The sequence below is a fragment of the Anabrus simplex genome, chromosome 2, assembly GCF_040414725.1.
Source record: "Anabrus simplex isolate iqAnaSimp1 chromosome 2, ASM4041472v1, whole genome shotgun sequence".
Classification (NCBI taxonomy): domain Eukaryota; kingdom Metazoa; phylum Arthropoda; class Insecta; order Orthoptera; family Tettigoniidae; genus Anabrus; species Anabrus simplex.
This window is the reverse complement of record NC_090266.1, coordinates 116,047,403-116,119,491: the sequence shown is the minus strand read 5'-3', so window position 1 is coordinate 116,119,491 and position 72,089 is coordinate 116,047,403.

Sequence of the window (72,089 nt, the reverse complement as noted above, 5' to 3'; positions counted from 1 at the left end):
TAATGCACGATTAGAGGGGTATGAAGCATCAGGCAGAGCCCAGGCCGCGGAACTTAAGGACCTTTTTACCTCTAGTATTAGCGATGTCACACATCGTATAGACTCTCTTACATTAAAATTGGATCAGACAAACGTCCGTTTAGACGAAAGAATAAGCGAAGCTAATAATAAATTAATCGCTCAGCAGACTAAGGTGGAAGAGTTAGAGGTCAAATTAAATACTGAAGCGGAGGAAATGATTCATCTACGAACTAAGTTCGAAGACTTATCTCTGAGGTCCCAAGAGATCGAAGAAAATTTGACACAGGTGGCGGAACAAACGGAAACTAAATGCAAGGAATACATCGACCAACAAATGGGTCAGGCAAGGGTCGAACTTAACACTTCCGCCGAGGGAAAACAACGGGAAACTCAAGGCAAAATAAAAGACCTGAGAGAGAAGGTAGAGAATTTTGAGCTGAAAGCTCAAAAGGCAGCCATTAAAATTGATGTGCACGAAAAGTTAATTATGGAGCTACAGGACGAAGTCGAAAACTTAAAGGCACAAGAGGCTCGAAGAGACGACGGCCTCAAGTCAGTCTTGAAAAAGCCGGAAAATGGTAGCCGGGAAATGTTAGAAAACCATGTAGAGTCGGACATGATGGGAGAGTCACCCCATATTAACGAGATGCATCCAACTCGCCTTCCGCTAGGTCAGATCCCCATGCCACAGGATCTTGGTTCGATCCCATTATATAACTTCTTACGATTAAATCACGATGAACCGAAGAAGTTTGGGTCAAACGTGCACATGACACCCAAGGGCTTTCTAAGTGAGATGGACCAGTACTTTACAGATCACCACATCCCAGTGGACAAGCGCTTGCGTGTAGTCGAGCGATATCTCGCGGACCAACCGCTCATATGGTTCAAGGCTTTTAAATATTGCTTTGATAGCTATGATGAGTTCAGGCGTCGGTTCCTTGAAAAATATTGGGGGATCGATGCGCAGCACGGATTGCGCTTAGAATTATATTCAAGGCGGTATTCCGCGACAGGCCAGACGCGTTTCTGTGAGTATTTCGTAAATCAGTTATTACGAATGAAGGAGCTCGATAGTCCCCCATCCGAGTTAGAACTCATCTCGGCCATAGGAAAACAACTGCCGCCTGAAGTTCAGAAGATATTGATCTCCGCAAACGTCCGAACGGCCATAGAAGCGGAACACATCCTACGGCAACTCGATCAAACAACTAACGGGGGACACGTTAGACAGAGGCACCATGAAACGGTCCATACTATAAATGCGAAGCCAGAAGGAGGATCCCCGAAGCGAAGAACCCAGGGCACAAGCACAGAAGAATCTAGAGAGACGTACTCATCACCGAGGACGGAGGACCGGAACCTCTCCAGATGGAACAGGCCGCGAGAACGATATCATGAGGCTTGGGATTCTAGAAATTACGAATACAGGAGACGACCAGAGAGAAAAAATGGCCCTCGGTATGGTTATACTGAGCGTTTCCGAAGGCCCTATAATAGATGGAAAGGTGATGGCGGACGGTCGTGGGTAAGACCCCGAGGAAATGAAAGCCAGATTCCAGACCGACAAGCTGAGTCCAGGAGATACGTAGAACAACTGCGCAACCAACCAATTGGAAATGACAAGTGGCAGGGGCCTATCCGAGAGATGGCCTCTTCAGAAGAAATGAGAGGGGCGGAAAGTCTCGAACTCCAGGCCCATCGAGAGCAAAATCGCGAAAATAATCTCAACCCTCACGCAGCCGTATATTCTGCAGGGGGTGGAGCGATAAAAAAAACCAGAATTAAGAAACGAGGAGATAGTTTTTTCCCGGAGTAGCGATCATCGATACGAACTAGAATGGACCATAATCACAATAGATACTTGGGTAGTCCAGCCGGAAGACTTGTTAGAAGATCCTAATCCGAGCTGTAAAAGGATGATACGAGAATTACCAGTAATTTATATCCGAGTTTACGGGATACGCGTACGCTGCTTAGTTGACACTGGAGCCAGCGTAAGTGTAGTTTCGAAGGTTTTCTTGAGGGAACTCCAGTCAAAATTTAATGTTCCAACTCTCCCTGTATCGAGGGTAAAGGTGCGGGGAATTATTCCCGACCGCACCACAATATGCGACACACAAGTATTTCTAGACCTAGAGATAGGTAATGCCATACTCGCGCATCCATTCCTGGTTATGGATAAAATGGAGTACAATATCATCCTAGGAGCCGATCTTCTGCGAGAGTACAGAGCGGTTATCGATATGGACCAGAACCATGTAAAATACTTCGTAAATATGAATCAGGAAAATATACGGTTGAACGATATGCCAGAAGTCATGGAAGAAGAGAGAATCTGGACCGCTCAGTCATTTCGGAACGAAGAAGATGACCAGGATAAGTTCCCGAATTGGGACCAGGAGAAAATGGAAGAAATAAGAGAAAGGTTCGAAGCGATGATTGCTAGTTTGGAGAAAGATGAGGAAGAAGGAGAGCCTACGTTCGAGGACGTAGTACAAGTTAAACTAAATGAGGCTAAAATTAATGATGAGGAAAAATTGAAATTAAAGCAAATTATAGAAGCACACCAGAATGTTTTCGGGTCTCACCCAGGGAAAATATTAAACTTCAAATACAACATGGTGGTTACCAGCTGGGAACCGTTTAAGAAAAACCCATATCCAATACCGGAGAAATATCACGCGAAGGTGCGCACGATCGTTAAGGAAATGGAAGACCATGGCATTATCTCAAAGGCTCCCACGCCTTTCCTAAACCCTCTGGTTATTGTGGCAAAACCAAATGGCTCCCTGAGGGTGTGCCTCGATGCGAGGTCCATAAATGAGAGGCTAGTCCCCGAGTACGATAGAGCCCCGAATATCAAAGATCTCTTAAAGAGGTTTCAGCACATGCAATTCTTCTCTAGCGTTGACCTACGTGCATCATACCATCATGTGGAACTGTCTAGCGAATCTAAGGTCTTAACGGGATTTCTATTTGACCAACAGACGTATGTTTACAACCGTCTTCCGTTCGGGGTCAAGAATGCCGGATCGGCTTTGATTAGAGCGCTGGACCGAAACCTGAGCGACAAGGTGAAAGAGATCACTGTCCAATATGTGGATGACATATTGATAGCGACGGAAACAATGGAAGAGCATTTTGAACACCTGCGACTTGTGTTAGAGGACTTGGGCCGGAATAATTTCAAAATTAATCTTGAAAAGTCGCATTTCTGCCAACGTAGCATTCTGTTTTTGGGCCATATTATTGACGCAGATGGCATTTCACCTAACCCAGTCAAAATTAAAGCCATTCAAAATTTTCCGAAGCCCACCAGAGTGAAGCATGTCAGGCAATTCCTTGGTTTATGTGGCTTCTTTTCGGACCATTGTCCGTCTTACACTACCACGGTTGCTCCATTACAAGAACTTCTGAAGAAAAACAACCGGTGGAAGTGGGACGCCGCCTGCGAAGATGCGTTTAATAGGACTAAAGAATTAATGAGTAATAGCGTCAAGTTGGGTTATCCAGATTATACTCAACGTTTTATAATTCAGACAGACGCTTCAATGATTGGTGTCGGCGCAGTACTGTACCAAGAGGGAAAGGATGCCGAACCTCGCATAAATTACCTAGCCTTCATGAGTCGTAAGTTGCGCGAACATGAACGGAACTATACTGTCACGGAGCTGGAAATGCTTGCCATTGTCACCGCCCTAAATCACTGGCGTAAATATATTTATGGATTTCCCATATTGCTAAGAACAGATCACCGAGCTCTCACATTCATATTAAAATCCACCATGTCATCTGAAAGAGTAAATCGTTGGACATTGTTTGTACAGCAGTTCGACCTAGAGGTGGAACACTGCGCCGGAAAGGAGAATATTATCGCCGACGCGCTCAGTAGAAATCCGGATCCCGAAAGTGAAGTTCTACACTACGTACAGCTGACTGAAGAAGACCGAGAGATTCTCGATAGGTTGAGGCAGATTCCCGAAGAACAAGAGAACTGGCCAGAGTCACGCCGTATAATTCAATATCTAAGAAAGCAACTACAACCTGGAACACCTGATTATGTAGATGCTGAGAGGCGCGCTCAAAATTATAACCATATTAATGGAATCCTGTACAAATACGTGGACGAGGCGCACACTCGACTTCGAGTTGTTATTCCACCTGCTTTACAAGTTGATCTCATTTGGCTGACACACCATTCCATAGGGCACGCAGGAGTAGATAAGGTCATGGCTACTCTTAAAGAAACTTTCACCTGGCCGCGCATGAGAAGGATGACACGCACGGTACTAATGACCTGCGATACTTGCCAACGCATAAAGCCGAACGCATATCTATTAAAGCAACCGCCGAAGCCACTGATCCCAGAAAAACCACGCGAGTTATACTCTATGGATTTTTACGGTCCCCTCCCTAAGGCGACCAGGGGGCTACAGTTCATCTTGGTATGCATGGACGTATTCACGAAATACGTCATGTTGTGCCCAGTACAGAAGGCTAACACACGTACCGTTATTAACCAGATCAAAAATAAGATTATACCTAAAATGGGTAAACCAGATAAACTACTCACTGACCACGGGTCACAATTCACCTCTGCCGCTTTTCGAAGAGATATGGAGCAAATGGAAATACAGCATGTGATGAGTTCGATACGGCATCCGGAATCGAACCCTTCCGAGAGAATCATGCGCGAAATTGGCAAATTTTGTAGGATCTATTGCCCGAGGCAGCACTGGCGATGGGTTGATGTAATCCCAATCATTATGGAGTGCATCAATTCAACAGTACACGAATCGACCCAGCAGATACCTAGCGTGGTACACTTTAATGAACAGCCCGAAAGGCCGTGGAAAGATATCGTGCCATGTCCTGAAGATCCCAGACCTTCTGTGGAATTAAGAGTGAGAGACACTCTGGAGTCTCTAAAGAGACAAGCTGACAAACGATTACGACGACTCAGGCGTAAGCGGTTTCACCGACCACTGCGTGTAGGCGAATACGTATTAATCAAGCGCCCCGCAACTTCCGACCCTCCCAGGAAGTTCTATCACAAGTTCGCTGAGCTTTACATTGGACCATACAGGATTATCCAGAATTTAGATAACAACTCATACAAAGTTCAGTCTATGGATGGTACCGTTGAAGCCATTTATAACGCCGCTAATTTGAAGTTATATCATATGCCAGGACAGTTGCCCGCCGAGGATCCAAACAATCACGAGGACAGAGAACTGCCTGAGGAACGAGATGATGAAGAAATGCCCGATGATGAAGAGGAAGACGACGACGGATCCAACGCCGCAGGAGAGCCTGAACGAGAAGAGGAAGAAGAAGAAGAAGGGGAAGAAGAAGACGAGGTGAACTTCCTGATAGTTGGCGGAGACCGCCGCGACGCGGATGATGGCGACAAGGAATCAAACCAAGATGATTACCGTGAATGCACGGAGGGAAGAAACATGATGACTGAGGAATACCTGCGTATACTCATGTCCAGATATGAGTTGAGGCGCGAAAATAACAGTCTACGTAACTGTCAAGTGTGACGTAGCAGAAACCATGAACTGGAAAGAAAAATCCCTACTCGTGATTTTTCTTTGTCAAAGTGGGGAGAGGATGTGACCGTTCATCACATCATCAAGACTATATTGTGGCATTCCGCCGCTCAAATATGCCGTTTTCCGCGCTTTCATACGTTAATTAGCGCCCAAGTCAGCGCACGTCCACCCTCCACGGGGTGCGAGTGGCGAGCTGTCAGCCCCACGCACCAAACTCTCTTTGCGCGTAAGTACTGTACCGAGACATATTTTCGCCTCCGGCCAGAAGCGCTCTCACTCAGGCGCGACAGAGAAAGAAACACTCCCACAGCAAGTAGGTCACGGAGGTCGTGCCCAGCGTTGGCAAATATCACTTTTTCGCTCCTTTTCCCGCGGAAACACCACTGCCAGAAACCTGTCTTCAATTGTTTTCAGGAGAGAAATTAACATAACTCGCATACTACAAGGCAGATTTTCATGACTCAAGGTTCATTAAAAGCGGCGAATTTTATAGAAAATTTTGACACCAAGAAGTCCTTTACATGATTCTAATGGGATAATCTACGCAGTCTACGGACATCCCACAGGTGTTCACCATCTGGAGAAAGCTGTTAGGGTGACCGAAGCCACGGAACCGCCAAATTGCAAGCCCCTCCCTCACTGGGATATCAAAGGACGCTTTCGAGATTAAAGCAAAACGCGTGAAGTGATCAAAATGATAAGTGATCAGTAGAAACTCGCGCAATTGAGCTTTAATTTGATGCATTGATCGATCCTGGAAACCACGTGCCACCGGACCGATTTCTGCAGGTAGGAGGAGTCTTACCCTCTCTTTCGAGTCTGACACGTTTCATGATAAAAGGGGGTGCGAACTGAGGCAAGCATCTTGTTCTATTCTGCCAGTGGCATAGTGAGGTGATACCTAATGTGAGTGATTCTTCAATATTCTTTGCTTCAGTGCTACAAAGTGTGACCAGTCAATAATCATTTGAATAGTGTTTATGTAGCTGAAGTTCTATCAGTGATATGATTATGTAACAGTGAAGTGAAGATTTATTGATATTAACAGAGTGCGGTATTTAACCCTAACCATGACGGTCATATGATATGCAGAGTGCTTATGTGTACGAATATATGAGTAAAGAGAACGCAAATCAAACGCTAGTAGGCTGTGAAATCGTGTAAGTAAATTCACGAGTGTATTAACTGCCGAAGAAATAACATGGGAGATCCAGTAACCACATAATGATGAATGATCAGGTGTAGGAGAAAGTGCGGCTCAGTGGCGACGCGTAAACTCAGGGCGATATCGGTAAAGAAAAAATCCCAGACGTAGTTGCTAATCTGTACTCCCATATAAACTAGTGCTGAATTAGGCAAGGTCAAACCACGTTCGTAAGGGTAGCTTTGGGACTTCTAATAACAGTGAAAGTGCGAACGTGATAATTAGGGCCTAAACTGCCGACAGTGGGATAGACAGCCAATAGGGAAAGCAACGGGCTACAAACATTACCGGTGCTTGGTTAGAGGACTCGAGCCTATGAGTCTCTCTGATCATAGAAATTATAATGTGTTGCCAGTTATCACGATTATAATTAAGTCAGATCCCCTCATTGTGTTGTGTGCCAGTGACGTCAGTCTCCGAGGAAGGAGAGAATCAACGGGAGGCCCGTACTTAATCAAGACGCCGTGGAACCTCAAGGACTGCCTACGGTGTACGGGGAATCAAGACATCATGCCATCCACCCAGCGGCAGCCGAACACCGGACTCCAGGTTGCTGATGCAGTCGTAATGGACGACTAAACGACTAGATGTGCCTTCTTGGGTGAGCTGTGGGGTGATCCAGGCAGATGAGTATTGTGAAAATATTTGAAAGTCTATTTCCTGTAGAAATGTAAATATTTAATGCATGCAGATTCTTTAGAAATGTAGGGTAGGATTTCGTTGTTCTCAAAGGGATGGTAGTAGTTATTGATAGGGCTAGTGTTTATGTTTCTTCACGGTCGGGGACCGTATTTCTTTATTTAATATGGGAATTCATGCATGATAATTTAAGACCCTAGATTTGATTTACCGTGGAGCACTATGGGAATTAAAAGGGATTATTTAATATTCTTGAAAATCATTCCATGTACCATCGATAAAAAGATACGAGTAATATGAGTCATCTGGAAATTTCAAGGTTTTCTGTAGTAGATGCTTCACGTAATGTGTTAGGTCATCCCCTGTATAAATTAAGTATGGTGAAGAAGAAACCTCGATATGACAAGTGAAGTGTGATAATGTGTGAATTTATTTAGAACGCGAGTGTTAGCATGCTTTGTCCCGAATGCTAGGGCCTTTCTTTCTTCCAAAATATGCGTGTATTGGTTATGCCGAGAAATGAGATCGAGCTACTATAGCCGATAAGGAATAGATCGAATGCGGTGTTGATGAAATATAAGCAAAGTATGCGCAAGGTTGTTTATCCCGTGCTAATGGTATAAAGTAGGCTAGATGCAAGCCGATGTGTTTAATTGATGCGTGTGGCATCCAGTGAATAATGATATTTTAAAGCGAAATGCCGAGGTGGCTAGATAACGGGACTGAGTTCCCTTGTGTTGAAAGTGAAAGCGCAGGGTGAGGACAGTGTAAACAGCTGGCCGGTGAGATTTAAAGTTCGACCAGGTAAGGAGGGATGTGAAATACTATCACCGCTGTGAGAGGAACTTAGTGTTAGAGGGCTCGTTCTCTTTCTCTCCGGCATCGATATTACATGCAACCAGTCAGAAATAAACACCGTTGGTTAGATCTACAATTCCAATAAATGAGAGAATTCCCCCATTTCTTTATGTTAATTAAAACGACTAGGGATTTTCAGGGTGGAAGTCACACTTCACAATTGTCATGGGACATGAGTTCATGTCTCATCAGCACCAGAGGCAGTTATGCTGCTGCCACCAGCTACGGGCGGATGCCCCGGTCCGTGATTTATATTGTAAATGTCGAGTGTATTTATTGTCTTCTATCCATAGGTGTGATATGTATTTGAGCACTGTATTGTTTTCTGTTTCGCTAAATATAATTCATTTAAGGATCATCGTTGTACAAGTGTCGAATTCGTGTATATATTTAAGTGACATCCCATTGGAACATACGATGTGTATTATTTGTTTATCTCATGAGATAGCGAGATAGGTGTTTTTCTTTCTAATAAGTGAGACGACTTTCAGGTATTTTAGACAAGCTCGTATATCAAATACGCCTCACCTGGTTCATTCGATAGCTAAGGTTAATTCTCGCCAATAGGACTACGACTTGGTATTTGAATATATAGTGTAATAATGTAAATAGGGCGAGTAATACAAGATACGCCATCATCCAATTATTTCTGTGTACAACGGTACTAGTGCATAATGTGTTTGAATATCTTCAGAGTGAATTGCAATTCTAGGGAAAGGACTAGAGAGGACAGTTACACACTCAAGAAAATTTACGGTGTCTAATTTATATGTTTAATATGGTGGCATATCCATGTATAAATTATCTACGTGTTTTCTCAGGCATTAAATTTTTTTAAAAAAAGAAACGTAATTCATTCTTCTCATTTCATAGGTAAATAGTATTCCTCTCATTATTATGATTCCCCTACTGTAAATTATTAGATTACTGCCCAGTAAGGACAGACTGCGACCCGTATGTCTCTACCGGCTCAGCTAGTGCCTTGTAACGCTAGTAGGGGAGAAGGGGTCTTCGGCGCCGCGCCCGGTCGAAGGCCCCATCCAAGGTGTTCCATTTTTAACGTCATGTTGCGGGAATATTATGGTCTATTGATGTACTGATACCACGAAAGGTTACAGTAGGAAAGGGAAATGTGGAGTAGTGGATAGAAAAAGACAGGTAGATTAGGTCATGGGATGGAGAAAAGGGAGGAGGAAGTAGCTTCTGCAGCTGACCAGGAGGGGAGGGGATCAAATGAGGTGGGTAGGGTTGAGGCTCTGGTCATGGGGGATTCTATCGTTAGACATGAGGGACAAGTGTGTGGAGGAAAGGGTACCAGGGTAGAGTGTTATCCAGGAATTAGGTTGAGGCAGATGTTGAGGAAAGTAGGAGAGAATGAGGGGAAAGAGAAGGTGGTAGTGTTTCACGTTGGTACCAACAACGTAAGGCAAGCTGGTATAAGTATTAACATAGTTGGGAATAAGTGGGATCTGGTAAATGCAGCACGGGTGTAGTTTAAGGAAGAGGAGGGTGTTATCAGTGGAACACTGTGTAGGAGGGATACTGACTGGAGGATGATTATGGATATAAATGAGACTATGGAGAGTGTATGTGGGAAATTGGGAGTGAAATTTCTAGGTCTTAAGGGGTGGGCAGGAGATAGGGATCTGTGCTCAGATGGCCTTCACTTAAACCGCAGTGGTACATGTAAGTTAGGAAATTTGTTTGGAAGGGTAACAGGGAGGTACATTCAGGGAAACGGGATGGCCTAGGGAGCGGTGATAAGGGAACAGGGAACTGGAAATCAAGTAGGGATGACATAAAAATGTTAGTGCGCAACTGTAGAAGTATTGTAAAAAAAGGAATACAATTAAGTAATTTAATAGATATATACTTACCAGATATTGTAATAGGAGTTGAATCGTCGCCATAAGACATATCTGTGTCGGTGTGACGTAAAGCAAAATAGCAACAATAGGAGTTGAATCATGGCTGAGAAATGATATAATGCATGCAGAAATTTTCTCACGGTACTGGAGGGTGTATCGTAGAGTTAGGATAGGAATGGTAGGAGGGGGAGTATTCATTCTGGTGAAAGAAGAATTTGTAAGGTACGAAAAATTAAAGATGACAAACACGAAATTCTAAAGGTAAGGCTCATCTCTAAAGAAAATAGGCAACTTGATGACTTTGGAGCCTACAGACCAGGAAAGGGTAGTGCAGATGCTGATTCAGAATTATTTGATAAGACAGGAATCTTGAGCAACATATGGCAAATAAGTTAATATGGGAAGGACACCTGATACAGAAGGTGATGGAACCAACTAGAGGGAAGAATATTCTGGATGTGGTGCTGGTAAAACCAGATGAGGTCTATAGAGAAACTGAAGTAATAGATGGTATTAGTGATCACGAAACTGTTTTTGTGGTAATTAAAAATAAATATGAAAGAAAGGAAGATATTAAAATTAGGACTATTAGGTAGTACCATATGGCTGATAAAACAGGCATGAGGGAGTTTTTAATAAGTAAATATGATCAGTGGATAATGGTAAATAAAAATGTAAACAGACTGTGGGATGGGTTTAAAGCAATTGTTGAGAAATGTGAAAAAGGTTTGTACCTTTAAATGTGGTAAGGAATGGTAAAGATCCACAATATTATAACAGGGAAGTAAAGAGATTAAGAAGGAGGTGCAGGTTGGAAAGAAATAGAGTTAGAAATGGCTGTGGAAGTAAGGAGAAATTGAAGGAACTTACTAGGAAATTGAATCTAGCAAAGAAGTCAGCTAAGGATAACATGATGGCAAGCATAATTGGCGGCCATACAAATTTTAGTGAAAAATGGAAGGGTATGTATAAGTACTTTAAGGCAGAAACAGGTTCCAAGAAGGACATTCCAGGAATCATTAATGAACAAGGGGAGTGTGTATGCGAGGATCTTCTAAAGGCAGAAGTATTCAGTCAGCAGTATGTAAAGATTTTTGTTACAAGGATAATGTCCATATAGAGGAGGTGACTATTACAAAATAAGTATTAAAATTTACATATGATAACACTGACATTTGCAAAAGTTGGAAAATAGAAAAGCGGCTGGAAATGATAAGATTTCGGGGGATATAATAAAGACAATGGTTTGGGATAGAGTACTATATCTGAAGTACTTATTTGATTATTGTTTGGTTGAAGGAGCTATACCAAATGAATTGAGAGTTTCTATAGTAGCCCCTGTGTATGAAGGAAAGGATGATAGTCGTAAAGCTGAAAATTACAGAGGAGTAAGTTTGACATGCATTGCGTGTAAGCTTTGGGAAAGCATTCTTCCTGATTAGATTAGACATGTTTGCGAAATTAATAACTGGTTCGATAAAAGGCAGTTCGGCTTTAGGAAACGTTATTCCACTGAATTTCAACTTTTAGGATTCCAGCAAGATATAGCAGAAATCTTGGGTTCAGGAGGTCAAATGGTCTGTATCGCGATTGACCTGTCTAAAGCATTTGCTAGGGTAGATCATGGAAGACTACTGGCAAAAATGAGTGCAATTGGACTTGACAAAAGAGTGACTAAATGGGTGGCTCTGTTTCTAGAAAATAGAACAGAGAATCAGAGTAGGTGAAGCTTTATCTGTCCCTGTAATAATTAAGAGGGGAATTCCTCAGGGCAGTATTATTGGACCTTTATGTTTTCTTATATATATCAATGATATGTGTAAAGAAGTGGAATCAGAGATAAGGCTTTTTGCAGATGATGTTATTCTGTACAGAGTAATAAATAAGTTACAAGATTGTGAGCAACTGCAAAATGACCTCGATAATGTTGTGAGATGGACAGTAGGCAATGGTATGATGATAAACGAGTATTCAAGTCAGGTTGTGAGTTTCACAAATAGGAAAAGTCCTCTCAGTTTTAATTACTGCGTTGATGGGGTGAAAGTTCCCTTTGGGGATCATTGTAAATACCTAGGTATAAATATAAGGAAAGATCTTCTTTGGGGAAATCACATAAATATGATTGTAAATAAAGGATACAGATCTCTGCACATGGTTATGAGAGAATTTAGGGGTTGTAGTAAGGATGTAAAGGAGAGAGCATACTAGTCTCTGGTGAGACCCCAACTACAGTATGGTTCCAGTGTATGGGACCCTCACCAGGATTACTTGATTGAGGAACTGGAAAAAAATCCAAAGAAAAGCAGCTCGATTTGTTCTGGGCAATTTCCGACAAAAGAGTAGCGATACAAAACTGTTGCAAAATTTGTGCTGGGAAGAATTGAGAGAAAGAAGACGAGCTGCTCGACTAAGTGGAATGTTCCGAGCTGTCAGCGGAGAGATGGCGTGGATTGACATTAGTAGACGAATACGTTTGAGTGGCGTATTTAAAAGTAGGAAAGATCACAATATGGAGATAAAATGGAATTCAAGAGGAATAATTTTGGAAAAATATTCATTTACTAGCAAGATACCCGTGCTTCGCTACGGTATTATACTGAAATTTATAATTGAATGCTTAAAGTTTTATAAATAATCCTCCGAAATTTGCGATTTGACTCGTTTTCTGAGAGATTACGACAAAGTTCCTCACATTTTTCAATCCTTCTTTGCAACAATCGATTTCGTACTTCCCGGGGTAGGTCTAGGTATTCCACGCTGTCAGTTGGGTCCCTAAATCTTAGCCATCTTTTCCTATAAGCATTTTTAGTATGGATCAAATCCTGAAGGAGATCCGGCGTGGTGTCGTCTTGGGTGCCTTGGCGGTACTGAACCCGCGGCTGGACTGTATTCGTAGTCATTACCAGGCCAGCACCCGTTTCCAGCGCGGTTCGCACAATTTGACGACGGTCCAGAACATTATTATTATTATTATTATTATTATTATTATTATTATTATTATTATTATTATTATTATTATTATTATTATTACACCCGACCGCAGTTAAGATTATTTACCCCCCCCCCCCAAAGAAAAATTGAAAGAAGGCGTGTTTCTTTAAAGGAGATTCCAAACACAAATGTTCACGTCTGTTACCTTCAGTTTTGAGATATAAGTATCCCCATAAAATTAATTAACCTTTTTTCACTTCCTTTCACACTCCCCCCGCCCCAAGTGAATTTTCCGGCAAGAAATTACTTGTTTCTTTAATAGTAAAGGATCTTCTAAATACCAATTATCACGACTCTAACTATTTCAGTTTTTTGATTTATGTGTCCTCGTGAAAGGAATTCAACTGCTTTTCACTCCCGCCCCGCAAGATGGTTTCCCCCCTAAACGCGTTTTTCGTTGTTTTTAAAGGAAATCCAAATACCAATGATCCCGTCTGTAACAACCTTATATTTATTAGATGTATGTATTGTCATACAATTAGGTAAATTAATTTTTCAATTCTTTCACCCCCCCCCCCCTTCATTGAATTTTCCGAAAATACGTGTTTCTTTACTTTTAAAGTAGATTCCAAATATCAAATTTCACGTCTGTAACATCTTCATTTTTGAGATATCAGTAGCCTAATTAAAAGAAATCAACACCATTTTCAGTCACTTTTACCCCCCCCCCTCCACCCGAGTGGTATTTCCGAAAACTAAAAATACATGTTTCTTTAGTTTGAATAGAGATAAAAAATACCATTTTCACTTCCGTAACATGTTAAGTTTTTTGACATATACTGCAGAATTTCTCATTTTAAAATTTCACCCCTTTTCATTTCCCCTTAAGGGGAGTTTCCAAAAAAAATTCACCTATGTTTCTATACATTTACAGGAAATTACAAATACCCACTTTTTACGTCTGTAACATTTTACCTTTCTCAGATATTCTGTAGATATAATCTTTCAAAAAATTCACCCCAACTTGTCACTCCTGTTTAACCGCTATTAATTGGATTTCCCAAAAACAAAAAAAATACCTGTTTCTTTATGTTTAAAGTAGATCCCACATACAAATTTTTACATCTGTAAACTTTTAAAGTTTTAAGATGTAGACACACTCATTTTAAAAATTCACCCCCTTTTCAACCCAATTATTTGGATTTTCCTAAAACGAAAAAATACCTGCTTCTTTATTTTTAAAGTAGGTCCAAAATACCAATTTTCAGGTCTGTAATATCTTCAGGTTCTGAAGTATAAGTAGCCTCATTAAAGGCATTCAACCCCTTTTCCCCCCTTTTCCACCCTTCACATTGGGATTCTTCGAAAACAAAATAATACGTGTTTCTTTATTTTTAAAGGAGATTCTAAATACCAATTTTTACATGTATAAACTTTTAAAGTTTTGAGATATAGATACGCTCATTTTATAAATTCACCCCCTTTTCACCCCTCCCCCACCCATTAATTGGATTTTCCAAAAACAAAAAATACATGTTTCTTTATTTTTAAAGGAGATCCAAATACCAATTTTCAGGTTCTGAAATATAAGTAGCCTCATTAAAGTCATTCAACCCATTTTCACCCTTTTCCACCATTCCTATTGTAATTTTCCGAAAACAAAAAATACGTGTTTCTTTATTTTTAAAGGAGATTATAAATACCAATTTTTACATCTATAAACTTTAAAAGTTTTGAGATAGAGATACTCTCATTTTAGAAATTCACCACCTTTTCACACCCCCCCATTAATTGAATGTTCAAAAAGCAAAGAAATACGTGTTTCTTTATTTTTAAAGGAGATCCAAAACACCAATTTTCAGGTCTGTAATAACTTCAGTTTCTGAGATATAAGTATCCTCATTAAAGGCTTTCAACCAATTTGTCACCCCTTTTCACCCCTCCTATTGGGATTTTCCGAAAACTAAAAAATACGTGTTTCTTTACTTTTAATGAAGATTCTAAATACCAATTTTTACATCTGTAAACTTAAAACGTTTTGAGGTATACATGCACTCATTTTAAAAATTCACCCCCCTTTTTACCCTCCCATTAATTGGATATTCCAAAAACAAAAAAAATACGTGTTTCTTTATTTTTAAAAGAGATAAAAAGTACCAATGTTCAGGTCTGTAATATCTTCAGTTTCTGAGATATAAGTATTCTCATTAAAGGCTTTCAACCCTTTTTTCACTCCTTTTCACCCCTCGTATTGGGATTTTCCAAAAACAAAAAATACGTGTTTCTTTATTTTTAATGAAGATTCTAAATACCAATTTTTATATCTGTAAACTTTAAAAGTTTTGAGATATAGATGCACTAATTTTAAAAATTCTCCCCCTTTTCACCCTCCCATTAACTGGATTTTCCAAAAACAAAAAATACGTGTTTCTTTATTTTTAAAAGAGATTAAAAGTACCAATTTTCAGGTCGCTTATATCCTCAGTTTCTGAGATATAAGTACCGGGATCCCGATTAAAGGCATTCAACCCCTTTTTCACCTTTTTCCCCCTCCTATTGGGATTTTCTGGGGAAAAAATACGTGTTTCCTCATTTTTAGAAAAGACTTTAAATACCAATTTTTACGTCTGTAAACTTTGCAAGTTTTGAGATATAGATACGCTCATTTTAAAAATTCACCCCCCTTTTCACCCCCTTAGCGACAGAATATCCAAAAATCCTCTCTTAGCGAGCACTTACATCTTAATATGAATGTATCCCCAAAATTTCATTTCTTTATGTCCAGTAGTTTTGGCTCGGCGATGATGAATCAGTCAATCAGTCAGTTAGGACATGTTATTTTATATATATAGACTAGCAAGACACCCCTGCTTCGCTACGGTATTATACTGAAATTTATAATTGAATGCTTAAAGTTTTATAAATAATCCTCCGAAATTCGCGATTTGACTCGTTTTCTGAGAGATTACGGCAAAGTTCCTCACATTTTTCAATCCTTCTTTGCAACAATCGATTTCGTACTTCCCGGGGTAGGTCAAGGTATTCCACGCGGTCAGTTGGGTCCCTAAATCTTTGCCATCTTTTCCTATAAGCATTTTTAGTATGGATCAAATCCTGAAGGAGATCCGGCGTGGTGTCATCTTGGGTGCCTTGGCGGTACTGAACCCGCGGCTGGACTGTATTCGTAGTCATTACCAGGCCAGCACCCGTTTCCAGCGCGGTTCGCACAATTTGACGACGGTCCAGAATATTATTATTATTATTATTATTATTATTATTATTATTATTATTATTATTATTATTATTATTACTGTCGTTGTTGTTGACAATGTGACCAGCACCATTGTCGCGCGTAGGCAAGTGTGCGGGATTTCTGGCTATACGAATGATATACTTCCGTGCATTATTGACCTTATTATAGAGGTGAACAATTTGACGGGCAATCTCATTCCTATCATTTATTTCAAATCCGAAGGAAAAGTTGGTTGTTGAAATCGAACCCAGGAAAGATTAAAAATGATCGGTTTATGATCAGAATAAGTACATCGAAAATCTACAGCCTGTTTCCAATCATTCGACAGGGTCAGGTATTGAATGAATAAAGCCCCATCCTGCGGCGATAGTAGGAATTGTGCTGGATGCCGAAGCACTCTGCTGGGATAATGAGCGATGAATGACAAATGAAATTAAATATTGGACAGTATTGCTGGAATGAATGATGACAGGGTAAACCGGAGTATCCGGAGAAAAACCTATCCCACCTCCGATTTGTCCAGCACGAATATCACATGGAGTGACCGGGATTTGAACCACGGAACCCAGCTGTGAGAGGCCGGCGCGCTGCCGCCTGAGCAACGGAGGCTCCTTAAAAGTACATTATGAACAGTAAAATCAATTGGTCTCACCTCCTTTTACACCCCACCGCAGTTAAGATTATTTACCCCCCCCCCCAAAAGAAAAATTGAAAGAAGGCGTGTTTCTTTAAAGGAGATTCCAAACACAAATGTTCACGTCTGCTACCTTCAGTTTTGAGATATAAGTATCCCCATAAAAATAATTAATTTTTTTTCACTTCCTTTCACACTCCCTCCGCCCCAAATGTATTTTCCGGCAAGAAATTACTTGTTTCTTTAATAGTAAAGGATCTTCTAAATACCAATTATCACGACTCTAACTATTTCAGTTTTTTGATTTATGTGTCCTCGTGAAAGGAATTCAACTGCTTTTCACTCCCGCCCCGCAAGAATGTTTCCCCCTAAATGCGTTTTTCTTTGTTTTTAAAGGAAATCCAAATACCAATGTTCACGTCTGTAACAACTTTATATTTATTAGATGTATGTATTGTCATACAATTAAGTAAATTAATTTTTCAATTCTTTCACCCCCCCACTTCATTGGATTTTCCGAAAATACGTGTTTCTTTACTTTTAAAGCAGATTCCAAATATCAAATTTCACGTCTGTAACATCTTCATTTTTGAGATATCAGTAGCCTAATTAAAAGAAATAACACCATTTTCAGTCACTTTTACCCCCCCCTCCACCCGAGTGGTATTTTCGAAAACTAAAAATACATGTTTCTTTATTTTGAATAGAGATAAAAAATAACATTTTCACTTCTGTAACATGTTAAGTTTTTTGACATATACTGCAGAATTTCTCATTTTAAAATTTCACCCCTTTTCATTTCCCCTTAAGGGGAGTTTCCAAAAAAAATTCACCTATGTTTCTATACATGTACAGGAAATTACAAATACCCACTTTTTACGTCTGTAACATTTTACCTTTCTCAGATATTCTGTAGATATAATCTTTCAAAAAATTCACCCCAACTTGTCACTCCTGTTTAACCGCTATTAATTGGATTTCCCAAAAACAAAAAAATACCTGTTTCTTTATGTTTAAAGTAGATCCCACATACAAATTTTTACATCTGTAAACTTTTAAAGTTTTAAGATGTAGACACACTCATTTTAAAAATTCACCCCCTTTTCAACCCAATTATTTGGATTTTCCTAAAACGAAAAAATACCTGCTTCTTTATTTTTAAAGTAGGTCCAAAATACCAATTTTCAGGTCTGTAATATCTTCAGGTTCTGAAGTATAAGTAGCCTCATTAAAGGCATTCAACCCCTTTTCCCCCCTTTTCCACCCTTCACATTGGGATTCTTCGAAAACAAAATAATACGTGTTTCTTTATTTTTAAAGGAGATTCTAAATACCAATTTTTACATGTATAAACTTTTAAAGTTTTGAGATATAGATACGCTCATTTTATAAATTCACCCCCTTTTCACCCCTCCCCCACCCATTAATTGGATTTTCCAAAAACAAAAAATACATGTTTCTTTATTTTTAAAGGAGATCCAAATACCAATTTTCAGGTTCTGAAATATAAGTAGCCTCATTAAAGTCATTCAACCCATTTTCACCCTTTTCCACCATTCCTATTGTAATTTTCCGAAAACAAAAAATACGTGTTTCTTTATTTTTAAAGGAGATTATAAATACCAATTTTTACATCTATAAACTTTAAAAGTTTTGAGATAGAGATACTCTCATTTTAGAAATTCACCACCTTTTCACACCCCCCCATTAATTGAATGTTCAAAAAGCAAAGAAATACGTGTTTCTTTATTTTTAAAGGAGATCCAAAACACCAATTTTCAGGTCTGTAATAACTTCAGTTTCTGAGATATAAGTATCCTCATTAAAGGCTTTCAACCAATTTGTCACCCCTTTTCACCCCTCCTATTGGGATTTTCCGAAAACTAAAAAATACGTGTTTCTTTACTTTTAATGAAGATTCTAAATACCAATTTTTACATCTGTAAACTTAAAACGTTTTGAGGTATACATGCACTCATTTTAAAAATTCACCCCCCTTTTTACCCTCCCATTAATTGGATATTCCAAAAACAAAAAAATACGTGTTTCTTTATTTTTAAAAGAGATAAAAAGTACCAATGTTCAGGTCTGTAATATCTTCAGTTTCTGAGATATAAGTATTCTCATTAAAGGCTTTCAACCCTTTTTTCACTCCTTTTCACCCCTCGTATTGGGATTTTCCAAAAACAAAAAATACGTGTTTCTTTATTTTTAATGAAGATTCTAAATACCAATTTTTATATCTGTAAACTTTAAAAGTTTTGAGATATGGATGCACTAATTTTAAAAATTCTCCCCCTTTTCACCCTTCCATTAACTGGATTTTCCAAAAACAAAAAATACGTGTTTCTTTATTTTTAAAAGAGATTAAAAGTACCAATTTTCAGGTCGCTTATATCCTCAGTTTCTGAGATATAAGTACCGGGATCCCGATTAAAGGCATTCAACCCCTTTTTCACCTTTTTCCCCCTCCTATTGGGATTTTCTGGGGAAAAAATACGTGTTTCCTCATTTTTAGAAAAGACATTAAATACCAATTTTTACGTCTGTAAACTTTGCAAGTTTTGAGATATAGATACGCTCATTTTAAAAATTCACCCCCCTTTTCACCCCCTTAGCGACAGAATATCCAAAAATCCTCTCTTAGCGAGCACTTACATCTTAATATGAATGTATCCCCAAAATTTCATTTCTTTATGTCCAGTAGTTTTGGCTCGGCGATGATGAATCAGTCAATCAGTCAGTTAGGACATGTTATTTTATATATATAGACTAGCAAGACACCCCTGCTTCGCTACGGTATTATACTGAAATTTATAATTGAATGCTTAAAGTTTTATAAATAATCCTCCGAAATTCGCGATTTGACTCGTTTTCTGAGAGATTACGGCAAAGTTCCTCACATTTTTCAATCCTTCTTTGCAACAATCGATTTCGTACTTCCCGGGGTAGGTCAAGGTATTCCACGCGGTCAGTTGGGTCCCTAAATCTTTGCCATCTTTTCCTATAAGCATTTTTAGTATGGATCAAATCCTGAAGGAGATCCGGCGTGGTGTCATCTTGGGTGCCTTGGCGGTACTGAACCCGCGGCTGGACTGTATTCGTAGTCATTACCAGGCCAGCACCCGTTTCCAGCGCGGTTCGCACAATTTGACGACGGTCCAGAATATTATTATTATTATTATTATTATTATTATTATTATTATTATTATTATTATTACTGTCGTTGTTGTTGACAATGTGACCAGCACCATTGTCGCGCGTAGGCAAGTGTGCGGGATTTCTGGCTATACGAATGATATACTTCCGTGCATTATTGACCTTATTATAGAGGTGAACAATTTGACGGGCAATCTCATTCCTATCATTTATTTCAAATCCGAAGGAAAAGTTGGTTGTTGAAATCGAACCCAGGAAAGATTAAAAATGATCGGTTTATGATCAGAATAAGTACATCGAAAATCTACAGCCTGTTTCCAATCATTCGACAGGGTCAGGTATTGAATGAATAAAGCCCCATCCTGCGGCGATAGTAGGAATTGTGCTGGATGCCGAAGCACTCTGCTGGGATAATGAGCGATGAATGACAAATGAAATTAAATATTGGACAGTATTGCTGGAATGAATGATGACAGGGTAAACCGGAGTATCCGGAGAAAAACCTATCCCACCTCCGATTTGTCCAGCACGAATATCACATGGAGTGACCGGGATTTGAACCACGGAACCCAGCTGTGAGAGGCCGGCGCGCTGCCGCCTGAGCAACGGAGGCTCCTTAAAAGTACATTATGAACAGTAAAATCAATTGGTCTCACCTCCTTTTACACCCCACCGCAGTTAAGATTATTTACCCCCCCCCCAAAAGAAAAATTGAAAGAAGGCGTGTTTCTTTAAAGGAGATTCCAAACACAAATGTTCACGTCTGCTACCTTCAGTTTTGAGATATAAGTATCCCCATAAAAATAATTATTTTTTTTTCACTTCCTTTCACACTCCCTCCGCCCCAAATGTATTTTCCGGCAAGAAATTACTTGTTTCTTTAATAGTAAAGGATCTTCTAAATACCAATTATCACGACTCTAACTATTTCAGTTTTTTGATTTATGTGTCCTCGTGAAAGGAATTCAACTGCTTTTCACTCCCGCCCCGCAAGAATGTTTCCCCCTAAATGCGTTTTTCTTTGTTTTTAAAGGAAATCCAAATACCAATGTTCACGTCTGTAACAACTTTATATTTATTAGATGTATGTATTGTCATACAATTAAGTAAATTAATTTTTCAATTCTTTCACCCCCCCACTTCATTGGATTTTCCGAAAATACGTGTTTCTTTACTTTTAAAGCAGATTCCAAATATCAAATTTCACGTCTGTAACATCTTCATTTTTGAGATATCAGTAGCCTAATTAAAAGAAATAACACCATTTTCAGTCACTTTTACCCCCCCCCTCCACCCGAGTGGTATTTCCGAAAACTAAAAATACATGTTTCTTTATTTTGAATAGAGATAAAAAATAACATTTTCACTTCTGTAACATGTTAAGTTTTTTGACATATACTGCAGAATTTCTCATTTTAAAATTTCACCCCTTTTCATTTCCCCTTAAGGGGAGTTTCCAAAAAAAATTCACCTATGTTTCTATACATGTACAGGAAATTACAAATACCCACTTTTTACGTCTGTAACATTTTACCTTTCTCAGATATTCTGTAGATATAATCTTTCAAAAAATTCACCCCAACTTGTCACTCCTGTTTAACCGCTATTAATTGGATTTTCCAAAAACAAAAAAATACGTGTTTCTTTATGTTTAAAGTAGATCCCACATACAAATTTTTACATCTGTAAACTTTTAAAGTTTTAAGATGTAGACACATTCATTTTAAAAATTCACCCCCTTTTCAACCCCATTATTTGGATTTTCCTAAAACGAAAAAATACCTGCTTCTTTATTTTTAAAGTAGGTCCCAAATACCAATTTTTAGGTCTGTAATATCTTCAGGTTCTGAAGTATAAGTAGCCTCATTAAAGGCATTCAACCACTTCCCCCCCCCCCTTTTCCACCCTTCACATTGTGATTCTTCGAAAACAAAATAATACGTGTTTCTTTATTTTTAAAGGAGATTCTAAATACCAATTTTTACATGTATAAACTTTTAAAGTTTTGAGATATAGATGCACTCATTTTAAAAATTCACCCCCTTTTCACCCTCCCATTAATTGGATTTTCCAAAAAGAAAAAATACGTGCTTCTTTATTTTTAACAGAGATTAAAAGTACCAATTTTCAGGTCTGTAATATCTTCAGTTTCTGAGATATAAGTACCGGTATCCTGATTAAAGGCATTCAACCCCTTTTTCACCCTTTTTAACCCCTCCTATTGGGATTTTCTGAAAACAAAGAAAATACGTGTTTCCTTATTTTTAAAGAAGATTCTAAATACCAATTTTCATATCTGTAATCTTTTAAAGTTTTGAGATATAGGTGCACTCATTTTAAAATTTCACCCCCCCTTTTCACCCCCTTTTCAACGGTAAATCCAAAAATCCTCTCTTAGCGAGCACCTACATTTTAATATGAATGTATCTCCAAAATTTCATTTCTTTATGTCGAGTAGTTTTGGCTCGGCGATGATGAATCAGTCAGTCAGTCAGTCAGTCAGGACAAGCTATTTTATATATATAGATAGATAGATAGATAAGAAGGAGAGTTATGGATTGGAATAACTTACCGAGGGAGACTTTCAATAAATTTTCAATTTCTTTGAAATCATTTAAGAAAAGGCTAGGAAAACAACAGATAAGGAATCTGCCACCTGGGCGACTGCCCTAAATGCAGATCAGTATTGATTGATTTATTTATTTTAGAAATTGAACCTCTTTACTGATTCCTGAGAGCAAACGAGTACTGAAGTCAAAAGTGTCGCTACGTGCGCGAATGTACAGAGCTAATTAAAGGAATAGGCTCCTGATAAACCATTTTACTGAGACATTTATTTCTAGGGGGTTCACTGAACCATTAAACATATAGAACTCACCACGCGTGCAGTAGGCACAAAGTTTCACTAACGTAAACGTTACACCGATATTAATTAACACAGTGATATGTTTTCCGGGCTTTTATGCAATATGAATCATAACTTGGATCGGAAGTGCTAGCTCAAAGTGACGAGAGGAACCTCCATGGGGTACACCTCATATACTATCTGCGCACTTTTTAGCGATAGATTTGTGTACGGGTTTGAGGAGTAAGAAGGGAGAGCTTCCGGTTCCGTAAGTACTGCCAACTGAATGGAAATGAAATCTGGTATGAATCGATAATATGACCGATCGATAGGAATTTTCTAAATATTTGTTATTTTAAGCCAATAACTGTGTCACACACACATTATATAACATTTCTCGATGCGAATCTTATTCCTAGAGTCAATTCTATAGTTTGGCTTTGCTGTGTAAATAACAACAGTACTAGTACGTAAAGTGTTCGCCAGATGTCGCACGGCGATGCATAAGCGATTCATAGTTTGTGTTTCAAAGATTGCCAGTACGAATCTCGAAGATTGCCGAGGTCGACCGCTTCAACTCTAGGGTGTAAATCTATCGCTAAAAAGTGCGCAGATAGTAATTCCGTCTGCAGCCGTGTACTATCTAAAACTTCTCCTAGGTAACTCATAAAGTACACAGCAACGTGCCTTGTAAGCACATTCTCTACTGTACATGCCCTGAATGGATAGCTTGACGGTTCGCACGCAAATACGTGAAACAAAGGCGTAACGAATGTTACGCGGGCTCGTCTGTAGGAGACAAAATTGGACCTCAAAGAAAATGTGTAAAACCTGTCAGAGACACATATTATACATTTTACTGCAACAGATACAAGGAAAACTTTAATGCAGTCTATATCCCTTTAATATACACAGATTAATATCGTAAAATGACAAATCTAATTAAATAATTTTGTTTCAAAAATTAAATATTTTACCGGATTGTAACACATCATAAATAATCATATGCTTCTATTTTTGGTTTTTATATCGCTGTAGTCACATAAAATTTTAATGAAAATGAAACGGGACAATGCGACGTGCTTTCTGGGATGCAAAGAAATTTCGCTGATATACGGTATTCGATACTGAGAAGACTGAGTTCACCGAGTCTTTATTGGGTCTTATAATTTCGTAGATAGTTCTTTACACGTTCTATTTTCTAAAATGGTCGTTCCGTGGAAGAAACAGTAACAGGAAGAGCTATAAACATACAATAACCGCCATGCATATGTATTGAGGCTATGATTGAGTTTTCAACTACTAATGGATATTTTAACCAGCTACAGGCAACTTTCTGTACATCTCGTGTTATGACAGATGTATGAACTAAATACAACAACAACAACAACAACAACAACAATTATTATTATTATTATTATTATTATTATTATTATTATTATTATTATTATTATTATTATTATTATTATTATTATTATTTCAGCTAAATGCAACCACACGACAATTCCCCTACTTACGAATTGTAAAATTAATGTTTTTCAACTCACTGAACAAAAACATTGTGATATCACTTTTCTATTGCATAATGACGTTATTTATTTATTTATTTATTTATTTATTTATTTATTTATTTATTTATTTATTTATTTATTTATTTTTGCTGAAGATACCTGTGCAGACCCCCGTAAGGCCCGCGCCAGCCCGCAGTCCAGGCCCTAACGTTGCGCCACTGACGTGAAGGTGTTCCGTCTTTAGTACGTGCTATCAGAATGATCTTGATAATGCTTGTTGTTTAAAGGGGTCTAACATCTAAGGTCATCGGCCCATCAGAATGGTCAATTTCTGTTAATACACTCTTTGGTTAGCCTGAGTTCAATTCCAGACTCTACCACGATATTAAGACTGGTCTTATGGACTAATCGTTGTTGTTTGGATCGTCAGTCCGTAGTCATAGAACCCTGCACGGATGCGGATATCCGCGGATAAATGCGCCGATATTAGCGAAGTTAGTATATTGGCGGATACAAACTGAATGGCAGTGCGGATAATTCCTAAACAATGTCCGCCTCTGTTGTGTAGTGGTTAGTGTGATTAGCTGCCACCCCCGGAGGCCCGGGTTCGATTCCCAGCTCTGCCACGAAATCTGAAAAGTGGAGCGAGGGCTGGAATGGAGTCCAGTCAGCCTCGGGAGATCAGCTGAGTAGAGGGGGGTTCGATTCCCTCCTCAACCATGCTCGAAGTGTTTTTCCGTGGTTTCCCATTTCTCCAGGCAAATGCCGGGAGGGTACCTAACATAGGGCCACGGCCGCTTCCTTCCCTCTTCCTTGTCTATCCCTTCCTATCTGCCCATCCCCCGACAAGGTCCCTGTTCAGCATAGCAGGCGAGGCCGCCTGGGCGAGGTACTGGTCATTCTCCCCAGCTGTATCCCCACCGAGCTCGATAGCTGCAGTCGCTTAAGTGCGACCAGTATCCAGTATTCGGGAGATAGTGGGTTCGAACCCCACTGTCGGCAGCCCTGAAAATGTTTTTCCGTGGTTTCCCATTTTCACACCAGGCAAATGCTGGGGCTGTACCTTAACTAAGGCCACGGCCACTTCCTTCCCAGTCCTAGCCCTTTCCTGTCCCATCGTCGCCATAAGACCTATCTGTGTCGGTGCGACGTAAAGCCAATAGCAAAGAAAAAAAAAAGAAAAAAGCTGTATCTCCCGACCCAAAGTCTCACGCTCCAGGACACTGCCCTTGATGCGGCAGAGGTGGGATCCCTCACTGAGTCCGAGGGATAAACCAACCCTGGAAGGTAAGTAGATTAAGAAGAAGAAGAAGAAGAAGAAGAAGAAGAAGAAGAAGAAGAAGAAGAAGAAGAAGAAGAAACTATTTGTAAACAATGACGTTTATTAATTTTCACTCAGGTATACTCTTGTTTTCGCTTGTGGTTAGGCAACCCTTGGCATTGGTATGGAGGAATAGTGATATATAATGCCTAGAGCCTTGAGATCATAAAGCCGTAAATTTGACCAAGCCTAACTGGCTTCTGCCCGCAATTAATGGAAGGAAGGAACAAAGGTCAGTACGTCGGTAGTTGTCGCAAGATAAAATCCCTCATAAACCTGTGATTGTAGGGGTTCTGGTGCCAGGTGTCAGGCCTATTGTATCATGTTAACAGATCTATCCGTTTCAATACCTTTAGTGTACTATACTGTAGTTAAATATTTAAATTATCCGCGGATAACCATTTTGCGAATGCGGATGAAGGAAGTGCGGATGCGGAGTGGATGAGGATATTATTTTGTGTATCGACGCAGGGCTCTATCCAGAGACTGGTTTGATGCACCCTTTCATACTATCCTATCCTGTGCTGAACCTACGTAACTACTACATGCTACGTCGACTCTAATCTGTGTATCATACTCATACCTTTGTCTACCCCTGCCGGTTTTACCACTTACACTTCCCTCAAAAACCAATTGAGCAAGTCTTGTGTGTCTTAAGATGTGTCCTATAATTCTTTCCCTTCTTCTGGTCAAATTTTGCCATTTCGATTCAGCAACTCTTGATTCGTAATTCGATCTACCCATCTCATCTTCAACATTCTTCTATAAACACCACATTTCAAAATTTTCTGTACTCTTTCTTTCTGAGCTAGTTATCGCCCATGTTTCACTTTCACACAATTCCACGCTCCAGACGAAAGTCTTCAATAATAATAATAATAATAATAATAATAATAATAATAATAATGCTTTTACGTCTCATTGTCCGCACCAGCAATGCGATAACTTTTGTGGGCGTACTTTCAACAAGAAAAGATCAGTCCACAAGACATAGATTTGAACACACGTGTCTCCTTAAGATATAAAACATTCCACTCCTATCACGGCCCGCTAGATCACATTAACAGAAAACAGCTGGGACATTATCAAACGACAACCATTTGTCAGTAAATGTTGATAAACTTTGGATACGGGTGAATGATACGCAGATGGCTTTTATTCAGTGTACCACTAAAGCGTTATTTGATTCCTATACCCAGACAAGTACGGTGTCTACATGCCAGGGTGGAAAACATTGCTCTAGTTAGTATTATTAATTTTGCTTATTTGCCACTTTTCTAACGACAGAATTACGGAAAACCAACATACAGGTAGGTCGGAAACAACGTAATCCAGGTTTATGAGAGTTCGATGTTTGATCATAATGGTAAATAATTTTAAAGAAACCGATATCGATATTTTTAAACTGCTGAATTTAGCCAATCTGATCGCTTCGCGGGCGAATTCAAATCGGCTTTGCGAGGCAATGTTGCTAAATCTGCACCTGGCTTAAAACCGGCTTGACAGCGATGGCGAGAAATCAGCAGCAACACAACAGACCGCGGGTTTCAGTCAGTGTCCCCATACAGTACTTGCTGAGACTCGATTCTGTCATCTCGGAGGTCCGTGTGCAAATCTCTCTCTGGCGAAGGTTTTTTCTTCGATTGGTGCTCTCAAGCCGGGTCTTAAGCCACGTGCACATTTAGCAACACCTCCTCCCAAAGTCCATTTGAATTCGCCCGCGAAGCGATCTGATTGGCTATCTTCACCAGCTGAAAAAATGACAACGGCGCGAGATATCGAATTACTTTTTCGAATTATTTATCTGTATGACCCACCCTCTAACGCTCATATAACTATCTGTATGACCCACCCTCTAACGCTCATATAACTATCTGTATGACCCACCCTCTAACGCTCATATAACTATCTGTATGTCCCACCCTCTAACGCTCATATAACTATCTGTATGACCCACCCTCTAACGCTCATATAACTATCTGTATGACCCACCCTCTAACGCTCATATAACTATCTGTATGACCCACCCTCTAACGCTCATATAACTATCTGTATGACCCACCCTCTAATGCTCATATAACTATCTGTATGACCCACCCTCTAACGCTCATATAACTGGTTCACGTTGTTTCTATACAGAGGGTGTCACCTAGGTAGCTCATCTCAAATAACTAATAAACCGTTAAGATATCTAGCAGTTCTTTTCTAGAGTGCCACTATATGATAGCGTGTTGTCGGGCTGAGCGGCTCAGATGGTTGAGGCGCTGCCCTTCTGACCCCAGCTTGGCAGGATCGATCGTGCCTCAGTCCGATGCCGATGGTGCTCAAATACGTCAACCTCGTGTCGGCAGATTTACGTCAAAGAACTCGTACGGGACAATTTTCCGGCACCTCGGCTTCTCCGAAAACAGTAGTTAGTAGGACTTAAAACCAATAACATTATTAGATAATGTGTTTTTAAAATGTATTTAAAAGGTTTTAACGTCCCACTAACACATAGTTTATGGTGACGCTAGAATGGGAAACGTTAGGGATTGTGAAGATAGTGGCCGTAGCTATAACTAAGGTACAGCACCATTATTTGCCTGGTGTGAAAATTGGAAAGAATGGAAAACTATCTTCAAGGACTCTGGTCGAGGAGTTTCGAACCCACCCATTCCCGAATGTAAGCTCACAGCTACATGACCCGAACCACGTAGACAACTCGCTTGGTACAGTTTTCTAAACCCAGAACTAAATATACAGAGATTGCAAATTCAAATATGTATCTATTTTCAAAATCCGACACTCGACAAAATGAAATGTCTTCAAACGCGCTTCATTCACCAGCCGTGAGCTGCCCCGTTTGAATGATGCAGTACTGTAACCAGACGGCAAAGGCATGCACTACCGATACAAGTTAAGCTGCTGGCATACATAAGTCCTTCATCCTTTACTGACAACTAGGTTTTCTTTAACAACTTGCTTTACGTCGCATCGACGCAGATAGGTTTTATCGCGACGATGGGATAGGAAAGGGCGAGGAGTGGGAAGGAAATGGCCGTGGCCTTTATTAAGGTACAGCTCCAGCATTTGCCAGGAGTGAAAATGGGAAACCACAGAAAATTCTCGTTAGGGCTGCCGATAGTGGGGTTCGAACCCACTATCTCCCGAATGCAAGCTCAAAGCTGCGCGACCCTAACCGCACGGCCGACTCGCTCGATTGACAACTGGGCTTTTGCTCTAATGTGCACGTAAATGAATTATGCTAGCATGCATGATTTAAAACGAAACCCCATGGCACAACATCCTCGAAAGGCCATGGCCTACCAATCGACCGCTGCTCAGCCCGAAGGCCTGCAGATTACGAGGTGTCGTGTGGTCGGCACGACGAATCCTTTCAGTCGTTTTTCTTGGTTTTCTAGACCAGGGTCTAGTCAGATAGCTCCTGAATTGTAATGACAATGACGTAGGCAGGGTGAACCTTAAAGTAACCCTCAGGTCCAGGGGTAAAAATCCCTGACCTGGCCATGAATCGAACTCGGACTTCCGGGTGAGAGGCAAGCACGCTATCCCTCGACCTCGGGGCCAGCTGAAAATAAGGTGAGGTATATTAAATTGAGAGACCGACCACTCATCTTCTGTGGGGAGGTATGTAACTTGTCAATCGTGTTGTTAGAAGCATGCAAGAGATGAAAGGAGGGTTGGCACATTTCATTACCAACCTGAATCGCCCTTCCTATATTGACCAGATTTCTTGCTCTCAAGTATACATATGACAGTGAAATGTTATTTTTGACTTCAGTAAAGCACAATAAACATATCCTGTGAACTGTCACAGCTGTCTGGTTTATGAATAGCAGTGTCTTGTTTTGCGGTAGTCTGACTCGTTGACTGAATGGTCAGCATAATGACCTTCAATTCTTCGCGCCACGATTTCTATTCCTGGCCGAGTCGGGGATATTTGCCATATTTGGTTAATTCTTTTAGCTCGCGGACTGGGTGATTGTGATTGTTAATACACATCAATGACCACCCACCACAGAAACACGCAGTAGTGTATATAGGTGTATACATTCCGCCACATACGGGTCGTCGGTAGATGCAGAGTGGGTTCCGTCCCTTAAGAGGCCACGGCTGGTCCGTGGTCCAACAGCTCTGTACTCTGACCGGCCAACCGAGCAGAGGAGAGTTGGCCACGGCTCTACCGTGGCTCTACGCCTCTGCATTCGGGAGACGGGACAGGAGCACAGAGCTGGACTTCACGCCTGGCCCCACCCGTCGGCTATCCTGAGAATGGTTTTCCGTGGTTTTCCATTCTCCTGCACTAAGGCGAATGCCGGGACAGTTCGTAGTGTAGGCCACGGCCGCCCACCCTCTTACCTTCTCCGCACATCTCCTTCACCGTAACAAATCTCCCGGCCTGAGAGACGGCGTAACCGTCTAAGAGGCCCGCCTTCCCCTTCAGGGGAGGAATGAAAACGTTTAGTAGTAGTAGCACATAGGGTTGGCGTCAGGAAGGACATCTGGTCATAAAAAGGGCTTAATCCACAGTAATTCTCCCCCACCCCAAAGAAAATTAGGAAAAGGGTCAGGAAAGAAGTAGTGTTTTTTTATGCTCTGTATTCAAAGACACTTCATGATTTAGGACGACTCCATAACGCTAGTACTTCGTCGTGGAACATATCCCTTAACGTGCCAGCAGATCTAATAACTCATTTCACAAAATATTTTATGCACCCCTAAATGCCAACCGACAGCGATAGGATTGGATTCCCCAACGTTGGACACGGGGATTGAGCCCATAACCGCGTGCGTCACACTGAGTGATGACTCTACATAGACAGCATTAATAAGGAAGAACGTAACACGAAGTTTAAAGTGGGCAGTTCGTTGTAACAAGGAAAAATATCTATTGCATATGAAGGGGACTTCCTAATTCACATTCAGGAGTTGCTCTCTCGTTTCCCTAGTTTCTTCACAAAGGTGAAACATTCTTAACAGTGAGCGCAAAGGAAGTAAAATCGGTCATGATATGATGTAAATCAGTCATATAATAATAATAATAATAATAATAATAATAATAATAATAATAATAATACCCGTGTGGGGATTTACCGGTTACCTCCATCGGGCGCGTCCCATTGGAACTGGGGAAGCTCGCTGGCTCTGCCGTCAGCAGAGTCAGAGGGTAGTAGGGAAATAAAATACCACGGTGAAAAAAAGCTGGTCCCTTGCCAGGGTTACGGCGAAGACTAGTAAATGACCAGAAGCCAGAAAACATCTTGAGGCAACCTCTAGGGCTAACAACCCTAGTTGTAAAAGGATGGGTACCCGTCCAAAGCAAAGTCAAGTCAAAAAGCATGATGGCACAACATTTCAAGAAACATACCCCAGGAGGTAAATCTTCGGATAAATCCCTCGTCGTGAACGCCACGGCGCACGAGTCTCGTTCGGATTCTGGGGGAGACTCGACATCATGCAAGAGACGAGTCGGAGCGTCTCGGTGTTCCCCGAGGAGTCAAAAAGTCAGGCCAAAATCTAAAACCTTTCTAGCAACTTTCAACATAAATTCACTTACATAAACTGGCAAGCTGAAAACCCTCACCAAAGCTCTTCACGAAAATCAGATATCCATAATGGCCCTACAGGAAACAAGGTACCCAGATGAAGAGATTTTTGAATCCGGAGGCTACCGATTTTTCAAAAGCAAAGCGCAAAGAGGAATCCTCAATGGAGCTGTGATGCTTGGAACCGCGTTTGCTGTTAGAACCAAGATCCTTAAATCGGTTGCAAATTTCGAACCTGTGAATGACAGATTGTCTATACTAACAATTAAATGCGCGAACAAAACCTACGCCCTAGTTAACGCACATGCTCCTACAAACGATAAGAACAAGTCTGGTCCAGACGAAGTTGATAATTTCTGGGACCTACTGGATGAAAAATTAAACAAAATCCCCAAACACCATGTCAAGCTTCTTTTGGATTACTTCAATGCCCAACTAGGTCGCGAACAGAAGTACAAGAAAGTTATAGGAAATTACCCTGCTCACAAAAGAACCAATCCCAACGGCAAAAGAATGGTGTCCATTTGCGAAAATCGCAACCTGCAGGTCATGTCGACCCACTTTCGCCATCTACCCAGAAATCAAATGACTTGGCGTTCTCCCGTCCAAGCTCTCGGAGAGTTCCAAATTGACCATGTTGCAATCTCCAGGAGAAACAGCCCTGAGATTACGAATGTCAAGGTAAAGAAAGGCATCAATGTGGCCTCAGATCATTATATGTATCTTATCAAATTCAAACCAATTCCCGCAAACACAAGGAAGACAACTAAACAGATCACACGCTTCGACAATGACAAACTTCGGCAAAGGGTCGAGGAGTTCCAGGAGAAGGCTAGACCAAATGACTGTGACTTTAACAACGCCAGAAGTCTCCTTGTTGAGGCCGCCAAAGACGTTGCAGAAATCAAGAGAAGCAAAAAGCATGCCTGGTGGAATAATACCTGCGAATCAGTCCTCCAAGAAAGACTCAAGGCGTGGAAACAGTACTACTCTACGAAGTCAGAAAATGATTGGGAAACCTACAAAACCCAACGTGCCCAAGCAGCTAGGGTGTTCAGAACTGAGAAACATGAATACGAAAAATTTCTCATTGAAAAGATAGAACAAAACTTTAGGAAGAATGAAAGCAGAGAGTACTACAGAGCCTTCAAACGCAAACTCGCTTGCTATAAACCACCATCTCTATGCTTTGAGCGAAAGGACGGCACACTGGCGACGTCAAATGAAGAAAATTGCAGCATTCTGGCAGATTACTTCAAGAATTTACTTAATTGCTCTAAACCGCAAAGCGCCATTGAGACCAAGGAACCCTTACTCAGGTACCCAGATTCCAGACCACCCGACAGAGATGAAATCAAGCGCCACATTGCCCGTCTCAAAAATAACAAAGCGCCGCGGGAAGACTCAGTAGTAGCAGAACTATGGAAATATGCCCCAGAGGAATCACTTGATATCTTGCAAAAGCAAATGGAAGAAATTTGGAACAAGGAGACCCTACCCGAAGATTGGAAAATAGCTTTGATCCATCCATTACACATAAAAGGCAGCATGAAGAACATCAATAACTACAGAGGAATATCTTTGCTACCCGTGACTTACAAAATTCTATCACTTGCCATCCTAGAGCGTTTGGAAGCACAAGTCGAACATCAAATAGGCGAATACCAAGGAGGGTTCAGAAAAGGTCGCTCAACAGCTGAACAGATTCAAAATCTCAAAACGATCATCAGATATTGTACACTAAGGTCCAAGCAGTATGTGTCTTTCTTTGTGGACTTTCAGAAAGCGTACGACTCCATTGACCGGGAAGTCCTGCTAAACATCTTAAATGAATTTGGAGTTGATCTGAAACTGCTGGCATTAATTAGAGCCACCCTGACCGATACAAAATCCAAGGTGAAGTTCCACGGATGTCTCTCGCATTCCTTTGACATCAAAACAGGAGTCCGACAAGGTGATGGGCTATCCCCGATACTCTTCAACTGTGTTCTTGAAAAGATCATCAGAACCTGGCGGGTGAGATTACAGGAAACCAACTACAGTCCATTGAGAATAGGAACCAAATCCAAGGGGATCGCAACAGACTGCTTAGCATTTGCCGATGATATTGCTGTTCTCTCAAACGACATAGAAACCGCTAGAGCTCAAGTTGAAATTTTAAAGCAAATTGCCGAACAAACTGGTTTGCAGATATCGTTTGAGAAAACAGAAGTAATGACTAACATCAAAGAGGCTCCATCAAAACTCCATACAAAATACGGGGACATCACCCGAGTAGACAATTTCAAATACCTGGGTGAGATCATCATGAAAAATGGACTGGACAAAGAAGCACTTCAGGAGCGAGTACGCAAACTGGATATAGCCTACCAAACATCCCGCACAATCTACAACAAAAATGCCTTTCCCAAAACACCAAGATACGTCACTATGAAACAGTTCTGAAGCCAGTAGTTCTATATGCAGCCGAAACCCTGTCTCTAAATGCCAACAAAGGACTCCTTGAAGAACTGGAGAAAAGAGAACGCAAAATTATGAGAGGAATCTTGGGATCAAAGTACAGAAATGGAATCCATCAAAAGAGATCCAACAAGGAAGTCTACAGCAAAATAGAGAAAATTACCGGCACAATCAGAAAAGACTAGCACGATTTTACGGTCATCTGAAAAGAATGGACGGAAGAAAGTTAACTAAAGGAATCTTTTTTGATTCAAACCCCAAAACCACAATTCCCTGGTTTAGAAATACCAAAGAAGACCTGCAAGTGCTACATATCTCAGCTGAAGACACCCTTAATAGAGATCTCTTCCGCAAGAAAATATTGACGAACGGGCTAAACCGAGACGAACAACCAAAGAGAAGACACGGTGCCCCTTGGACAGAGGAGCGTAAGCAGGCCCACTCACAAAGAATGAGGGAAATTTGAGCTCTAAAGAAGGCCAAGTTCAGTGTCAAATGCAACAAGACAACGTGGTCCTTGATGGCCCCAGCGAATGATATATAGACCCTATATAATAATAATAATTGGTGCTTGAAAAGGGTTTTGGAAAATTACGTTTCCAAGGACCTTTGTGGACTTTAAGCAAGCCTATGACTCGGCCGACCGAGAAACATTGTTCGACATCTTGATAGAATTTGGAGTGGACTGTAAAACAGTCGAAATTATCAAGCAAGTTCTAACCCAGATATATTTAAAAGTAAAATTCATGGGAGAACTATCCAAAAACTTTTAAAATTAAAACTGGCGTCTGATCAGGTGATGGAGTGTCCCCAGTTCTCTTCAATTACGCTTTAGGGAAGGTCATCCGAGAATGGGAAAAGGAATTCATCGGGAAAGGGTTATTGAACAAAGTTCACATTGGAGGCTCAAAAAAAACGGCGTGAGATTCAACTACCTCGCCTTCGCCGATGGCCTGGCAATCCTGTCAAGAAACATAGAGGCAGCTGTGGAACAAATTAACATGCTGAAAGAACAGTCAGAGAAAGCTGGTCTCCAAATTTCTCTCGAGAAACCAAAGCACATAACCAATATCCGAACAGTACCTCAACACTTAACAAAAGAGTACGGTAAAATAGAAAAAAGGTGGACAGTTTCAGATATCTTGGTAAGTGCAGACGAAAGCTAGTGAGAAAGAAGCTAACAACAGCAAGCGAGAGAAGATGGGCCCAGCTTTTCGAAGGACGCATGTCCTATACAAGGGAAAGGCAATCTGAAGATAAGCTAAACTCAGGCTCTATAACACAGTGATCAAACCCGAGTGTCCGTACGCAAGTGAATGCCTCAGAATGGCAGGAAAGGCAGGACTAAGAGAAGCGGAGAAGTATGAGCACAAGATCCTTCTCAAAATAAAGGGTCCTAGGATAACAGATGGACAGTATAGACTCCGAGGAAGAGGAGAACTATACAGGGACAATTAACGGCTGATCGAGTCAATAAGAAACGACGAGTGAAGTTCTACGGATAACTGTTCAGGATGAATGCAATCCCCACCAAAGAAGCAGATTTATAATGCGTTGGACAACAGACCGAACGTCTCGGATAAATGGTTCAAGGAAGTAAGGAAGGACCTCAAGAGCATAGGACTAAATCAGGAGACATCTTTAATCGGCCTAATCGATCAAAACAAAGATCAGTGATCAACAACTTTAAGGGCTTCCACGATGAGCAAGAACAGAACAGCGGCTTGACAGATGAGAGAAGACAGGCGGCCAGAGAAATAATACGTTTCTTTTTTTTTCCGAGGCTGCAAAATAGGCTTCCAGAAATGCCTTATAGTTACTTGATGTGGTCTCTAATGTCCCTAAGCGAGAGATAATAATATAATGGAAAGCAAAGTCAAGCCAAACTCCCTGCAAAACTTCGGCACAGATAGGTCTTATGGCGACGATGGGATAGGAAAGGCCTAGGAATGTGAAGGAAGCGGCCGTGGTCTTAATAAAGGTCCATCCCCAGCATTTGCTTGGTATGAAAATGGGAAACCACGGAAAACCATCTTCAGGGCTGCCGACAGTGGGGTTCGAACCCACTATCTCCCGATTACTGGATACTGGCCGCACTTAAGCGACTGCAGCTATCGAGATCGGTCGAGGAGTTTGTCCTCAGGAAACAACCTGATAGTAATTTTTGGTGTACACTGCAGACTGGATGAATACAACACCCATATGCCTCACCGGAAATGGAATTTTCCTCAATGTTTCGAATATTTTTGACGAGGAATCGAAAGCATTTTCTTCTGGGTGAACAAAGCACGACTTTTTTCACCCCGGTTAACCAGCCACTAATAATAATAATAATAATAATAATAATAATAATAATAATAATAATAATAATAATAATAACCGCCTCTGTGGTATAGTGGTTAGCGTGATTAGCTGCCATCCCCGGAGGCCCGGGTTCGATTCCCGGCTCTCCCACGAAATTTGAAATGTGGTATGAGGGCTAGAACGGGATCCACTCAGCTTCGGGAGGTCAAGAGAGTAGATGTGGGTTCGATTCCTACCTCAGCCATCCTCGAAGTGGCTTTCCGCGGTTTCCCACCACGAGGCCCCTTGCTCAGCATAGTAGGTGAGGCCGCCTGGACGAGGTAATGTCCTCCTTCCCAGTTGTATCCTCGACCCAAAGTCTCTCGCTCCAGAACACACTGCCCTTGAGACTGTGGAGGTGGGATCCCTCGCTTAGTCCGAGGGAAAATCCTACCCTGGAGGGTAAATAGATTATAAATAAATAAATAAATAAATAAATAAATAAATAAATAAATAAATAAATAAATAAATAAATAAATAAATAAATAAATAAAGAAGTCATAATAATAATAATAATTAATAATGGTTTTACGTTCCACTAACTAATTCTATGGTTTTAGTTTTCTGTGACGCCGAGATGTCGGAAATATCCCACAGAAGTTCTTGTAAGTACCAGAAAATCTACTGACTAGAGGCTGCGTATAATCTGAGCCGTCAATAACATCACTACTATCATGTTCATGACAGATGTTACGTACCTTGTTAGAGGATCTGCTTTACAAGGACTTCACTAGCATACGTAATAATTATAATATTTTACATAGGATATTTCGATTCAAGCATTCTTAAATTCGGACAGGCGTGTGAAATAAATGCGGCAAATTGTTCTGTGTCCACCTTTATGTTGTAGTGGTTAGTGTGATTACTGATTAGCTGCCACCCCGGAGGTCCTTCGATTCCCGGCCCTGCCACGAAATTTAAAAAGTGGTATGACGGCTGAAACGGGGCCCACTCAGCCTCGAGAGGTCAACTGAGTAGAGAGCGGGGTTCGATTCCCACCTCAGCCATCCTCGAAGTGGCTTTCCGTGGTTTCCCAATTCTACTCCGGGCAAATGCCGGGATGATACCTAACATAAGCCCACGGCCGCTTCCTTCTCTCTTCCTTGCCTATCCCTTCCAATCTTCCCATCCCCCACAAGGCCCCTGTTTAGCATAGCAGGTCAGGCTGCCTGGGCGAGGCACTGGTCCTTCTCCCCAGGTTGTACCCCCCGGCGCAAAGTCTCACGCTCCAGGACACTGCCGTTGAGACGGAAGACGTGGGATCCCTCGCTGAGACTGAGGGAAAAACCAAAATTGGGGGGTAATCGGATTAAGAAAGAAAGAAAGAAAGAAAGAAAGAAAGAAAGAAGGAACGTTTTTGCTAGTGCTTTCATTTCTGTCGGTGCCATAAGACACAAGGTACAGATACATTTTATTTTGATTTTATCCACAATGGAACGTAAAATAAATAGCATGAGAAGTTATTACAATCTTAGTTTGATCTCCCAATCTACCAATTACATTTACATTTAATATAAATATCCACCGCCGGTATCTCTCCACAGCCTCTGGTAACTAATCAAGCATAAATACCAAAATGTAATTGTGATTATGTTCTGTCAACTTTTTATGTAATAATGTCATTGTAGAAGGTAATATGCTCTTGAATAATAAACGGGGTTAATGGGGACCAAATATTGCAGATGTTATTGCCTGCTCTGGGGTGCGCCTTGTGAGGTTGCTATGAACCCTGAGCCAGGAAAACCAAAATTACAATATAATGAATTAATGTATGATAATGGTCATTTAATACAATAAAATAATAATTCATATTCATTGGCCAAAGAACTAGAGTTGACCGAGCAAGTTTGCCGTCCGGTTAGGGGCGCACAGCTGTGAGCTTGCAATCGGGAGATAGTGGGTTCGAACCCCAATGTTGGCAGCCCTGAAGATGGTTTTTTGTAGTGTCCCATTTTCACACCCGGAAAATGCTGGGGTTGTATCGTAATTATGTCTACGGACGCTTTCCTCGCACTCCTCGCCCTTTCCTATCCCATTGTCCCCTCGTCGTTGCGACGTAGAGAAAATTGTAAAAAAACCTCCATAGTTTAGCTAGTGGCCCGCCCACCTCCATTATATGAAGGTGGGAATGAACCAACCTTTTGTAAATAAGTATAAAAAAGACTGGTATGAGCACCGGACGTAAATAAGCAGTAGTTTATGGCACGGTATAGCTGACTGTAACCGTATTTTGAACACGCAATACCTTGCAACTTCCACCGTTAGGAAATGTCTTTCCGCACTGAATATCGGAGCGTCGGAAACTCGTCTACGAAGCAGTCGGTGGCGCTAATGATTTATTAGCTTTCTATTAGCTGCGATTTAGCACCTCAAAGGATGGGAGTGAGTCATTTCCGTAGTCTGTGGAGTGTGATCTTCCTGCCCACCGTACAAAATGTAGAGCAGTTAAATGTCGTGACAGATGTGGAAAGTGATACTGAGGATCAAGGAACCCCTAACTAGGGTGTACTATTTTAAATGATTTTATAATTGGCTTTACGTCGCACCGACACAGACAGGTCATATGGCGACTATGGGACAGGAAAGTGTTAGAAGTGGGAAGAAAGCAGCCGTGGATTTAATTTTCCTGGTGTGAAAACGGGAAGCCACGGAAAATCATCTTCAAGGCTGCCTACAGTGGGGTTCGAACCCACAATCTCCCGAATGCAAGCTCAGAGCAGCGCACCCCTAACCGCACGGCCAGCTCGCTCGGGATATTAAATGACCAGAGGATGTGAAATATGCAGTAGTCTTAAGTGTGGATCGTTAAAGATGCTCATTTCGAAAAGCAAGCTTGAAGTTTTGCAGGGCTCTTGACATGATCATAGCCACGGAACCTCTTTTTTCCACATGCAGTCCGAACTACTGGGAGGTGACTTTCCATTTCAGAATTTCCACGAGCATTGATTGGGATTCAAACCGCTACTGCCTTGGTGAGAAGTCAGTGAGGATGACAGCTATCACATCACCCTTCACCCCTCCCTTCTCATTTCTCCCAAGTGGCTCTTTCCGTGGCTCCATACACAAATTGCTGCATGTTTAATACTTCTTCATCTGATATCCAACGATGACTCTAAAACATTGCACTGAATCATCTTTGTAGATGTAGATCTTTCAAGATCCTCATTTCTGCCGAGAACAGTTTGTAATGGATGTACTCCCATATTCTGACTTTTCCTTAGCTATATACGAAGCATGTTTTTAAATATGGCCGCTGAAGCGTTTCGATCGTCGTTCAGACCATGCGTGTTCAGTACGTACGTCTGTAGGCTAGTCACAAACGCCATTACGGAAGCATCCGCTCCTATTTACGTTTGTTTGTACGTATTGAAAATGCCTCTGACAATTAAATGTCCTGCCGAGTGTAAAGTACGCGCGGTGATTCGATTTTTAAATGGAAAAGGCGTGAAGGCTGTTAAAATTCATCGACAGATTAGTGAAGTGTATGGAGAACACACTATGAGCGAAGGAAAGGTAAGAGCATGGGTTAGAGCATTTAAAGAAGACCGTACTAATGCCCACGACGACAAGCGTAGTGGGCGACCGTCAGTCAAGACTTGGTGAAAAAACTTGATGCAAAGGTTCTCGAAAACAGATGTTTTAAGATTTTGTCATTAAGTTATGAGATGCCTGAAATTTCAAGGAGTGTTGTTTATCAAATTGTGTCAGGATGCTTAGATTATCGGAAGTTGTGCTCACGCAATCCAAAACAAAGGTGAATTATTTTGCTTCATGACAATGGGCGATCTCACACGGCTAATTGAACCCGAGACCTCATCGCTTCATTTGGTTGAGGACAATTTGATCGTTCTCCGTGTAGTTGTGACCTAGTGTCTAGTGACAACCACTTGTTCCTGAGCCTGAAGAAGCATTTAGGAAGTCAACGCCACTACGACGACGATGACCTAAAAAGGACCGCGCGGCAGTGGCTGGCACATCAGGCGGCACATTACTATGCCGATGGAATCCAGAAGCTGGCTTCACGATATGACAAGTGTCTTAATATGCCTGGAATTTATGTTGAGGAGTAGTTTAAGGTACAGGCTTATGTGTAAGAGAAGAATTGTTTAAAATTTATATTACTTTTCTCCTATATCAAAACGGCACTTCTTAAAATCACACCTCGTACTTATTCATGTCCATATTTAGTACAGGGGGTGGATGCAGAGTAGGTGATGGCCTTCATGTGGCCACGGAAGGTCCCCACAGTCGGCTGTCCTGAGAATGGTTTTACGTAGTTTCCCATTGTCTTGAGCTACTGAGAATGCCGGGACAGTTCTTAGTATAGGCTACGGCCGCAAACCCACACCCCTTCTCCGGATATCTCCTTCACCGAAATAAATCTCCCTGGCGTGAGAGGTCTAGGGGGCCCGCCGTTCCCTTCAGGGACGGAATGAAAACTTGTGTACATAGATTTAGTATAGCTTGATTCGATACAAACTGATTATCTCTAAACTAAGCACTGAATTGTGTTTGTAAATGAGTCTTCGGACCTATGGCAGTAACGGAATCAGACTTCCATTTCCTTTGGAAACAACTTGGCGTAAGAAATGTAATTCGATAATAATAATTTAATAATTTCGTGTGGTTATTTCTAGCTGAGTGCAGCCCTTGTAAGGCAGACCCTCCGATGAGGGTGGGCGGCATCTGCCATGTGTGGGTAACTGCGTGTTAAGGTGGTGGAGGGTAGTGTTATGTGTGGTGTGTGAGTTGCAGGGATGTTGGGACAGCACAAACACCCAGCCCCGGGCCACTTTTATTAACCAATGAAGGTTAAAATCCCCGACCCAGCCGGGAATCGAACTCGGGACCCTCTGAACCGAAGGCCAGTACGCTGACCATTAGCCAACGAGTCGGACATGTAATTTGATAAGGTGCTATCAATATTAATGTAAAATGAGAAATTTGACATTAACCGTATCGAAAAACTGTGCATAATAAAGGATGTGAAAAAATATAATTTACGATACTGTGCGGTTTATGCTTTCAGTCGTACCAAGTTACTTCTTCAAAAGGGTGCACATAACAAAAAACAGAGAAAAGCCTATTTCCAATCTTGTATATTTGATGCATTTTTACCGTAAGAAATACACAGTGGTTCACTGGCCCCTTAAAATTCATAAATATACGTAACCCATCTAACAATGCAAGTCCTTAAGGTCGATATTGCTCTGCTTGCTACACATATACCAGCAATGTAAAACGAGCCAACCTTGCACGGGAAAAACGACTACATGCAAACTTCGCGCCAGAATGAAAGGACCATTCCACAAAAATGCTATTTATTCCACGTTGTTACAATATAAGTATCGCTAATACGATTGGATCAGTAGGTTGTGTAATTGCGATAGAACTAAATTAACCCTGCCAAACATGAATCAGAGGTCCGACACAGAAATTAAATGTCGATGTGAAAGGAACATGCACACGTATCGCGCTGCCAGTAAGCAAGCCGGGTGTCGTTGTGGATGAGTCGATAACGTATTGATAAAATATCTATCAAACCATAGTAATTTCATTTCCACCGGATGACATTTCTGTTAAAACTAGAAAAACTAACCCGTCAACGAGCGGTACCTAAAAGATAGTGTATTCTAAAAATTATATTTACAACAATTAATCTGCTAATTGGAAACAATAACAGTTCAAAAATGTATAGAAAACGACAAAAAATAAATAGCCTACCTGTGAACTGTACCCAGAAACTATTATATTCTCATTTACCTGCCATTTCAAGTGAAGTTGCAGTACTGACGATCCGTCTTCGATTGAGGATCCGACACGACGGCTTCCGATTGGAAGAAAAAACATTTACTGCTAATTTCAGTTCTTCTTATTTCTATGCTCTTTTCCCATTTATCTGGGGTCAGTAATAATGTGAACTAAGCCTAGTTTTACGGCCGGATACCCTTCCTGACGCCAACCATGTATGGAGGGATGTAATCACTATTGCATGTTTCTGTGGTGGCTGGTAGTATGGTGTGTTGCATTTACAGGAAGATGTATATTAAAATGATCACCAAATCCCTACCCTCAGACTATAGGAATTAACAATCGCTGCTAAAGACCCCGACCCGGTGGGCAATCGAACCCCGTGCCCGATGAACCGACCATTCAGCCAAGGAGCAAAATAAATGAATATGTTAAAAGAAAAATGTGAGGAACGGAAAGTGAACTCTTCCACGTGGTGCTCCTCGAAAATGGCGATGTTCGAAAAGTCTTTGTGAGGTTGCTCTTGTGGTTGATGTTATTTCATGTAAACAACCTTGAACGTCTTAGTCGGCAGCCTCGTATGCTTGCTGTTTGGAGAATCTGTCGGGAAACCTGTCTCTACATAAGCCTGATGCTGAAGAGGTAAACCACACACACACGTAGAATGGCCAAGGAATGGATTATAACCATGTCCTTTCTATCTTGTCTGTGGCTTAGTGCATCTCCTTTCTGCTCCTCAAAGAAGTCTTAAAATTTTTGCAGAGCTAGGAATCGAATCCACGAGGGAAGCTCTTAATCTCTTAAACCTTTTCCGAGTAGCGTGTCAGTGACGTCTTGTTTATTACATTTTATTTTCCAGTATGCCATCGGATATTTTCCTTTAAAGTCATCATGAACCCCCCCCCCCTTATTTGACTTAGTTTAGGTATTAGATTGCATTATAAATAAATCTATTCGATTGAATGTTTCTTGGTTTTATTTTACAAATATCTCTGAAAATTACATTCTTTAAAACAGTTAAATTTTAGGAATAAGATGTATTTTTGCTTTAACCTAATGACATTTGTAAAATATATGCCCAGGGAATTAATTGTGACATATTTCTGTATTAAAGCGTAATGCTGAAATATACTATATTGCAATACTTTCCACCTAGGTATTTATTACATGTTGAAAAATAAAATATGTTAGTATGTAGTCTAACGTGCCACAGAAGTTGAGTTCGCGTGTCACCTAGTGGCAGTCCGGCTCCATGGCTAAATGGTTAGCGTGCTGGCCTTTGGTCACAGGGGTCCATGGTTCGATTCCCATGTCTTCATCATCATTTCATCTCATCACGACGCACAGGTCGCCTACGGGAGTCAAATCGAAAGACCTGCACCTGTCCTCGGACACTCCCGGCACTAAAAGCCATACGCCATTTCATTTACCTAGTGGCACGCGTGTCATAGGTTCGCTATCCCTGCCCTAGGCCACGGCAGCGGGTGTAAAATGATGAAATACTACATCGGGTGGATCGCCTAAAACAACCACCTGTATATTTCCGGAATGAGATGTGTACAATTTATGCGCTGTATTCACAGACTGGAAGAGCTGACAGGGGCTCACGAGCGTAGTCCAAGATCAGAATATGGTTTTCTATCACAAAGTTCATGTTTGAATGCATTCCATTCTTTTGTCGACAACAATTGTACAACTTCCCGAATTCAGACTCTTGACCAGTTTGCTTGGGCAATCTGCTCTCTTCAAATTACACGTATTTACAGTTAATTCAAGCTTGAGATTCAACAATTCCTCTGTTATTGGCATCATAGTCATTTTGCTCTTTGGTGGGATGGTTTCGACTATCCCAAGAAACTATAATTGAAGTGGTTAAAGGGCACAGATTAATTCAGTTCAAAGATCAAGAAGGATGCTTTACAGAACACATGTACTACTCGGGACGGGTGTTGTACCTGTAATCTCGTATTGAGGAGGTGGTGGATTCGAAATCCATCGTCAGCCATGCAGATGGTTTTCGGAACTTTCCCATTATAACACCACGCAATGGTTGCTGCTCCCCTATTCCTAGCTCTTTTCCATCCCTGTGTCACAGATACTGGGTATTTTAGCGGGACGTTTACATTATAAGCAAACAGAAAGGATCATTTGGTACAATTTAGAGATCAATAGTGGCAGGCTTACCATATTTTGAAATATGAAAAAGCTGAAATATTCCTGTCGCCAACGAATTGCATGTATCAACTTCGTCATATACGTAGGCTGATCGAGAAAGACTGAGACTGATTTTTTCCTGTAACTTCCGTGATACTTTCCTATCAGTAACATAAATATTTGAAAAGAGCGAGTTTTTATGTATAATGTCCGTAGGCGGCAGAACTCTCGTATCGGTAGGTTGGTAGTAATTCTCTATTGTGTAGACGCTACGTGTATTTCGCATACCACACATAAAGGTGACGCGAGAGGAGCAGTGCAGCTCAATCAAATTCTGTTTTCGTTTAAACCATACAGCCACTGAAACTTACGAAAAGCTGAAGCAAGCGTACGGTGAAGATGCACTACCTCGTGCAACAGTGTTTAAGTGGTTCAAGGACTTCAAAGAAGACCGATTTGTCTGTGTTAAGCAAGGTGGGCCTAGTGTTTCGGCCTCTTCTGTGACTGAAGTCAACATCAACAGAGCTGCTATGATGGTCCGTGAGGATCGGTGGATAATATTACGTAACCTCAGTGAAGTGTTGAGAATTTCATATGGCAGTGCCTTTACGATTATGCACGACCCGAGTTTGTGCCCGTTGGGTGCCACGTCTGTTGACTCCCGAAAAGGTTGTGCGAATGGAGACAAGCCGTGAGGTGCTGCGTCTCTTTCCTGATGGAGGGGATGCGTTTTTGAAATCGATTATCACCAATGATGAAAATGAAAATGAAATGGCGTATGGCTTTCAGTGCCGGGATATCCCAGGACGGGTTCGGCTCGTCAGGTGCAGGTCTTTCTATTTGGCACCTGTAGATGACCTGCGCGTCGTGATGAGGACGAAATGATGATGAAGACGACACATACACCCAGCCCCCGTGCCAGCGGAATTAAGCAATTGTGGTTAAAATTCCCGACCCTGCCGGGAATCGAACCCGGGACCCCTGTGACCAAAGGCCAGCACGCTAACCATTTAGCCATGGAGCCGGACATCACCGGTGATGAGTGCTCAAGAAAACTGAGGCGATTCTCAAGGACCTGACAAAGAATGGTCTGGAGCATGTGTTCGAGGACTGGCGGAGACGCTATAAAAAGTGCATTGAAGTAGGAGGGGACTACTTTGAAAAGGATCATGTAAATATTGAAATGGAGTAATACCAGTACAGCGCAATCGGATTCTGGTTTCGTTTAAACCATACAGCCACTGAAACTTACGAAAAGCTGAAGCAAGAGTACGCTGAAGATGCACTACCTCGTGCAACAGTATTCAGGTGAAAAAAAAAATCAGTCTCAGTCATTGTTGATCAGCCCTCGTACATCACCTTGCAGCTCATGTATATTATTTTATGATTAGAATTTTCTTTCACAGTTCTTTGTTACTGTATAAATATCAAAGTTCATGTCTGCATTCAAAAAGAGACCAAGCCAAAGAAATAAGCTGTCCGCTCATCCGCGATATGACAGAACGTCGAAACATGGAAGTTACGATTCGTTCATCAGTTCCACGGGTCTATATCCAACGTCTTCGCTCTTCAATCGCTGAAGTTCTCAACATATAACACATAAAGAAAGTTGATTATTTCCCTTCGTACGTAAGAAGCGAAGTTGAATAAATACTGCAACATGAAAAAAAACCGGACAAATTAGAGAATTTCCAAAAAATTATGTGGTCGCCTATTTTTGTTATAAAATGTGGGAATCTCTACATAAATATTGACGTATGGCAACCGTAACTCTTGGAAGAATCAGTGGCCAAAGGAATCTGGAATACTAAAAGTATGATGTGTCACGATTAACTGTCTTGCACGAAGTTCACATGAACAAGCTGAGGGAGTATCGAGCCCTTCACTTGACAGGATGTTTCCTGTAATGTACCAAGTGGAATTTCTCAAAACGAGTACGAAACATGGTACAGGCTATATCAACAGGTATGGCCGGTGATTGATTGATTGATTGATTGATTGATTGATTGGACGATGTATTCACTATTCTGTGTATCCATAGTGATTGATAGTGTGACATCGTGTGTGTAAATGAAGACGTTGATTAGGACGAACACTAATACCCATTCCTCGAAAGAGCGGAATAAACAAGACGTGGCTAACATCCTCGGCCCGGTCGGGAAACGAACCCAGGTTCCTATCAACGAAAAGCCTGCAGCTGACCAATGGGCTAAGGAACAGCAAAACATGTATATACGACATATGTATTAAGTAGCCCTTATGGATAAGGCCGGACATTCGTGTTGTGTCTTCCTTACCATTGTTCGGTCTTTATCGAATAATTATCGCAAATTAAAATTATGATATCGTAGGTACATGTAAAATTAAAGTCCGCAACGTTTTTTGCTATTTGCTTTAGGTCGCACCGACACAGATAGGTCTTATGGCGACGATGGGATAGGAAAGGCTGCCGACAGTGGGGCTCGAACCCACTATCTCCCGATTACTGGATACCGGCCGCACTTAAGCGACTGCAGCTATCGAGCTCGGTACCTGCTATTTTAAAAAATAACCTCTTTCCTGACAAAATCTAAATCAACTCTTCGTCATTGTCGTCTGAAAGAGAAATCCGCTGCGGCCTAGCCTCATTAACCTCATAATGAAGTATTGCGACACTTGAGAAAGCCTCTTACTCACTGTTGACAGTTAACTAATTTTCTGGTATTGCAACGAAAGTATGATAATAATAATAATAATAATAATAATAATAATAATAATAATAATAATAATAATAATAATAATAATACCTAATAGTTTTGGACACCCATCTGCTTGGATGCAGTTCTCTATGCCACCGTATTCTCCGCCGTCTATTATGATTTATCTCACGTAATGGACATTGCGAATGGAAAATAGTTAGCTTTTCATTCTTTTTTTTTCAGCAAATGAATAACAATGTTACCTTTTCGAATTCCAGTTCCTTATTTTACCTTTTATCCAATCGTAACGATCTTCACATACTGTAGCTCATGAATGTCTCTCATCGCGTGTGACACCACCTCTCAACTCTTCGTACAATATATCATTCAGTAAGGAACAGTACATTATTGGAGTTTGGGAGATGGTTCATTCTCTAGATCATAACTCCAGGGGTTTATCACAAGTAAATTGGTTCCTCTAGTATCATGCGCCAATAAATAAATAAATAAATAAATAAATAAATAAATAAATAAATAAATAAATAAATAAATAAATAAATAAATAAATTCGTGTTAGGAAAAAAAAACAACCGATATGTAGACATTGACAAATAGTAAACTACGGCTCAAGCGGAACAAGGACGGAACTGTTATCTGCCCATTCATTCACTCGACACCGTGCAGAATAAAATTGGTTACCCCGTGACAGTAACATCAGTGGTCGAAAATACACCAAATGAAGAGAATTATTTGCACAGATCAGTCCAAGTAAACTACACTTTGATAACATTTTTTAATAGCACCGCAGAGATGGCGCTAGTGTAGCTTTTCAAATAACTACAATTAAAAGTAAACATCATACTGAAAATAATTCGGTCCATCCACAAATTTCACTACAGTGATCAGGAGAAGCGATCATGATCTAGAAAAGAATCAACACCAATTATTAACAGTACGGAGTGTATAAAATAACATTTTGAACTTAACACCCGTTTAAGTGACATTTTACAGAACGCATATCTAACAAGCAGCTCCGATAACACTTGAATATTGAGCTGTGATCATTGAAACACTCAAGAAATAGCCACTGCATCTAGTAATTCCGACGATAATTGGTGAAGAAATGTTCAATATAAAAAATTAGTCAGTCACAAATGATCTAAATTTAGGACTGTCGTCCAGATAACAGATTCCCTATCAGTTGTTTAACCTAGACTTTTCTGGAAATTTATCGAATATTTCCCCTGATAAATGATTACAATCCCTTACTCCTCGTCCTATAAATTATTATTTATCCCAATTCATCAACTCGAATTTCAAATTTATCTTTATATTATGATTTTCCTACTTTTAAATGCTCCACTCAAGCTTATTTGTCTACTAATGTAATTTCACGCCTTCTCCCCGTGGACAGCTAGGAACATTCCACTTAGTCGACCAGCTCGTCTCCTTACTCTCAAGTCATCCCAGCCAAACTTTTGCAATACTTTTGTAACAGTACTCTTTTGTCGGAAATCACCAAGAACAAATCATGCTGCTTCCTTTCGATCCTTTCCACTTCTCGTATCAAGTAGTCCTGGTGTGGGTTTCACACACTGGAATCACATTCTAATTCGGGTGTCATTGGCGAATGCACTCTGGAATAGGACGCTCACCAGGTCTCCGCCGTACATATGCACGTCCATCTGTGTATTGATGCGACTGTTCGGGCATCATTTACTGTGACATGTGTGCTTCATTTGGTCTTAATCTGAAGTCATATACCCTTGCGGTTACGTGCCAGATGCGACCGTGCCGGATGCGACCCGGCCATTATCGTGCCAATAGCGACCGAGCGGAAAAGCATCGTGCAGCATGCAACCCATCAATCACTTACAATTGATCTGCATTTAGGGCTGTCACCAAGTGGCAGATTGCTTATAAGTAGCTAACTTGGTCTTTTCTAAAATAAAGGTCTGACACCGTTGTTAGCAGGTTCGAGTGCCGTTGGTCGAAAGAAAAATATAATAATGTTGCTGGCTTTACGTCCTAGTAACTACTTTTATGGTTAAAGGAGACGCCGAGGTGCCGGAATTTAGACCCGCAGGTCTTATTTTACGTGCTAGTAAATCCACCGACACAAAGCTGACGTATTTGAGCACGTTCAAATACCACCGGACTGAGCCAGGATAGAACCTGCCAAGTTGGAGTCGGCAGACCAGCATCTCAACTGCCTGAGCCACTTAGTCTGGATGAAAAAAAATAATCACCATCAGAATGTTGGTCGGCAGCGTAGGAAAGTTGGTGGTAGACAGTTTCTAATCACTAGATTGCATGCCAAAAGCCGGGATTCAAATCCAAAACTTTTCGCAGTGTTCAAATGGAGTGAGGGGATATGATGCTGTTGATGGTGATTCGGCCGTCGGATGGCGACGTAAAGCATTGAGCAGACCCCTTGGTATTATTCGAGAGAAGTAGGCTAAGTGCCGAAACCGGATTTCATCTCTCCCTACTTCATTATCATAATCCCACATCCAGACGCGTAGGCCGCCCAAGGGCGTCAGGTAGAAAGACCTGCACCAGGCAAGCCGAACACGTCCTCGGACACTTCTGGTACTAATAGGACACGATAAATACATAGGCCTAAGTCGTAAATAATTTCAGAGAATTAAGATCTTTTTAATTGCTAGTGGCATTACGTCGCACCGACACAGACAGGTCTTAAGGCGACGATGGGATAGGAAAGGGCTAGGAATGGGAAGGAAGCGGCCCTGGTCTTAATGAAAGTACGGCCCCAGCATTTGCCTGGTGTGAAAATGGGAAAACACGGAAAACCATCTTCAGGGCTGCCGACAGTGGGATTCGAACCCAGCAAGCTCAGGGCAGCGCGCCTCTAACCGCATGGCCAACTCGCCCGGTGGGAAAAGACGTAAACGCATCACCATGTTTCGTGTTGTAAAACGAGTTTCCCCCAGAAGTGTTATGTAAATTAGGGGCAGTAGCTGCTTATAGGACTTATTGAAATGGCATTGCACTTCGTTTAGGTTACCTTATCTTGGGTGATGACACAGCTTATCAAATGACAATTTGCTTGTCAACGCCGGTCGCATCCGGCACGGTTACAGATTATGCGGTCGCTAGTGGCACGGGTCGCATGCGGCACGGTCGCATCTGACACGCCACCACCCTTGCAATGTTGAACTACCTGTCACATCGCTTGTGAATAAAATGACCTTGTCTACGATAATGATGCATGTTTTCCCCCCCGGCAGTATATATATGAAAACGCAATGTTCCAATAATACTGGCTGCAGAGCACCCGTCTTATTCTAGATATGTAGACACCCATTAATCCCCGCCTTTGTCTAGTCCAGGGCCATCCAAACAGCGCTCCCAGAGCGCTAGCGCTCTGGCTGCGCTTTAAGCCAGTGCTCCGACCGCTTTGTGGGAAGGCGGTTTCGGTAGTGGTGGGAGATGCTTGGCTGGGTGAGCGAGCAACCGATCCCTCAGTCGCTAGTCTAGTCCAATGCGCTTTGTTGGCAGCGTGTAACTAAATCAGTTTCGCAGTTGTCATGACTGAACATCATACAAAAAAAAAAAAAAAAAAAAAAAAAAAAAAAAGGAGTGGTGAAGCAGGAGCCTTTAAAGCAGAATGGGAAATTTCATTTTTCTGTGCAGGTTATAAATGGCATGCTAAATGTTTAGTGTGCCGCCGAGATTAAATGTGTTTAAGAAAATACAATTTGGAACGGCACTACAGTGCCAACCACAGGGATGATTACGGTGATTTGACAGACGCCAGTTGCCAATCGAAGTTGGAAGATTTGAAGGAAAATTTCAAGCAGCACTATTCTGTAGGTTTTATTGTTTTAATTTGAAAATGCTTGTTTACAAACGGGAATGAAGAAATGATTGAATTATCTGAGGAACACTAAAATTGTGACTTGCCGTATTTTTGTCTGACAGTAGATAGATGAAAATGAGGTCGGTGGAACAAGCTACAAATGTTCGCTGCGAATCGCCAAAGCTGGGAAACCCTTCACGGAAGGGAATGTAATCAAAGAGTGCCTAATGGACGCGGCAGCATGTATTTGTCCTATGGAGCTAGTTGAGAAATTTGACAAAATCTCTCTTTCTCTTCAAACTGTTGCTCGTAGAATAGACGATATGGCCGTTGATATGGAACAGCAATTAATGGAGAAGGCAGCAAATTTTGTATCCTTTTCCATCGCCCTCTGTGAATCAACCGACATTGCGGACACAGCTCAGCTCGTTATTTTCATTCGAGGGGTGGATGACGATCTTCGGGTCACCGAGAATTTCCTAGACTTGGTAGCTCACAAAGACACCGCTACCGGTTTCGATATTTTCCAGAGCTGTGGAGGATATTTTTGAGTCAATGGGATTAAAATGGGAGCGGTTGCCGAGCGTAACGACGGATGGAGCTCCTGCTTTACGTGGTCTACGCACGGGGTTCCTCCGCTATGTAAAATTAAAAATGGCTGAGAGCGGCAGTACCCTAATGGCGGCGATCCATTGCTTGATACAGCAGGAGGCAACCTGTGCAAAAGTCGCCAAGCTTAATTAAACAAGTAATGACCGAGCTCGATGGCTGCAGTCGCTTAAGTGCGGCCAGTATCCAGTATTCGGGAGATAGTAGGTTCGAACCCCACTGTCGGCAGTCCTAAATATGGTTTTCCGTGGTTTTCCATTTTTACACCAGGCAAATGCTGGGGCTGTACCTTAATTAAAGCCCCGGTCTAGTCCTTTCCTAACCCATCGTCGCCGTAAGACCTATCTGTGTCGGTGCGACGTAAAACAGCTAGAAAAAACCCAAGTAACGGGAACAGATGTACGAATGGTAAATTTTCTTCGCTCCCATGGACTCACGCACCGTCAATTCAAAGGGTTCTTGGATGACATTGAAGCGGAGTATCCGAATATCTCGTACCATGCAGAAATAAGATGGCTGAGCGAGGCGAAGGTGCTCATCGTGTTTTTTGCTTGTGGAACGCAATAGATACCTTTTGTGACATGAAAGAGCGGCTTTAGGAAAGGGGGAAACTCTTTTAATATTGGTGAGTTAATGTAGTAGCTTTCCTCTTTTTTCCTCTGCGTTAATTATTCGATATGAGTCAGGATCGCAGGCCGGTAGGATCTTCACCACTGCCTGTGGACAGTATTTTAAATGCGGGAATAGTAAAAGTACTCTATTCATAATGCAAAGTTGTAGTGTAGATTGCATGTTAGATTAAGGAATGGCTGTATGACCTGGTGTGAAGAATATGTCGTGCCCGGTTTCGAAAGTCCATCCTCCCAAAAGTAGCTAGGCCCATATATTGTTTAATATTTTATTTGATTTGAGATTAAGTGCTGTATTTTATTTAAAGTAAATTCACTTCATTTCAAGTATACAACAATCTCATATATTTGTTAGAGGTAATGATAAATTTTTAGCTTGTCAGCTAGGGGAAACCGTGGTTAACTCTTCTATATAAGGAGCTGTTGTAACCGTACAACAGGGTTACAGATTCCATCCAGTATTTATTATTATTATTATTATTATTATTATTATTATTATTATTAACCCGATTCATTAGATTTTATATTCTGTTTCTCATCATTTAGACTGTAATAATTAGGTATCACGCATATTATTGTATTTAATCATAGGTTAAGTGAATATGTTTGTAATTATGCTGTATATTAGTAAGTGAGATTTGTTGGTTTGATATAGTCATTCTGTGGCTTGTAACTCTAGGCAGATGTGTTGGCAGAGTATTTTGCAATTGAGGCTATGTTTAACTGAGAATGTTATGTGCAAGTAGGTTTTCCGGTGACTCATGCCGCATAGTCACTGTAATCTGCTTGGGTACGCTTATACGACACATGACTGATGACATCAGTGCGTGGACACGTGATTGCGATCAAGTGTCAGTATTCGCCAGCTACTGTATGTTGAGGTGGAAGGGATGAACAGAGAGTAGGGAGATGAGTCGTCATCGCGAAGTTATAAAGTAGATGCGACGGTGGTGAGAGGTTTCAGATCATATGTATCAGTCAGATGTATCAAATGGAAGAAGTGGTCTTAGAGTGATGGTCAGAACTAAGAGTTGTGTTTGAAGAAGTAATAATCGAGGAGGTCTACAAGTGGTGGTTGTATCCGAGCAGAGACGAGTACTATGCTGATAAAGAAACATCATCTTCTTGTGAAGATGGACTTCACAAGATGTTTCAATAATATTTTCCAATTTCTTATAATATATTGAGTGGACGTAATTACATTGGAGCTCCCTACACGCGTACATGGTATGTAGGCCAACTCCTTGTTATATAAGAAGATAACAGCAGACGGCTCCCGACATCAGCTCATAGGTTTTCCCAGGAATTTCAAGTTCAACAGCGGTGTCAGGTAATTAAAGCATCAGACATGTTATGCATTCATAACATGAAGAAGAATGTAATCAGCGGCGATATCACATCTCACTTCAAGTTACCGGGCGAGTTGGCCGTGCGCGTAGAGGCGCGCGGCTGTGAGCTTGCATCCGGGAGATAGTAGGTTCGAATCCCACTATCGGCAGCCCTGAAGATGGTTTTCCGTGGTTTCCCATTTTCACACCAGGCAAATGCTGGGGCTGTACCATAATTAAGGCCACGGCCGCTTCCTTCCAACTCCTAGGCCTTTCCCATCCCATCGTCGCCATAAGACCTATCTGTGTCGGTGCGACGTAAAGCCCCTAGCAAAAAAAAATCACTTCAAGTTCATGCCAATAGCTTTTTTGTTTAGATTAAATTTTCTTTTTCATATTACCGCAAATCTCACTAGATACATTTTTTGTTAAATTAAAAGACGTCAATGCTTGTTCATTGTGACGTAAATTATAGTCATAAACTAGTTTTATTTTAATTATAATAAGTGATTCCAGTTCCATGTACAATCCTCAATTGTGGAAATGCAACAGTAATTTAATATTGTCCTGATCCATATCCCTGTATATTGCCAAATATGTGAGTTTATCACCTCACGCCTTGAGATAATTGATATAAGAGGTATGCTCTACCAAATTTTGTTGTTTTTTATTTAAAAAGCAACTGGTGCTCAAACAAATGTTATGTATATTGTGTGAAGGAGATGAAGGTATAAGAGTAGTGGTTGGCGAAGCTACACTGTGTCTGAACTCCGGCCTTTTGTGAAGTTGAGATGAATTGAAACGGTATAGTGGCATGACACGGCGTGATATTTAAAGAATGTAACGAACGCACGAGCTGATTTGAGCATTATGAGAGATGCATCAGTGTTATTGTGTTGAAATAATTAGCCGCGGAAGATGCATTGAGAATGCATTTATTTGTGGAGAAGCTTGTTTGAAGTAATGTTCCTGCTTCGTGTTGAGGACACTGTCAGACTAAAATTTATGGCGGTTCACAGGGCTGCGAGTCGAAGGGAAATGTTGAAAGAGAGGACAAGCGAACAGAGATCTCAATGCTGGTTTTAAAATGCAGGGTTCTTACACACAATTTCCAGCTTTTAGCAGATGTATTTCTATTTGGTTTCCGTATTTGTAGCAAGATATGAGAAAATTAATGTCTGAATAATTAATTATTACCCCTATTGACGCGATAGCTAGGGTTTTCTTTTTCAGGATCCCCTAATGATGGCGAAATAGGGGCCACCACTTCGAATCCCGGGGCACATGAAGATCACTAGTCACACAGCAACGTGTAAATACAAAATGCAGGCAATGTTTGTGAAACATGTTTTTCTCTTCCAGGTGTTAAGTGTTTATATACTATTTCTACGTAACTATTGCTTTGTTGAAAGTAGATTTCGTTAGATTCATTTATAGTGTTGATCAGGTGAAGAGGTTCAGACCCTCGTGACTTTGAACTGTTGGTCATCAAATGTGGTGATTTATATTCACCGAGATTCAGTTGATTTTTATTATTTCTGGGTAATATGTCGTAATTATGTGGAATGTGTTTTTAGGTTTTTCTTTATCTTATACTAGCAATGTACCCGTGCTTCGCTACGGTACTATACTGACATTTATAATTGAATGCTTATTGTTTTAAATATATAATCCGCCGAAATTCGCGATCTGACTCGTTTTCTGTGAGAATCCACCAAAATTCCCGATCTGACTGGTTTTCTATTATTTTACGGCACGTTTCCTCCCATTTTTAAATCTTCCTTTCCAGCAATCGTTTTCGTACTTCCCGGGTTAGGCTCAGGTATTCCTCCCGGTCAGTTGGGCCCGTAAATCTTTGGCGTCTTTTCCTATAATATTTTTTAATATGGATAAAATCCTTCAGGAGATCCGGCGTGGTGTCATATTGGGTGCCTTGGCGGCACTGAACACGCGGCCGGACTGCATTCTTAGTCATTACCCGTCCAGGAGCCGTTACCAGCGTGGTCCGATCATTTGACGACGGTCCGGAATAATATTATTATTATTATTATGTGTTGCTGGAATGGCTGATGACAGGGAAAACCGGAGTAACCGGAGAAAAGCCTGTCCCGCCTCCGTTTTGTCCAGCACGAATGTCACATGGAGTGACCGGGATTTGAACCACAGAACCCAGCTGTGAGAGGCCGGCGCGCTGCCGTCTGAGCAACGGAGGATCCTTATAAGTACATTAATAACAGTAAAATCAATTTTTCTCACCTCCTTCTACACCCCACCGCCGTTAAGTATATTTAACGCCTCCCCCCCAAAAAAAATAAAAGAAGGCTTGTTTCTTTATGTCTAAGGGAGATTCCAAACACCAATGTTCACGTCTATTACCTTCAGTTTTGAGATATAAGTATCCCCGTAAAAGTAATTTACTTTTTTCACTTCATTTCACACTACCCCCCCCCCACTAAGTGAACTTTCCCGCAAAAATACTTGTTTCTTTAATAGTAAAGGATCTTCTAAATACCAATTATCACGACTCTAACTTCTTCAGTTTTTGATTTATGTGTCCTCATGAAAGGAATTCAACTCCTTTACACTCCCGCCCTCCAAGATGGTTTCCCGCCCAAAACGCGTTTTTCTTTGTTTTTAAAGGAGATCCAAATACGAATTTTCACGTCTGTAACAACCTTAGTTTTTATTAGATGTATGTATTTTCATACAATTAAGCCAATTAATTTTTCAATTCTTTCACCCCCACCCCCCGCTTCATTGGATTTTAAGAGAATACGTGTTTCTTTACTTTTAAAGCAGATTGAAAATATCAAATTTCACGTCTGTAACATCTTCATTTTTGATATATCAGTAGCCTAATTAAAAGAATTCAACACCATTTTCAGTCACTTTTACGCCCCCCCTCCACCCAAGTGGTATTTCCGAAAACTAAAAATACACGTCTCTTTATGTTTAATAGAGATAAAAAATACCATTTTTCACTTCTGTAACATGTTAAGTTTTTTAGATATACTGTAAAAATTCTCATTTTAAAATTTCACCCCTTTGGAGTTCCCCTTAAGTGGAGTTTCCAAAAACAAATCGCCTATGTTTCTTTACATTTACAGGAGATTCCAAACACCCACTTTTTACGTCTGTAACATTTTACGTTTCCAAGATATTCTGTAGATATAGTCTTTCAAAAAATTCACCCCAATTTGTCACTCCTGTTTAACCGCCATTAATTGGATTTTCCAAAAACTAAAAAATACGTGTTTCTTTATTTTTAAAGGAGATCCCATATACAAATTTTCAGTTCTGTAATATCTTTCGTTTCTGACATATATGTATCCTCATTAAAGGCATTCAACCCATTTTTCACCCTTTTACACCCCTCCTATTGGGATTTACAGGAAACAAAAATACGTGTTCCTTTATTTTTAGAGGAGATTCTAACTACCAATTTTTACATCTGTAAATTTTAAAGTTTTAAGATGTAGACACACTCATTTTAAAAAATTCACCCCCTTTTCACCCCCCCCCCCAATATTTGGATTTTCCAAAAACAAAAATATACGTGTTTCTTTACTTTTAAAGTAGATCCCAAATGCCAATTTTCAGGTCTGTAATATCTTCAGGTTCTGAAATATAAGTAGCCTCATTAAAGGCATTCAACCCATTATTCACCCTTTTACACCCTTCCTATCGGGATTTTCAGAAAACAAAAGAATACGTGTTTCTTTATTTTTAAAGGAGATTCTAAATACCAATTTTTACATCTATAAACTTTAAAAGTTTTGAGATATAGATACACAAATTTTAAAAAATCACCCCCTTTTCACCCCCCCCCCCCCATTAATTGGATTTTCCAAAAACAAAAAAAATACGTGTTTCTTTTTTAAAGGAGATCCCAAACACCAATTTTCAGGTCTGTAATATCTTCAGGTTCTGAAATATAAGTAGACTCATGAATGGCATTCGAAACCTCCTTCAACCTTTTCCACCCTTCCTATTAGGATTTTCCGAATACAAAATATACGTGTTTCTTTATTTTTAAAGGAGATCCTAAACACCGATTTTCAGGTCTGTAATATCTTCAGTTTCTGAGATATAAGTAGCCTCATTAAAGGCATTCAACCCTTTTTCCGCCCCTTTTCACTCCTCTATTGCGATTTTCCGAAAACAAAAATATACGTGTTTCTTTATTTTTAATGAAGATTCTAAATACCAGTTTTTACATCTGCAAACTTTAAAAGTTTGGAGATATAGATTCACTCATTTAAAAAATTTACCCCCTTTTCACCCTCCCATTAATTGAGTTTTCCAAAAACAAAAAATACGTGTTTCTTTATTTTTAAAAGAGATCAAATGTACCAATTTTCAGGTCTGTAATATCTTCAGTTTCCGAGATATAAGTACCGGTATCCTGATTGAAGGCATTCAACCCATTTTTCCCCATTTTCACCCTTTTTCACCCCTCCTATTGGGGTTTTCAGAAAACAAAAAATACGTGTATCCTTATTTTAAAAGAAGATTCTAAATACCAATTTTTACATCTGTAAACTTTTAAAGTTTTGAGATATGGATACACTCTTTTTACAATTTCACCCCCCCTTTTCACCCCCTTAGCGACGGAATATCCAAAAATCCTCTCTTAGCGAGCACCTACGTCTTAATATGAATATATCCCCAAAATTTCATTTCTTTATGTCCAGTAGTTTTGGCTCGGCGATGATGAATCTGTCAGTCAGTCAGTCAGTCAGTCAGTTAGTCAGTCAGTCAGTCAGGACAAGTTATTTTATATTTATAGATTATTTTTGCATGTAATTTTATTGTGCTATATTTAAATTAGGCAGCCACCCTAAGAATAATTCCAGAGTAAATCAGTGCTTTTTGAATATGTAAACTGGGAGCCTTCCCGGAATATATTTCGCATTCGCAAGGTCGTAACTTATTACTGTAAATAGTCAATGTTTTCTTTTTGTTATTGTGAACTGTATTGTTTTAATCGTACTCAACAGCTGATATGTAATGAAGGGTTGGTCAACGTCAACATTAATATCAATCATAAACATTTGGATTTTAAAAACATTTCAACTTCTTATTCTGTTGAAATCTAAAGAAGAAACGCTCAAGTACATAATTGATATGTGAATGGATTATCCTATAATTAATTGAGATTCGAAACCATGTTCTCAATAGTCCAACTAAGGACATTTGTGAAGATACGAACTGTATTTTACCTGTTTGATAGCACGGAGTTGGTTTCCCGTTGCTCTATCAAGTGTTTAAAATATTTATGAAAATTAATGTACTTTATTCATCAGGATTGTAAACATTTTAATTATGTGGTTTAACGAGAGTTAATTAAACCTTTTGAAACTTTATTTTTTCTTATCTTTGCCGATAATTGCATCCTTGTCTCTTCCGTTCATTTATGCCTGTAAGATAGATTTAAGTTAGTTGTATTTCGAAGCCACAGACGTACCATGGCCCTGGGAGGCTTGTGCTCGTACCTCGGAACGGAAGGGGTGCGGTTGACCTCGCACTGTCGTAAGGGCATTTGTAATATCATGTGTTCGGATTAGTGGTTTCAATCCAGATGGGGCGGCATTTGACACTAGACATAAAAGATCCCTTGACTGTTGGTCTCTGTGGCGCATGGTCCCATGTGTTCATGACTCGGTCGGGGCAAGTTTCCGTTGTCACATGGTACCATGAGCTATGGCGGTTGATGGGAAAGGTCCCAGTAGCCTACCTAACTTAAACCACGGTCGTTTCCTTCCCTCTTCCTTACCTATCCCTTCCAATCTTGCCACCCCCGAACAAGGACCCTGTTCAGAATAGCAGGTGAGGCCGCTTAGGATAGGTACTGGTCCTCCACACCACTTGTATCCCCGACCAAATTGCTCGCGCTCCAGGCGGTAGATCCGCTCGCTTAGTTCGGGGGGGGGGGGGAGGAGAAACCAAAGCTTGACCGTAAATTGACTAAATAAAAATGAAATTAATACATTATAATTATGTGAACAAAAAGTAATCTGAAAATAAGGAATGTCCATGTGCAGTTGTCGAAAAGGTAAAGGACATCAATGAAGAACAAAATGTTGTTTTTTGTTTTTGGTTTTTTGGTTTTTTCGCTTTACGTCGCACCGACTCGGATATGTCTTACGGCGACGATGGGATAGGAAAGACCTAGGAATTGGAAGGAAGCAGCCGTGGCCTTAATTAAGGTACAGCCCCGGCATTTGTCTGGTGTGAAAATGGGAAACCACGGAAAACCATCTTCAGGGCTGTCGACAGTGGGGCTCGAACCCACTATCTCCCGATTACTGGACACTGGCCGCACTTAAGTGACTACAGCTATCGAGCTCGGTACAAAATGTTTTAAAAACCCATAGCTCCTCAGTTCTGAGTGCTTTCATCAATGACTTCCAATTCCTGGATATGATATAATTTGTAAACACTGAAGTTTTCCATCATAAGTAGATTTTTCAGACTTACTAGAAATTAATGTAATTTTCCCTTTTAACATTATTGGACCAACTTTAGTAAAAACATAGTGCAGGCGCTAAAATGGAACAATGGCCATTTACACTTAGAAAATGAAAGTTGGTAAGACGAGAATCTCAATGGCGAATTTTACAGAAGGCATATTTTCTAGCGTCCTGAACCTCTATGTAAAAATCCAAACCCCATGGCGCATCAGCTACGAAGGGCCTTGGCCTACCAAGCGACCGCTGCTCATCCCGAAGTCCTGCAGATTATGAGGTGTCGTGTGGTCAGCATGACGAATCCTCCCGACCGTTATTCTAGGCTTTCTTGACCGGGACTATGTGGAAACTGGAGTGAAACTGTTATTGGTTCATGAAATGTGAAATTTGTTTCAGATTCCTGCACTGAAGTATCCTTCAGTCCATTTGTCTTGAAATTGAGGAAGCGGTAGGACGTAATTAATCGTGCGAGGTATCGCATATCGACTTTGTTGTCTCGATTATCGGAACAGAGCATTCTTCCATCTGGTGTCTTCACGGTCTATGTGCCTTGTGGGAAGATGAAATACGCACATTGGCCAGAAGATTTCAGTTCCATGAAAGGGACGCCATCCGAGACTTCAGTGAATTCAGATAAGAAATGCTCAAGGAAATACTGTATGTAAAATTCGGCGCCCTCACAGTATAACAGTTGTCTAACTTCCAGTGGGTACGAAAGGTAGCTTTCCTCGATGAACCAAATCGTGATTTCAGAGAAGTCTTCCTGGAAACATTAAACTCAATGTTGTTCTTAAACATTGTTGGACCTCCTCTGACTGCGTTTGATCCATGTTAGAACACGGCTGCTTCAAGGTCCCGTTCTGCATCAGACGCCAAAAGCAAGACCAAGAAACCTAAGAAACGAGCCGAGGAAGTTGGTGACATGTAAGGTAAGGTAAAGGTGCATTCTGCCCGAAGGCAGGTCCGAACCTCCGCAGAGGTGTGCCTGAGCCGGAGTTTACGTACGATAGGGTGGCCAGTTCCTTTCCGCTCCTCCATTCCCTTACCAAAAGCGCGTGGCAACCCATCCAATTCTTGACCACGCCCAATGTTGCTTAACTTCGGAGATCTCACGGGATCCGGTGCTTCAACACGGCTACGGCCATTGGCGGTGACCTGTAGAAACTGTTTAAAATTTCATATCCGTTGTTCTGCATGTAAGTTACGAATATTGTTTTTTTTTTTTTTTAAACCTGCTTCTGTTGTTTCCCTCCTGAGAATTCCAGTGCTTCTATTTCCAAATAAAAACTCTGGTTAATGAAATACTGTAATTAGTTTTTAGTATTCTTTTTTTTTTTGCTAGGGGCTTTACGTCGCGCCTACACAGATAGGTCTTATGGCGACGATGGGATAGGAAAGGCCTAGGAGTTGGAAGGAAGCGGCCGTGGCCTTAATTAAGGTACAGCCCCAGCATTTGCCTGGTGTGAAAATGGGAAACCACGGAAAACCATTTTCAGGGCTGCCGATAGTGGGATTCGAACCTACTATCTCCCGGATGCAAGCTCACAGCCGCGCGCCTCTACGCGCACGGCCAACTCGCCCGGTTTTTAGTATTTCACCTGGTATATTAAAATAGCTCCCAGTCTCAAATACGGGCCGGTACTGTATGCCAAGAGACGAAGGCGAATTGGAAGAAGTCCTTAATAATGTTATTGGCTTTACGTCCCACTAACTACTTTTTTACGGTTTTCGGAGATGCCGAGGTGCCGGAATTTAGTCCCGCAGGAGTTCTTTTACGTTCCAATAAATCTACCGACACGAAGCTGACGTATTTGAGTACCTTCAAATACCGCCGGACTGAGCCAGGATCGAACCCGCCAAGTTGGGGTCAGAAGGCCAACGCCTCAACCGTTTGAGCCACGCAGCACGGCAAAAAAGTCTTTACCAAGTATCGTAATTCCTGTCCTCGTGTGCTATGTGATAAATTCAGCTCGTGCGTACGTTTTCGTAGCGGAAGTTCCTGAGTGATAACATTGCTTATCACCTATCACAATCAGTATCTACCCACATCCGTACTCCAAGCACGGAAGGAGGAGAAGTGCTGATATAGCACTGTAAGTACCAGCGTCAGGCTTGTAAGTTAATTCTGTATTCGTAAAGGAGATTAACGCACATTAGGCTCTACCATGACGCAAGCGACGAGGAAAATGTCAGCAAAGGGATATTCCTTAACGTACCAGGGTACAAACTCATGTAGAGTATATTCATCGCGGTACACAAGTATTAAAATGCAATGCATTATTTCATTTATTCAAGTCAAGAACATCACAATTACAAACGAAACTTAGCTTAGGGAACCATCTGCATAAATTACAATTCCACGGGGAAAAGAAGGAAGATAACTAATTTAACTTAGGCCGTAGATCATTGGCTTTCTGAACTCAATTTGGCGGCTTTGATCTCGGCTCAGTCCGGTGGTATTTAGAAGGCTTACGAGCCGGAAGCGACCGTGCTGGATGCGACCACGTCTATATCGTCCCGCATGCTACCAATCTGTCAATCAGTCAGTCAGTCACCGCCGATCTGCATTTAGGGAATCGCCGAAGTAGCAGATTGCCTATCGGTTGCTTACCTACTCTTTTGTTAAATAATTTCAGATTATTTGGAAATTAATCGAACATTTCCCTTGGTAAATTATTCCAATCCCTAACTTCTTTTCTTATAAACGAATATTTGCCTCAATTTGTCCTCATGGATTCCAACTTCACCTTCATTTATGGTGATCATTCTTACTTTTAAAAGCACCACTCAAACCTATTCGTCTACTAATGTCGTTCCACGCCATCTCTACAATGACAGCTCGGAACATACCGCTTAGTCGAGCAGATCGTAAACTTTTCTCTAAGTCTTAGCGTAACGGTGCAAGCAAGAGACCTGAAAATTACGACATTGTGATTCTCTCTCCATGATCTACTGTGCTAATTTGGAGCATCAGTTACCTTCTTTGCTGTATGTACTGGAAGGTGGTTTGATTATGTAAGATGATCTCACGAAACTCCAAAGAATCGGAATAAATGCTATCACTTTTTATGATTACCCTGAACGTTTTCAAATTTTACTTTTAGCGCACGACTTTAAGTGCCGGGAGTTCCAAAACAATCAATCAATACTGATCTGCATTTAGGGCAGTCGTCCAGGTGGCAGATTCCCTATCTGTTGCTTTCCTAGCCTTTTCCTAAATGATTTCAAAGAAATTGGAAATTTATTGAACGTCTCCCTTGGTAAGTTATTCCAATCCCTAACTCCCCTTCCTATAAACGATTATTTGACCCAGTTTGTCCTCTTGAATCCCAACTTCATCTTCATATTGTGATCTTTCCTACTTTTATAAACGCCATTCAAACTTATTCGTCTACTAATGTCATTCCACGCCATCTCTCCGCTGACAGCTCGGAACATACCACTTAGTCGAGCAGCTCTCCTTCTTTCTCTCAATTCTTCCCAACCCAACCATTGCAACGTTTTTGTAACGCTACTCTTTTGTCGGAAATCACCCAGAACAAATCGAGCTGCTTTTCTTTGGATTTTTTCCAGTTCTTGAATCAGGTAATCCTGGTGAGGGTCCCATACACAGGAACCATACTCTAGTTGGGGTCTTACCAGAGACTTATATGCACTCTCCTTTACATCCTTACTACAACCCCTAAACACCCTCATAACCATGTGCAGAGATCTGTACCCTTTATTTACAATCCCATTTATGTGATTACCCCAATGAAGATCTTTCCTTATATTAACACCTAGATACTTACAATGATCCCCAAAAGGAACTTTCACCCCATCAACGCAGTAATTAAAACTGAAAGGACTTTTCCTATTTGTGAAACTCACAACCTGACTTTTAATCCTGTTTATCAACATACCATTGCCTGCTGTCCATCTCACAACATTATCGAGGTCACGTTGCAGTTGCTCACAATCTTGTAACTTATTTATCACTCTATAGAGAATAACATCATCCGCAAAAAGCCTTACCTCCGATTCCACTCCTTTACTCATATCATTTATATATATAAGAAAACATAAAGGTCCGATAATTCCCCTCTTAATTATTACAGGGTCAGATAAAGCTTCACCTACTCTAATTCTCATAGATCTATTTTCTAGAAATATAGCAACCCATTCAGTCACTCTTTTGTCTAGTCCAGTTGCACTCATTTTTGCCAGTAGTCTCCCATGATCCACCCTATCAAATGCTTTAGACAGGTCAATCGCGATACAGTCCATTTGACCTCCAGAATCCAAGATATCTGCTATATCTTGCTGGAATCCTACAAGTTGAGCTTCAGTGGAATAACCTTTCCTAAAACCGAATTGACTTCTATCGAACCAGTTATTAATTTCACAAACATGTCTAATATAATCAGAAAGAATGCCTTCCCAAAGCTTACATACAATGCATGTCAAAATACTGGCCTGTAATTTTCAGCATTATGTCTATCACCCTTTCCTTTGTACACAGGGGCTACTCTAGCAACTCTCCATTCATCTGGTATAGCTCCTCCGACCAAACAATAATCAAATAAGTACTTCAGATATGGTACTATATCCCAACCCATTGTCTTTAGTATATCCCCAGAAATCTGATCAATTCCAGCCGTTTTTCTAGTTTTCAATTTATGTATCTTATTGTAAATGTCATAGTTATCATATGTAAATTTTATTACTTCCTTGGCCTTAGTCTCCTCCTCTATCTCGACATTATCCTTGTAACCAACAATCTTTACATACTGCTGACTGAATACTTCTGCCTTTTGAAGATCCTCACATACACACTCCTCTTGTTCATTAATTATTCCTGAAATGTCGTTCTTGGAACCTGTATCTGCCTTAAAATACCTATACATACCCTTCCATTTTTGACTAAAATTTGTATGGCTGCCAATTATGGTTGCCAGCATGTTATCCTTAGCTGCCTTCTTTGCTAGATTCAATTTACTAGTAAGTTCCTTCAATTTCTCCTTACTTCCACTGCCATTTCTAACTCTGTTTCTTTCCAGTCTGCACCTCCTTCTTAGTCTCTTTATTTCTCTATTATAATAAGGTGGGTCTTTACCGTTCCTTACCACCCTTAATGGTACAAAGCCTTTTTCGCATTCCTCAACAATTTCTTTAAACCCATCCCAGAGTCTGTTTACATTTTTATTTACCGTTTTCCACCGATCGTAGTTACTTTTTAGAAACTGCCTCATGCATGCTTTATCAGCCATATGGTACTGCCTAATAGTCCTACTTTTAAGACCTTCCTTTCTATCGCATTTATTTTTAACTACCACAGAAACAACTTCATGATCACTAATACCATCTATTACTTCAGTTTCCCTATAGAGCTCATCTGGTTTTATCAGCACCACATCCAGGATATTTTTTCCTCTGGTTGGTTCCATCACTTTCTGGATCAGCTGTCCTTCCCATATTAACTTATTTGCCATTTGTTGGTCATACTTCCTGTCGTTCGCATTTCCTTCCCAATTGACATCTGGCAAATTCAGATCGCCCGCTACAATCACATTTCTTTCCATGTCGTTTCCCACATAGCTGACTATCCTATGAAATAATTCCGAATCCGCGTCAGTGCTACCCTTTCCCGATCTGTACACTCCAAACATATCAAGTTGCCTATTATCTTTAGAAATGAGCCTTACACCTAGAATTTCATGTGTCTCATCTTTAACTTTTTCGTAGCTTACAAATTCCTCTTTCACCAGAATGAACACTCCACCTCCCACCATTCCTATCCTATCTCTACGATACACACTCCAGTGCCGTGAGAAAATTTCTGCATCCATTATATCATTTCTCAGCCATGATTCAACTCCTATTACAATATCTGGTAAATATATATCTATTAAATTACTTAATTCTATTCCTTTCTTTACAATACTTCTACAGTTCAACACTAACAATTTTATGTCATCCCTACTTGATTTCCAGTTCCCTGTTCCCTTATCATCGTTCCCTAGGCCATCCCGTTTCCCTGAATGTACCTCCCTATTACCCTTCCAAACAAATTTCCTAACTTATACGTACCACTGCGGTTTAAATGAAGGCCATCCGAGCGCAGATCCCTATCTCCTACCCACCCATTTGGATCTAGAAATTTCACTCCCAGTTTCCCACATACCCAGTCCATAGTCTCATTTAAATCCCCAATCACCCTCCAGTCAGTATCCCTCCTACACAGTATTCCATTAATTACAATCTCCGCTTTCTTAAATTTCACCCGTGCTGCATTCACCAGATCCCACACATCTCCAACTATGTTGGTACTTATATCAGCTTGCCTTACGTTGTTGGTACCAACGTGAAACACTACCACCTTCTCCTTCCCCTCCTCCCTCTCTTCTACTTTCCTCAACATCTGCCTCAACCTAATTCCGGAAATTTGGGCTCTAAAGAAGGCCAAGTTCAGTGTCAAATGCAACAAGACTTAACGTGGTCCTTGATGGCCCCAGCGAATTATATAATAATAATAATAATAATAATAATAATAATAATAATAATAATAATAATAATAATAATAATAATAATAATAATAATAATGTCTATCGCGGGATAAAATTTTCCTATGTTAAAAGTGGGTGTAACTAGTATGTTTCACAAGGATGCGGGCATTTAGAAAATTTCCAGTGAAATCCGATAAAGTTATGTTTTATTCATGGGAAGTAAAATTTTGTGACATCGTGTATGTCGATGATATGGAAAATCACGGCGTGTTGTTGTATCCTCGAGGCCCGGAAGTTGTAGTAACAGTAAAAATAAAGAGGTGTATTTTATAAAGGTTATTGTTTTTTCACAAGAGGATTGAGATTTGAAAAGGATCTTGAAACACAAGAAAAATGGATTGAGAGCGAAGAATTTATATATGTGGAGATGAGAATGGTAGAAATGTTGAAGGCAAAAGGGAGCCTCGATTTTACGTAATACCGCCGCGAGGAGGCGAGGAGAATGCTTATTTGAGACAGCTATGTTTGCCGAGGGAGGATTTTTGAGACAGGCTGTATATTAAATGTGAGATTTATGTGGCAGGCTATAGTATATTCCGCTAACAATCCGAAAGCTAGGACGTGGAGAATGTCGGTCCGAGATAATTATTGTATGAAGCACAGTAAATGTCAAATAAGATCCCAAGTGAAAAACGATTCTGGTGGGTAACTCTTGGTAGTAAAATTTCAAGTGACTAGTTACGTAAAGTCAGAAATGGATATTAGAATAATATGACCTCAAGGATAAAAGAGCACGTTGCATACATGGTTGGTGTTGTTTGGTTGTAAGGACGAGTTTCCATTCAGTACAATTCATAAATTACAAGACGGTAATTTATCAGTAAATAGGAGCATTTGTGGAATGAGATATTCGACGTTTTTGAAGCGATATGTTTGACTGTGTAAATTTATTGAATTTCGTTTCACTGGATAGTCATGGATATGTATATTTGGAAAATGACGTTAGGCAATCTGAGGGCTTCATCCTAAAATTATAATATGGATTTCTGCGCTGGTGATGATTATTATATTTGACGACATCCATAATGTTAGACGTGAGTTGGAAGATATTATTCTTTCCTAAACTTCATTGCGCAGGCTGAGATCCTGTTTGAGTTGGGGGATTGTTCGCCACGTGATATTTATTTTCAAGTTTACGTTGTTTTTGTAACAAGATAGAAACTTATTGCATTTTTCGACTTGCATTCGTTCTGTGGCAAGAGTTGTTTCGTCGTGTGTTATTCGTTTGCGACCAGACTTACAGTTAAAAATATCAGAGTTTGTCTGAAGTTACGGGTTCGCCTGATATGCTAGGGGAAGCATATACGACCCAGTTTCCGCCCGACTGTAGATTTAGCACGTCACATGTTATCCTAGGAGTATACTGATGATGAGACGTCCTAGTTCACGCTCGACGATAGAATTAGGAGGGTACGTGTACATAGAGATTAGTGTTAGTGTGTACAGATGTTAAGTAGGCCCGACGATAGGTCTGGGATGTCAGCTGTACATACTCAAGTCTTAGATTAGATGTTTTGGCGAAGTGATTTGGGCGATGGTAGCATCTCCAGTAAAATACGAAATATGAAGAGGGTTAGATCGGTAATAATGAGGCCAAACTTGCGCGCGGCTCCCAACAGCTGGAAGGTGCTCCCTAAGATATGGGACCGTTATCGGCAAATGAGGATTGTACAACATTGGGTACTGAGCTAATGGTGATTGAATATTTTGCTGTAGTTCTCCATGCGTGTTGAGTTCAAATAACTTCGATATTCTATTTTATTTTACGGACTTAATTGTTTTGTCGTTCTGACGTCCGTTTCGCTTTGATATTGTGCATATTGACACTCAATGTATTAGTGTGAGACTTGAGTTACGAATACGGATTCGATTCGTCAGCCAGTATTTTATTTTCAATCTTTGTCGTTCTTTCATTTTTATACGGAGTTGAGTTCGATTAATTGATAGCTTTGTAGGTTGTGTGTTGGGACAAACAATAAGTAGATGGATCTGTGATGGTATTCATTGTTAAGTAGGAAAGAATTCTCCAATTCTGTAATTTGTGTATATTTTTCTCTGTGGACTTGTAAGTTTATTAAACGTAACGTAACCATTCATAACCTGAAAGTCGGTTTTATAATACTATTTTTCAAGTGATTTGACACTTTTGAATTAACTTCAGTGTTTGGCATTTCTTCTAAATGCGTGATGAATAAGTGTTTCCTGCATTTCGCAGTTTTGTTCCTTCAGTACGATGTAACGTAAGATCCTCGCGGATCATGTTGTTGTTGGTTCCTTCCGAACAGCTTTTTTGGGTGATGCACGTTCAGCATCGGGATTAATTTATCACTTAAGGGTGTCATGAAATGACAAATACATGGTGGAATTTCGTTTCAATTTTGAATGTTGCTGTTAACTTGTAGTGAACACCATGCTTTCCAATAATATTTCGCAACCTATCCAAAGCAACTGATAGTCAATTTGGTTCGATTAAGGGTCCATTCGGCGGGTGTTCCGTAACCGAAAGGGTATTCAACTGGTGGATAACCTTAATTGAGACTAAATCAGGCGTTCTACTTGTTGAAGGTCAGATTTTCCACGGATCGTGTGGATTAATTCTCAGTTATCGTTTGGATTAATAGGTGTCCGATTTTTCAGGTTTTCCTTTCATTTTTTTTTGTTTCGCCGTCCACTAATTTATGATATTCCTACTTTCACAGAAACAAATTCTTCGATATTGTAAAAGAAAATATAGACGCTATGTAATGTGACTGCGTTGAAACATTTCATAATAACTAATTAATTGTTGATCAAGGATTATAAATATAAATAAAATTTTATTTTGTGCCATTAGGAATTTAATAAAAGTTAGTAAGCACGTATTTGCTCCTCATTTCAAGTAGTTAGGCTCTCTTCTGAACCCCATCGTTTGGTTAAGATCGTGACCGGAACATTCCCGCAACGACCCCAAGATTTAAGATTTCGATATTGCTCTACTGTAGCAGCTGTGGCCGACCAACGATGGAACGGTAAGTAAAGAGTTCAATACTCTGACATGATCATCTGTTTCTCGGTATAATTCACTCTTGCTCTTACTCAACATCTTTTCTTCGTTCTTCCTCTCTCGTTGCTTGTTCGAATAAAGTATAAAATTGACCGTTTGTTACTCTATCACTCACAATAGGATGGACCCACATTCGTCGATTTATTATTTATTCTCCTCCAAGATAAATAAATCAGTGACAAAACAATTATAAACTCTTCCTCCAATAAATAATATCTGTCTGGGCCCACATTCCTGACCCGATCAAATGACTGGAAACCGGCTGTGTATTTTCATGGTTGGTCAATTGTTGTGGTGACAGTAACTAATATATGACACAAAAGATGACTCCTATTGTATCTAGCATCCTTTTCACCAGTATTCTTTTTTTTTTGCTATTGGCTTTGCGTCGCACCGATGCAGATAGGTCTTATGGCGACGATTGGACAGGAATGGGCTAGGACTGGGAAGGAAGCGGCCGTGGCATTAATTAAGGTACAGCCCCAGCATTTCCCTGGTGTGAAAATGGGAAACCACGGAAGACCATCTTCAGGACTGCCGACAGTGGGGTTCGAAACCACTATCTCCCGAATACTGGATACTGGCCGCACTTAAGCGACTGCAGCTATCGAGCTCGGTCTCCAGTATTCTTCGTGGAGAATCAATCTTTAGTATGTGTCCCCAGAAGTTGTTTTCGGACTGGTATTATTTGATACTGCCGGCCCCGCGGTGTAAGGGTAACGTGCCTGCCTCTTACCCGGAGGACCCGGATTCGATTCCCGGCCAGGTCAGTAATTTTTACCTGCATCTGACGTCTGGTTCGAGGTCCACTCAGCCTCCGTGATTACAATTGAGGAGCTATCTGAGACGGTGGTCCCGGTCTAGAATGCCAAGAATAACGGCCGAGAGTATCCGTCTTGCTGACCACACGACACCTCGTAATCTGCAGGTCTTCGGGCGGTCGCTTGGTAGACCATGGCCTTTCGGGGCTGTTGCGCCATGGGGTTTTGGGTTTGGTTTTATTATTTGATATTGGTCAACCTATTTTCTAATCCCGCACAGAATGACCATACGCTCTAATTCCGTGTTTCATAATGGTACATCTTGGAATTACATAAGTGGAAAGCAGAATGGTCTCCTGATATGGGAGAGACGGTGACCACGTCCTTGGGAAGACCGTCCTCATTTCATGCGATGCGTCATGAAAACTAAGAAAAGCTATCAACTAAAGTAAATAAACTCTTAGAAAAAGTTATTTCGAAATATAATTTAACGATTCACTTCACGTTTTGAAATAGATGCTGGGTCCCCGGAATCTTATCACATCACCATGTATGTACTTACAAGAATGAGCTCATGATGATTTCCACAGTTTATTACGGCATCGGAACACATTTCGCTTTAAGTTCTGTATATTGTCAGCCCATCTCATGCTCTACCGCCTCAAGAGATACGAACACGAACTGGCAACGTACATGGTTTAACAAGTAAAATTTGGTTAATACGGTTGGTCAATTAAGCCTCTATGGCTCAGGCGGCAGCACGCCGGCCTCTCACCGCTGGGTTCCGTGACCCGATCAGTCTATGTGAGACAAAGCGGAGGTAGGACATGTTTTTCTCCGGGTACTCCGGTTTTCCCTGTCATCTTTCATTCCAGCAACACTCTCCAGTATCAGTTTATTAATAATAGACCCAGAGGAGTGCGACAGGCTTCGGCAGCCGGCACAGTTCCTATCCTCGCAGCTAGATGGAGTTCAACCATTTCATTCCTGACCCGATCAAATGACTGGAAACAGGCTGTGGATTTTCATTTTTTTTTTTTTTTTGCTATTTGCTTTACGTCGCACCGACACATATGTCTTACGGCGACGATGGGATAGGAAAGGCCTAGGAATGGGAAGGAAGCGGCCGTGGCCTTAATTGAGGTACAGCCCCGGCATTTGCCTGGTGTGAAAATGGGAAACCACGGAAAACCATCTTCAGGGCTGACGACAGTGGGGCTCGAACCCACTATCTCCCGATTACTGGATACTGGCCACACTTAAGCGACTGCAGCTATCGAGCTCGGTGTGGATTTTCATGGCTGGTGAATTGTTATAGTGACAGTAACTACTATATGACACAAATGATGAATCGCTGCGCATTATATTATAAGAAGCAATCTAAAAACTAACCCATCAAGGACTAAATTCATTTTGAAATAGTTTGTACGCTTCAGTCGAATAATAAATTTAACAGTCCAAGTGGGAGAAATATATCGGAAGCCAAGTCTACGATGAAAATCGACACATTGAATGAAGTTCCTGTGCGTGAACTGGCTTCGATAGTGGGGTCATTTGTGATGAATGGAGGAGGGTGTCCGGCTCAATGGTTGAGTGCTCAGCGTCTTGGCCTTCGGTCCTTGCCGCCCCGTGTTCGATTACCAGCCAAGTCCAGGGACTATTAATCGCTAACAGTTTATTCCCTTGGCTTGGGGAGTGGGCGTTTGTGCTATCCCAACATTCCTGTAACTCACACACTACAGACTACACTATCATTCACTACAAAAACATGCAGTTTCCCATATACGGCAGCCGCCGCCCACCCTCTTCAGGAAGTCTGCCATATAAGGGCTGCACCAGGCAAGAAATAGCCACACGAACTTATTATTTGGAGGAGGATACTTACCTAGAAGACTGACAGCCGAAGGAGTTGACTATACAGTACGAGTCGTGCAGCTGTAAGCCTGAATTCTGCAGATTGTGGGTTGAGCCCCACCGACGACAGCTCTGAAAATTGTTTACAGTGTTTCACATTAAACAAATGCTAGGATTGTTAGTTAAGGCCACGGTGGCTTCCTTCCCAGTCCTAGCTGTGTTCTATCCCACCATCACCATACACCTGTCAATCAATCAATCAATCAATCAATCAATCAATCAATCAA